This window comes from Megalops cyprinoides, chromosome 19 (genome assembly GCF_013368585.1).
Source record: "Megalops cyprinoides isolate fMegCyp1 chromosome 19, fMegCyp1.pri, whole genome shotgun sequence".
Classification (NCBI taxonomy): Eukaryota; Metazoa; Chordata; class Actinopteri; order Elopiformes; family Megalopidae; genus Megalops; species Megalops cyprinoides.
In genome coordinates this window covers 2,708,001-2,779,917 of record NC_050601.1, presented here as the reverse complement: position 1 = coordinate 2,779,917, position 71,917 = coordinate 2,708,001, and the positions used below count along the sequence as shown (strand labels likewise).

At 47.6% G+C, this 71,917-nt stretch overlaps 2 protein-coding genes across 3 annotated transcripts in view; both read left to right on the top strand.

Annotated features, from left to right (window-relative positions):
* The window catches only part of LOC118794895 (cytohesin-1-like), a 53,221-nt gene extending 39,861 nt beyond the window's left edge, over positions 1-13,360 (top strand). The window contains exons 3-13 of one of the 2 annotated variants that reach the window (XM_036553185.1): positions 1,199-1,263; positions 2,828-2,894; positions 3,298-3,416; positions 5,278-5,358; positions 5,489-5,601; positions 6,047-6,195; positions 6,660-6,772; positions 11,224-11,302; positions 11,430-11,498; positions 11,893-12,047; positions 12,397-13,360. In XM_036553185.1, coding sequence (XP_036409078.1) covers positions 1,199-1,263; positions 2,828-2,894; positions 3,298-3,416; positions 5,278-5,358; positions 5,489-5,601; positions 6,047-6,195; positions 6,660-6,772; positions 11,224-11,302; positions 11,430-11,498; positions 11,893-12,047; positions 12,397-12,475 — 1,089 coding nt within the window. In that variant the 3' untranslated portion in view covers positions 12,476-13,360. The remainder of the gene's footprint in view (positions 1-1,198; positions 1,264-2,827; positions 2,895-3,297; positions 3,417-5,277; positions 5,359-5,488; positions 5,602-6,046; positions 6,196-6,659; positions 6,773-11,223; positions 11,303-11,429; positions 11,499-11,892; positions 12,048-12,396) is intronic. The other variant, XM_036553184.1, reaches the window with a different exon arrangement.
* A 28,099-nt stretch (positions 13,361-41,459) lies between these two features.
* LOC118794943 (suppressor of cytokine signaling 3-like) lies at positions 41,460-45,376 on the top strand. Its single transcript, XM_036553238.1, has 2 exons — positions 41,460-41,737; positions 42,767-45,376. Exon 2 carries the CDS (start codon positions 42,911-42,913, stop codon positions 43,547-43,549), a length of 639 nt encoding a protein of 212 aa, XP_036409131.1. The 5' UTR covers positions 41,460-41,737; positions 42,767-42,910; the 3' UTR covers positions 43,550-45,376.
* Positions 45,377-71,917: the final 26,541 nt, after the last annotated feature.

Here is a 71,917-nt window from a genome sequence, read left to right as displayed (position 1 = left end):
TCTGTCTCTCTTGCTCTCTCTCTCTCTGTCTTTTCTCAGTCACCACGTTCCTCCCTAATCACTTTTTTTCACCTAGTCCCCTGTACACATCGAAACACAATGCTCTGTATTGTGGTATGTGCTATAGGATGGGTTAAGTATGTGGTTCATAGTGAATTATGGGATGCCATCAGTACCATGAAGGTCTGTGCAGTATGGGATGTGTATGCAGAAAGCCCCATCTGCTCTAAATTCGCCCGTTCCCCACAGAAACAATGACCGTCCCTTGTGGACTCAGTGCCAGGAGACTGATGGGGTGAAACTGCTTTGCCTTAAGTCCTTAACTTTCAGAAATGAATTCAAAGCAGTGCTCCATTTTTGCAGTTATGAAATTTGTGATCTGGTTAGATAAAAAAAAGTATCCGCACTCTAGGTGACACCTTCATGCCCCGCTGGTGCTGGGGAAGTCTGAGGGCACCCTGAACAGGTGCACAGGTGTCAGGTGATCAGGTGTCCTTCTGTGACCTTCCTCCTCGCAGTCCGTTTGTCCTTTCCTCACACTGTGAGCCCTGAGGTCACTCTGCCAGTGTTGGTCTTGCTAATGTGATTTAAAAAGAAAACTAAGAGTGGAGATAAGGGAGGCATTCACCGCACACAGCCTGCCTTATTAGATCTTCCTTGTTATTGTCAGGCCAGCACAGAGCTGGGCTGCTGTGATTCTTTGCACTGTAGCAGTGCTGACCTTCACAGGCAGACACAGCCCTCCTCTTTCAACCAGCCCCTCTTCTCAGCTCCTCGGCTGTTTACCTGTCACTGTCTGTCTGCTTACCTGTCTGTCTGCTTACTTGTCTATGTATTTACCTGTCTTTGCCTGTCTGTCTGCCTTTTTACCTGTCTCTGCCTGTCTGCCTGTCTGTTTTCCTTATCTGTCTATGTTTGTGTCTCTTGTTGTCTGTCTCTGTCTGCCTGTCTGTCCTTGTGTTTCTGTCCATCGCTGTCTTTCTCTGCCTTCCTCTCTTGGTCCCCCTCTGTCGGTTTGTCTGCCTTTGTCTGCCTTTAACTGTGTGCGGCTGTAGGTGTGTGTACGTGAGCGGCCGTCTGTGAGTGATTACCACACAGAGGGCGGAGATGAGCTAATGATGCCTAATGATGTTCAATGACACATGAGGAAATAAAGTGCATCATTTCTGTGTGTCTCTCCCCCCCAACCCCCCAACAGCGCCTGAAGGATGAGATAGCAGAGGTGACTAATGAGATCGAGAACTTGGGCTCCACAGAGGAGAGGTGAGTGTGTGTGTGTGTGTAAGGTTTGTGTAGGTATGTTGTGTGACAGACAGAACTGGCAGGAGAGCTGGGGTTGAGTGCTCTTGGTTAACTTATCTTTATATTTGATTTCTGCCGTCTTTGCGCTGGGGCGGGGGGGGGGTGGAGGGTGGATTACGCACCTGTACAGGGGTTTGACTAATGCCTGCCCAGCTGAAGCGGTGAGAAAGCCCTGCATTTGGAATAAGCCGGTAATTTAGTGAATAACCCCATTAGGCAGTGATGTCTAGCATACATCCATTTCCCCAAGGACGTTCTTCCCATCGTCCTCAGAGAGGCTCTTTAAATGTTTTATCAGCCTCCCGCATAATGGGGGGGGAGAGGGGGGTCTGGGTGAATAATTCAGGGCTGTCTTGGAGGAACAGACAAGCCAAGGGTCCTGTGAGGAAGGGGGGGGGGGCTGCCGGCTGGAGACGGGGAGTACACCATGCAGCGTCCCACCTCTCCTTCACCCTCCCTGTTCTTTGGAAGCGTTTACCTGTAGAAATCCGTGAGGTGCGATCAGTGTTTCCCATTCCAGTTACCGACGTGCAGGTAGATTAGTAATTACCATCAGTCAGCTGTCTGTGTGTGTGCGTGCGCGCGTGTGTGTGTGTGTGTGTGTGCGTGCGTTCCCGTGCATGTGTGTGTGCGCGTGTGTGTCTGTGTATGCGTGAGCTTGAGATGTTCAGATGATCGGGATCCCACAATCCCATGATGATCTCCTCCCTGGCTCGGGGGGGTGGTGATGTCACCATGGTGACGGTAAAAGAGTGTGCCTCACCCCATTGTGCTGTCATTGAGGAAACGGTCCACGCCCATGAGCCCTTTGTGATTCCAGCTATGTAAGGGAGCTCTGTGCTGCTCCGCCATGACAGCAGCAGTACAGGGCGGCAGTGTAGCGTAGTGGTTAAGGAGCAGGACTCATAACCGGCAGGTTGCCGGTTCAATTCCCTGCTAGGGCACTGCTGCTGTACCTTCGGGTAAGGTGCTTAACTGTAACCAATGTTAGTCGCTCTGGATAAGAGCACGTACTAAATGATTATGTAATAATAAAAATAATAAAAGTACAGTGGATTGGCCTGTGTCACCTGACTGAGACTGCCATGATTACCGTTACCCAGGTGCGTAGCACGCACCCTGACCCACCACTGACCTTCTGTGCTGTCCGCGTGTCTCGCTGGCTGTTCGCCGGGGCCGGGACGCCTGGGCGGGACCCTGCTGCCTCCCGGTGACAGTCCTGCGCTCTGTTTCTGTGTCACCTTTCCCGTTCATTACATCACTTCCTGAAGGTCCCGTAACTGGAGCGAGCAGAGCAGCTCTGTGGAGAAGCTTAGTGTGGATTTAGGACCAGAGCGACCTCATATTCACTCATAATACACGATTACAGCCATGTGAGTGTGTGTGTGACAGATAAGACCACTACCACTGTGCGGCAGGTTTTATTCCTTATCAGATGGCACAGTGACGGTAGTCTCAGTGTTCTGTGATGGTGAAATGCACTGTGAAAGTGATGGTGAAACGGCTCTGTGGCTCCGTTTTCCAGGAAAAACATGCAGAGGAACAAACAGGTGGCCATGGGCCGGAAGAAATTCAACATGGACCCCAAAAAGGTGAGTTTCAGCCAGGAGCTGCTGACAGGGTGAGCGTGAGAGCTGCAGGGACAGATCGATGTTTCTGGCCGTTGTGGTGGAGCGGCTGTGATGCTTATGATTGGGAATGGACTACTGTCGTGGCCGGTCTGTGCTACTTTGTTTGTAAGTGTCAGTAATGATTTGGAGTAGTAATTGGTCTCTCTCTCTGATTGTGGTTGTATGTATGTGCTGATTGGTGACTGGGTGTGTTTGTGTGTGCTGATTGGTCACTAAATGTGGTTGTGTATGCTGATTGGCCACTGGATGTGGTTGCATGTGCTGATTGGCTAGTGAGTTTGTGTGTTGATTGGTCACTGCTTGTGGTTGTATATGCTGATTGGTTAATGGCGTGGCTCTAACAGCTGTGTGTTGCTGGTCTCAGGGGATCCAGTTCCTGATTGAGAACGACCTGCTGAAGAACACCTGTGAGGACATCGCCCAGTTCCTCTACAAGGGGGAGGGGCTTAACAAGACAGCCATCGGGGACTACCTGGGAGAGAGGTCAGAACCTGAGATTTGCTTGGCTGTGTGTGTGTGTGTGTGTGTGTGTGTGTGTCTATATGTGCCTGTGTGTATGTGCCTGTGAATGTGAAGACAGGCCTCTTGGTGTGTGCTTATGTGTATGCACATTGGTGCTTGTGTCATCAGGGCATTGATCTGATTTATAAGCAGAGTTTGTGTACTGTGAGAGAAGCTGGTGTTGATTTGTGCCTTTCATTGCAGAGTTTGTCAGTAGTTGAGTGTGTATAGTTGAGTTGAGTAGTGTCATATCCTGAAGGAGGGTTGTATTTCTGTAAGCAGGGTGGTCCCAGGCCGGCTTCCTGTGGGCCAGCCTGTTACACTCCAGAGTTCAGTCTGTAGTGTCCCAGTACATTTCTGCGTCAGAGAGACACAGGGACACTGAGCTCCCCTCTCACTGATGATGGGGGGGGGGAATCTCAGGATTCAGGGCGCCCCCCCCTCCCCTGCTATGAGAGAATTTGTTTAGTTCTAGCCTCCGAGCCCCCACTGGTGCGGGAAACGCCCTTCAGTCTGATCCCAGACCTGTGGATCTCAGGATTCAGGGCACCCCCCACTCCCCCCACTACCTCACAGTGCCCACCGGCCGGGGAAGCGTGTGTTTGCCCGGCTGCGATGGTAATCTGACCCGCGGTTTGCGCGTGTGGCCGACGCCCACTCACTCCTCCGCCAAAGTTTCTGTCTCTCGCAGGCCAGGAAACGCTGTGGGCTACACCCCTTGGGGGGTGGGGGTGGGTAGGGGTGTGGCCTTCCCAGGAAACACAGGAGGAGCCTGTGAGCTCAGCACTGGCGGCTGGAGACTGTGATTGGTCACTGCCTGCCTGTCTGTGGAAAGAGATGATGTCATGGTTCATGGGCTGCAGTCTGACAGATCGCTTATTTCCTCATTTATGTATGTCTTCATTTGTCTTTATTTGGCCGATGCTCTCACCCAGAGGGACACATTTAATGTGTGTCATCTAAAAGTCTAATATGACACATGTAACGTGATGTGTTAAATAAATGATGCATTAAGGACAATAGTAACAGAGAGAGAGAGCAGCTGCAATCACAGCGTATTAAGGTGGAAAGAGTGTGAAAACAGCACCAGTGGAAACAAGTATCAAAACAGCACCAGCAAAGACATACTAGCTTAATTATCCTAAAGAGCCAAAGGGAGACCTATAAGCAAGTCATACATTACATTACATTTGTTTAGTAGACGCTCTTATCCAGAGTGACTTCCAGCACAATAGAACATAAGTGTATCCAAGTCATGGGGATGACATGGCACCAATGACATGATTTTCTATCCGAACAGGACACTAGGAGATGGGCAGCTGGAATATTTTACCTCTGTTTGAGTCATTTCTGTAAATCGTATGAATATGCGATGAACGGGATAACTGTGCTGTTCTTCACTTGACCGCTGCTGGCTTCCTTCCATAGTTCCTCACCGTATTGCAGCCGTAATGGGGGGGCGGGGGGGGGGGGGTGGGGGTTGTGGAGATATGGGGGGGGGGGTTGTGGAGATATGGGGAGTGGGGTGTGGAGATATGGGGGGTGGGGTCTACTCAGTGCTGTTCTGAATTGGGAAATGAGGAGCTCTCGGGCATGGCACCTCTTACTCTATCTCTCAGATTATTGGTCACAGGCACAGCTGGGTGTAACCCTGTTCAGCGGTGAGACAACCCCAAGGGCTATCCCACAATCCCATGGGGGGTATCTCTGGCTGAGAGGGCATGTAGGTCAAGAATGATGTAATGCTATTGAGAAAAAATGAATTAATAGAGAGCATATTTTCTCTCTCTTTACCCCACACCCTTAGTGTAACGTCACTGATGTTCTTGTTCATCTGTTGCAGAGACGAATTCAACATCAAGGTTCTGCACGCCTTTGTGGAGCTTCATGAGTTCACAGACCTGAACCTGGTGCAGGCCCTCAGGTCAGTCGTCACCGCGGAAACGCTGATCCCAGAAACCGGCCCTGCAATGTTTTCTGAAAACCCGCTTTGTGATGCCATCGTCTCAGTGGCTCAGCTAATCATTGGCTGGTTTGTGTTCCCGCCCACACAGGCAGTTCCTGTGGAGTTTTCGGTTGCCGGGGGAGGCGCAGAAGATTGACCGCATGATGGAGGCCTTTGCCCAGCGCTACTGCCAGTGTAACAACGAAGTCTTCCAGTCCACAGGTGTGTGTGTGTGTGCATGTGAGCATGGGTCCTGCCGAGCTGGGACAGGGCTTTAAAGGCTGTGCCTGGTCGGCCCGTGGGCAGGCCTGAATTATTGATGAGCTCTCTGCTGATCCGGACATGTGTCATGAAGGGATGCAGTGTCGGCAGCTCTCTGATGATTTCATCACTCACTCAGTCACCCTCTCACTCAGTCATTCCCTGACACTCTCACTGACTCACCCACTCACTCACTCACTCACACACTCATTCCCTGACACTCACTCACTCACTCATTCCCTGACACTCTCACTGACTGACCGACTCACTCACTCACTCACTCACTCACTCACTCACTCATTCCCTGACACTCTCACTGACTGACCGACTCACTCACTCACTCACTCCATCTGCCCAGCGCCTGTTTCTGCATGCTTTGATTGTTCCCTGCCCGGTGTTCCTGCAGATACCTGCTACATCCTGTCCTTCGCCATCATCATGCTGAACACCAGCCTGCACAACCCCAATGTGAAGGACAAGCCCACTGTGGAGCGCTTCATCTCCATGAACCGCGGCATCAACGACGGGGGAGACCTGCCCGAGGAGCTCCTGAGGGTCAGTGCCAGCTCTTTCAGCACCTCTCTGCTCATCTCTCTGTGTGTCTCTCCTCTCTGCTCATCTCCCTGTGTGTCTCTCCTCTGTGCTGATCTCTGTGTGTCTCTGTGCTGATCTCTCTGTGTGTCTCTGTGCTGATCTCTCTCTGTGTCTCTGTGCTGATTTCTGTGTCTTTGTGCTGATCTCTCTGTGTCTCTGTGCTGATCTCTCTGTGTGTGTCTGTGCTGATCTCTCTGTGTTCTGATCTCTCTCTGTGTCTTTGTGCTGATCTCTCTGTGTGTCTGTGTGCTGATCTCTCTCTGTGTCTCTGTGCTGATTTCTCTCTCTGTGTCTCTGTGCTGATCTCTGTGTGTCTCTGTGCTGATTTCTCTCTGTGTCTTTGTGTTGATCTCTGTGTCTTTGTGCTGATCTCTCTGTGTGTCTCTGTGCTGATCTCTCTGTGTGTCTCTCCTCTGTTGCTGCAGAATCTGTATGAGAGCATCAAGAACGAACCTTTCAAGATCCCAGAGGATGACGGGAACGACCTCACACACACATTCTTCAACCCTGACCGTGAGGGCTGGCTCCTCAAACTGGGTGAGTGGAAAGAGGACCAGGACTGTGGGACTGCTGCGATCCTCAACGTCAATCAGAGAATGATCCCACCCCTCCTGAAGCTTCGTCTTAATCATCATCATCATCATCATCATCACCATCACCATCATCATGATGCTCATTGTGTTACTGCTGCTGTTGCTGTGATTAGTACAGATACTAGAGTGGTGTGTCTGACAGTCACTAGTCGTTCCTCATTGACTGTGTGTGTGTGTTTGTGTGGATGTGGATGTGGGTGTGGGTGTGTGTGTGTGTGTGTGTGTGTGTGTGTGTGTGTGTGTGTGTGTGTGTGTGTGTGGGGCTGGGTGTGTGAGAGAGAATGTGTAGGCATTTGTGTGTATGTGTGTCTGAGTACATACATGAGTACAGGCATCTGAAAAAAGCAGCACTCAGTCGATGCATTATAGATGTGGTCTGGAGATCAGACAGGCACATGTAGAGACACATTAATATTTTACAGCAGGCATATCTGCAGACACTCCAGCACTTGCATCAAGACCCTATATGGCCATGTACTTTACTGTCTCACTGCATTTAAAGTGAAATCCTAGATAAATACCAGCTCTAGCCTCCTACTTTGTTTTGCCTGATAATTTTTAAAAAGGGTAGAAATCAAAGGTCATACTGATATGATTTGATGGCTACTGTTAGAACTATAGGCTAATAAAGAACAATTCTGCTCTTCTGAAGATTAATACACAAACACATATCTACAGGTGCTTAGTATCCTACTGTGATAAAATCTCTGATTTTCCTGGGTTCTGTGTCAGGGTTCCATCACAAAGTTCTATGTCAAGGTTTTGTGCCAAGCTTCCATGCCAGAGTTCCATGCCAGAGTTCCATGTCGGAGTTTTAGACAGGGTTCTGTGTCAGAATTCCGCAGTCCAGCCAATGATGTGTTTCAGCGCAGAGGACATTTGTCACAGGCTGATGAATGAAAGGTTTTTTTTTCGCTCAGAAATCGAGGAGGTGGCTTGAAGTGTAACTGAATCCTGGAATCACTGGATGAGCTGATCATCAGGGCGAATCCTGTACTCCCTCTGAAGGGAAACACTCGGGCATTCTCCAGCGGTGCCGTGTGCTGGACGGTCTGCATCCAGACACACTGCTCTCTCGGTGTGCAGACAGTGATACACTCTTTCTGTTTGCACACACAGGGATGCACTGTAATGACCATGGTCACAGATGAAAGCACTGCACCGCTGGAGAATCCTCACAGTAATCAGGGCCCCGGGACCTCTGTCTCCCGGTCCCGGAAGGCAGCAGTCCTGGACAGGTTTTCATGCTCTCCTTGAAGCTTGAAGCTCCAATGCCCTTCCACCTGGAAAGAGTGAGATAAATTGGTTCAACCAGTGCACCATTCAGCTGAGCAAGGTGCCCAGGTGCTCGGGTAAATGGAAGCCAATGGAAACCTCCAGGACTGCTGTCTCCCGGGGCTACGATTGGCCCATCTCTCAGTAAGGAAGTATGGTGCAATGCTGTGTGGCACTATCAGGGTTGGCAGGTCCGCCTAGAAAAAAATTAGACCCTAGCTTGTCTGAAACTGCAGTGAAAGCTGCAAGCAGTACATCGTGGGTGAAAAAGGGACCCAGTTCTCTGGGTCTGCACTCCCCCTGCTGGCCAGTTTTAAAAGTACATGCCACGGTGGGGGTTTTTGTATCTTGGCTTAATGTGGCACACTAACATTTTCAGCACTGAGATCAATAGTGAATTGAAAGCGGTAACTGCCGACTTTGTATAGCATTGCGCCACACTTCTCCTCCTGTTCCAATGAGCGGTACGGTGTGATTACTTATCGTTTTAATTTATTTTTTTTTCCTTTTCTTCCTCGTTTGTTTGTCTGTTCGTTTGTTTCCATGATTTTGGCTGTTGTCTTTCCCCAGGAGGTATGTACACCTGCTCCTCGTCACGAGCTGACTGCTCTGCTCTGGGTGCTTCTGGTGTTCCGCTGTGCTTTATTTTCTTGTTTTTTTTGTTTCAGTTGCAAACGACTTGCTCTCTTAAGTTTGTTTGGTTTGTGCCTCAGTTGATTAATCTAGTTTTCTGTCCGTTTGTTCGTTTTATTTGTTTGATCGTTTGGTCCTTTTGTTTTTTTTTTTTTTGTTCCCTCCGAGCTGGTGGATTGTCAGTGTGCTGCTGCCTCTCTCTGTGGGTGCCGGGTGCTTGGGGGGTGTGGCCCGTGGGTGTGGCCCGCGGGTCATGTGACCACTGTAGTGGAGAGTTAGTCCTCTCGCTGTTTGCTGTGGTGCTCAATCTCATGGGTCTCTGTTTTGGAGGCTGCAATATTCCCCTTGGAAACCAACCGTGCCCAAAATTGCTGCAGTCTTAAATTAGAAAGACACAGTCAACAGCTCCAAAAAGCAACTCCCCTTTAATATCCAGGGTTACACGCAGGCACTCACCCTGTGCTTTTTTGAGTGCTTCTTCTCAACACTAACTACTAAAAGCGTAAACAGCTAATAAGCTGGCTCAGTTTGTAACTGTGACTCCTAAATGCACTCTCCTGGCTGTACTATGAATTCATTTTTGGAGTAGAATAATTGGCTATTTCCTGCTGTGTCCTCCTTTGATTGGCCACTCTGGAGCACCCTGCTGTGATTGACTGATTGGCCTCCCCTCTGGGCTAACCAGGAGGCCCCTCCTCCAGAGGTCTCTCTCTGTCTTTGATTGGATGAAAGGGGAATACTGTACCTGTTCCAAAGCGGCACTAGCTCTGCTCCTGTCTGTGCTGGTAATGACTGGAGATTGACAGTTTGCCTGCAGTGGTGCTGGGTCTCAGTGGAGTGGCTGTGGGGCAGGTGGGGAGGGAAGGGCAGCTTTCTGGGGGGGGGGGTTGTGGGAGTGGGGTGGGGGTTGGGGGGGGGCGAGCCCCCGTGTGCTGGCGTACGCCCTGCGTCCACTCCCATCCAGCATCCTCAGCTCTGTTACAGAAATGTCCTGTGGGACACCTGACTGTCCATCTGGCGTAGAAATCTGTCCCTCCCGCAGGACATTTTGTGTAAGCGCTTCCTGGCTGACTGACTTGAGTACAACCGAGGTGATTATTAACAACCATCTCCAACCCAATCAACCAATCAGCTCCCAGTCCTTGCCCCGCGCGCCATCGTGTCTGTTCGTCCCGTCTGTCATTGGTTTCTGGGCTTCCGCCATGTCGCTGCTGAGGACGGCAGCACAGACTTCCCAGAATCCTCCAGGGGCAGAGTCTGCCTCAGAGTAGGGGCAGAGGGGCAGGGATTTGGGCAGCTGTGTGTTATGCCTGTGTGAAAGGACCATGTGACCCAGCTGTGACCTGGAAGCACGTTGAGCTCTTCCGGTCTGTGGGGGGCAGGGTGTTAATGAGTGGAGTGCAGTACTAATGGTGAATGCTGATGCACTAACTGCACAGTGACCCGTGTGCACCTAACGTAATTGAGACGCAGCACGGAGCCAGTCTGCTCCCTGAGGGACATGCGTCGCTGTGTGCGTGTGTGTGCGCGTGTGCGCGCATGTCTTAGTATGTTATATACGTGGAGGTGAAGTTGGCATCACACAAGCTTATACTCTGATCTAGGGGTGTCCCTCCTCAAGCAATACTCACCCAACTCCCACCTCTAGAGCCTCCCTTTACCAGCCGCCTCCTGCTGCTGTGATAGGATTTCTGTACAGAGGGAAGCGAAGTGAGTGGGGTCAGAGGTCAGAGTGCAGAGGTGATGTAGTGAGCATGCCTGGAGTCAGGGTTACTTGTCAGCTGGCTGTTCTGTTGCAAGTACAGGACAGGTGTGTAGATGTAAAAAAGCTGAGGGTAAATTATTTAGGGTAAAGCCTACAAGGTCATAGCAGTCATAACAGTCAGTGGCATATGTCTACAACAGCGGGCAGTCAGCAAGTTGTCATTGTAAGAGGTGCTGACTGCATAAAGTGAGGTAGGTGGATGCATGCAGGATCTGTGAGTGTTTGCTCAGTACTGGCGTTTCCTCTGCAGAGGACTTGGGAGTATATACGTCTATGTGCTGCTGGGGCCATGATCGCCTTACTCGAGGTTCTCAGAATCTCAGGTGGCCACTCTGCTCCGGAAGGGTAGCCGGGTCTGCAGAGAGATCAGAGCAGCAGTCGCCTGGAAGCCGTCGCTTATTTGGTCCTGTGTTTTGAGGATCAGGGGTAGCTGCAGTGAAAAGCGTAAGTTCCGCTGTAGTACAGTCGTAGCAGAGGCACAGAGGTTGCCGGGGGGGATGCAGGGGACGACAGCAGGGGGTCACATGTGTGGTGTTGGGGGGAAGGGGAATCCGCACTCCGTTCCAGCAGCAGGCCTGAACAGCGGCATTCCACGCGTCCGTCCCTCTGTCTGTCTGCCTCTCTCCGTCCTCCGCTGCTCTGAGCTCAGCCCTGTCCTCCACTCCCCACCCTCACCCCTGACCTCTGACCCCTGCTGACCCCCTGCCTTTCTGTCCCTCCTGCAGGTGGACGGGTGAAAACCTGGAAAAGGAGGTGGTTCATTCTCACGGACAACTGCCTTTACTACTTCGAGTACACCACCGTGAGTACTGCTGACAGGACTGCAAATCCCAGAATCTGTCTGGGGCAACCCCACCACTGTGTAGAAGTGAGATTTCACCTAAACTTCCGATTTTTCTTTCTCTCTGTCTCTCTGTCTCTCTCTCCAGGATAAGGAGCCCAGAGGGATTATTCCCCTGGAGAACCTGAGTATCCGTGAGGTGGAGGACAAGAAACCGGTAAGATCCCACCCTCCCAATCACTTGGAACCAGACACACCCCCTCTCCTTTCCTCACTCATTAGAAATGGATCGGACACACCCCTTTTCTAATTAGCGTCAGACATGCCTGCTTTGTTTTCACCCTACTGTTAGATTCACCATTGCATTAAAATTTGACACACCCGTCTGCTTGGACTGTTACGTTAGATCTAAACATATTCTTTTCCTCACACTGTTCTTCTGAAAGTGGAGAAGTAAGATCTTCCTTTGTGGATGTCTGTAGGTGAGTGTGTGTGTGTGTGCGTGTGTGTGCGTGCGTGCGTGTGTGCGTGTGCGTGTGTGTGGACCTTGCTCTCTGTCTGCCTCGCTGGTGCAGTGTGTCTGAACTCCACTCTCTCTGTCTTTCCTGCAGAACTGTTTTGAGCTCTTCATCCCTGATAACAAGGACCAGGTGATCAAGGCCTGCAAGACGGAGGCGGACGGACGCGTGGTGGAGGGAAACCACACCTTCTACCGCATCTCTGCCCCCACTGCCGAGGAGAAGGACGAGTGGATCAACAGCATCAAGTGAGTGAGTGTGTGTGTGTGTGTGTGTGTGTGTGTGTGTGTGTGTGTGTGTGTCGGCAACCCTCACCAATGGGCGTACCAGTGAATGTATAACACACCTGAGCAAAACAGAATTCTCTCCCTTTATTTCCAGATGTTAGAAGCTAAATATTGTGATATCATTACTTTGATTCATTCAAAAATACAAAAAACTAAATTATGAGGTTAGAAAGGCCACACCCAGTAAGCAGGAGTGGCCAGAGTTGTCTTCGAAGCTGTGAAATTGAGTTTAAGAAGATCCTGTATCCCATACAGCCTACTATGGAGTTGAAGTGTAACCTTTAACCTTTCTCCTCTTCTGCACCCCCAGGGCGGCCATTAGCAGAGACCCGTTCTACGAGATGCTGGCGGCGCGGAAGAAGAAGGTGTCCTCCATGAAGAGGCACTAGTCCCCCCTCAGGACCACTCCTTCGCACCCGGGACACAGGGAGCGCGTGGATCTGCTCATCCTTGGGGCAGAGGACCTCTGTTCTCACGTGGGACAAGAAGGGGGTTGTGGGGAGGGACGGGGGTCTACTCTCTCTCTGGGTTTTGGCAGGGTTTCTTTCTCTGGGACAGCTGGAACTGTGGGGTTGGGAACACGGCCAGGGAGCAGGGAGCAGAGAGCATGCTGGGAGATCCGTTCTCTTGAGCTTCTGTCTCCTTATGCCTGGATGCTGGACCCCCCCAAAAGCAATCAACCCCCCCATTTCTCAGTACATCCCCTGCTATCGTTTAAATAGTCCCTGTCTCCCTGTCACACTTAGCCAAATGCGTACACACACACACACACACACACACACATACACACACACACACACACACACACACACGAACATACATACTTCTCTCTCTCTTAACTCAGCGGGTCTGACTGAATGTGGTATACCAACCAAAATTTTCTAACTTGCTTATAAAGAAAAAATATTATTTGTAGACATGCTTGTTTGCTTTAATGTACAGGCTGCAGACACACTGGTCACAAGCATCTCTTCTACAGCATGTGCTGTATTCTCTCTTCAGGAGCGTGGTTCTGTTTCATTTTGGAAGAAATTCAGACAGTTAGTTACTAAGGGGTTCTGTTGAAAACCCTCTGCAGGTGTTTTTTGTAAAAAAAGAAAAAAAAAAGGAAAAAAAAGCTTTTTAGGGTAGTTTCTCTGCTGTTGAAGCTGCCTCACTGGAGATTGTTTTGGCTGGACTGACGTGTGAAGCCATGTTCCTCAGCGATATTCAGCGGTCATGATGGCCAGGAAAAAAAAAAGCGCTTTTGTGCTTCAGTGGGAACACCCCCCCCCCCCCCAACACCAAAGCTTTTCTCCCTCACTGGTCGCTTCATCAGTCCACAGCAGGTCCATGGACCTATCAGCCGCCTCGACTGGAGACACTGGAAGTTTGACAGCTGCTGCCTCCTGGTGGAGGATGTGGAGAAGATGCGGACAGGCTCAGGACACCAGTGAGGATAAGGGAGAATCTTCAGAGGCAGGTCAGAGTACCATGGGAAAATGGAGCGTTACCGGTGTTCTGTGCGGCCCTGGACACCGCCTCTTTCTCACATGCCCCATCTTGCTGCTGTTGAGCTCTTCTGCAGACATTTAAGATTTAGAGGGGCGGCCAGAATGGAGCCGTCTTCTGCTGAATGCCGTAAATGAGGTCATCTGTGGCCCCAGTCTCCTCCAGATCGTCCTCACCTCTCTTTAGCCTCCAGAGTAACCTCTCCGCTATGCCTTGTTAATATTCAGATGTGAAATGCCACACCAATCAGGTTCATTCTGCCCTTTTTTTTAGGGCTGTGATAATGTCACCTTAGATCTGTGTAAATAAAGTTATTTTGAATCTTTCCCAGGATGCAGTGTTCCGCGCATACGTAGAGTAGAGATGAATGCGGATAAGATGGAACGCAAACCTCTCCTCAAATACTACTTCAGGATTCGCTGCGATGATTCTCGTAGCAACAGAATGGCAGTTCTTGTTTGTGAACGCTTTCGGGAAGTACGGCTATCAATCCACTCAACTGCTGTTTAATTAAACTCATTTGCAGGGATATTTGTTTGAAGTGAAACTGAACATTTTTAAATCTTTTCTGTAACTTGAGTAGTAGAACATTAGCAGTTGCTTTCCCCCTGTACCACTCACTGATAGAACTGCACTTTGTTACCCTGTCCACCAAAAGAACCGCACTTCCTTACCCTGTCCACCAATAGAACTGCACTTCCTTACCCTGTCCACCAACAGAACTGCACTTCCTTACTCTATCCACCAATAGAAATTAGCATCTTTACCTGTCAAAATGCATCATTTTACTCCTTCATAAATGGGGTGGGATTAACTGGAGTTTACAATCAATGATTCAAATCTTTCATAAGGATTAAATGACTTTTTTTTTGGAACCACGGGTGTATTTACTGTGCAGTAACTTTTGTTAAGGAGAACAGATTTCTTTGTGCAAACGCCCGTCAGTGCATTTAGTTAGTAAGCCTGCAGTCATTTTTATTTTGCTAATGGCTCGTCTTCACTTTCCCTGTCACTTTTCAGTGCACTGATGGTTGAGGAAAAATGCAGATAAAACTAAAAATATAAGCAGTATTTGTCTTATTTATCACAGTTGTATATACTTAAATGTGTAGGTTTCTGTCTGATATTATCAAAATTTACGTTTGTGTAGAAATATATCAGGTCGAGTGCCAGTTTTTTTTTTTTTCCTGTTTGTTTGGTTTCATATTTCTACCATTGCCATGTAATCGAGAGCTGATAAAGCAAAATAAAATGAATGAATTTCACTCAAAGACTTACTTCTCTGCTGTATACTCAAGCTGCTTTTTACACAAACTAAAGACACTACTCTAAACTTGATGCTACTCTATTTCCTCTATTTGTTAAAGTAACTTCCTTCAGCAGTCTCCCGTGGTGATAAATCTACAGTAGTTGCGTCTTGCGGCCTCGTTCTTCCTAGTTCTTCTTGTTTTTGTTCATGACATTACATTATGTCATTTAGCAGACGGTCCTACCCAGACCAAATTCCAAATAAGTGCATCACTATGCTAAGAGCAGTTATCGAGAATAACACAAGAGGTCAGTGAGAGTCACTGACCACTGAGGCACTAGTGCAGAGGGCTTTTTTTCTTAGATAGAATATAATAGAAAATAGGGCTAGATCAAGAGGAAGGCAGCCTGGAGATACAGCTTGAAGAGATGAGTTTTCAGCGTTCTCTTGAAGGTGTTCCCCGCAAAACATTTGCAGGGGAGCATGAACGTGAGGACCTGTGATTTCAATTGTTGGGAAGCTTCGCAAGGTTCGTACTCAAGAAGACAATTTACTGCGTTCCCCGCATGCGATGCATTTAATGCGTGAGTGGATATGACAGATATGTGCGAGACCTAAATGTCTGCCTGTGCAGCGTAATCAAAATAATACCGCTCAGAGCACAGGGACTTTGTGGACATGTCAGCAACATTATACGACCTCACCTTGTGCAATACTGCATAAAAACTTGCTTTGATTACAGCACCGTGATCTCTAAATTGTAGTGGTACATTATTTAGTCAACGAAGGAAGGAGCAGAGCGGGAGGAAGAGGTTAGAGGTGGTTGTTCATTCTCATTTACACGCATCAGTATTTGCTAGTTCTCCTGTACGGCCAGCAGATGGCACATAAAGACCGTCCTGTATGGCTGAGGTGTACCCCATTCAGTTTGAATTGTTGCCAGGAGGGGGCGGTATAGACAGCGTTTGGGTACATTCGGATGGGCACATAGTGTGACGCCATTCACTGAAAAGGGTAAATCTCCACTTAATCAAAACGGCAAATGAGTTGAATGATCTTTGAATAGACCATCCTCAGACAGGAATTCAGCTTTAACCTGTATTTCATATGTACATTAAATGGAAACTTACAGTTGACCTTGCATAAAAGAATACATTTAAACATTACTGAAAGCAGCCAGAACAAAACAGCCTCGTGGAATGACTGAAGTCTGTAAAATCATATCGCCCAGTAATAAGCATTGTGATACTTCCCTGGAAATGCTCTCATCCTGCCAAACAAATAAATGCAAACCAGTCCAATGATGCATGCCTGTTCCGCTGCAGAGGACAAAGATGAACTGTTCTTTACTGGACTCGGCCCATTCCTGGCCAAACCCACTGATTCCCAGAAATCTTGGTGCCCTTCTACCCCGCCCATCCTCGGCTCTTACACAGCTGTGAGCCCGAGCCTCAGCTCGTCTGAGCCCACCTGTGCCACGCATGTGTTACTCCCTTTCCCTAGCAGGGCACTCTGTGATATCGCCGCTGTCCACAAGTGGTCCATCATGTCATTATGAATTAACTTTTTTTTTTTTTTATTTGGCCCGGGCCCTTTAACCTGGGTGGCTTGCAGAGCTTCAGATGATACAGTAATAATAAGAAGGAAGATGAATGCGCAGGGCAGCCCCCTCTGCAGGTTACAGTTCCATGAAATGACTGATTTCCTGACTATTGATTGGATGGAGCAGGCTCTCCCATGCCCTAGTCATACCCTCCCAACCACAGAAATGTCTTGCTCCTGCTATTGGGAATAAGTTTATTATGATTATGAAATGGCTGATGGCTTCCCACATTTGCAGTAATACTTTTACAACAATAATTATTACAGTTGGGCAGGGAGGCAGCTTAGCATACTGGTAAGGAGTAGATAAATAAAGTACTCTATATTTATCCCTGAGGGAAATTTCAGTGTTACAGCACATACAAAAACACACACAATGAGGTAGATAAAAAGAGAGAACATAGAGTTACTCTCTCTATATATATAATATGCTATTAATGTGTAAATTAAATGTAAGCTCTGCATTGTGCAATGCCACTCAGTGGAGGAGTCTCCTTTCCCGGCACAGAGGGGAGTCATTGTAGTTGGCTATTGCAGTGGGCAGGAACGACTTCCTGTAACGGTCCTTATTGCAGCGGAGCTGAAGGAGCCTCTAACTGAAGACATTCTGTTGTCTGACCAGTAGGTTGTGTAGGGGGTGTGTAATGTTGTCCATTATGTTGAGTAACTGTGCAACATCCTTCTCTCCACGACCACCTCTAGGGGCTCCAGAGCAGTCCCCAGCACAGAGTCCACCTTCTTTATCAGTTCCGTAATGAGTAACCAAAAGGTTGCTAATTCAGTTCCCCTCTGGGGCACTGCTGCTGTACCCTTGGGCAAGGTACTTAACCCAGAATTGCCTCAGTAAATATCCAGCTGTATAAATGGATAACATATAAAAATTGTAAACTGTGTAAGTCACTCTGGATAAGAGCATCTGCTAAACGCCAATAATGTAATGTAATGTAACAGAACTATTCATCCCCAGGAAGCCGCTTGCATCAGAATGCCAGGTAACAGCATCAGTCCGAACCTCTGCAGCTCTGATGTAGAGAGCCCTGTGATGCCCCATTCACTCACACAGCCACACTGAGAGGAGTAATTAACCTTAGAGAGAGAGAGAGAGAGAGAGACAGAGACAGAGAGAGAGAGAGAGAGAGCAGGCAGAGAGAGAGACTCGGAGGCTGCGAATGCCAGTTAATGGGAGTGTGCTCGCCCAGCTCGTGGTTCCGTCGCACTGACTGAAACCTTTCCCCAGGTTCCACGGTCTCTGTACTTAATCGACCAAGGGGATTCGCGCGCTCCAGATTGATTTCCGCTATCAATTACAACTGGAAAAATTAAATTGAGTGCTGAGTCCAATCAACAAATCAGAAACCTAAAACCCCTGTGGCTGTCTTTCAATGATCGATTTATTGATCGATCAAGTGAATGATTAAAAAACAAACATGTGAGTTGCAGGTCTGAATCCATTAAACCAGTAAAAAAAGATACATGTACACATGCATATTAACAGCATGTAAAAGGGAGAAAATTCACAATGATTGCAGGTGGCCCTGGATAGAGTCACCCCTTGATAACTGAAATAATATTAGTTTGATTAATTGCCATTTAACTGAACACCATCTGGCTTTTCCTGAGTCTCAAGCGTAGTTTGCACCCATTTATTTAATGACGCTGGAACAAATGACCCCTCGGTTGTTTTGATCGTGACCTTCCTCCTCCATCTGCAGGTTCTCAGAGGAGTCCTCTTCCTCCTCTCACTCTCTCTTCCTCTCTCTCCCTCTCTCTCTCTGAGTGACGGCGGAGCGAACAAGCCCGCGATGTGAGCGGTCTTTGCGCACACAGTGTCCCCTCTGACTAATCTGGCTCAGAACAAAGACTTATTCCAGGAACAATCTGACAGATTTCCTCAGTTACAGAAATCGCTGCTGCCGGCCCCATCTCCTCAGATTTGGCAAGTGCTGAGGGCTGCCGGTGCAAGAGCCAACATCCTCACGTTTAAAGAATGACAACAAAAGCTGGCAGGCGGTATCCGCGACACACCGAAGAACGAGCAGCTGCACATGCCGAACACTCAATCCCTCCGAATCCATTCTGCAAACAACTCCCTGCGACAGCTTATCGAGCTCACATTTCACCGCCAGCCCATACGCATTTTGCAATGTAATCTGTCAGATTTATCTACGTTTTAAATTTTCCCTCCCAAAAGCAAACGGAAAGACAGTTCTTCCAGCAGACGCTGGCTGGCTGTGGCAGGTTGGGCAGAACAGCACTGTGTGCTGACTGGGTGGGCGGCTAACGGCCACGGCTGCTGGCTAATACTCATGGCACCCGCCCAGGGTCGCTTTGGGTCACCTCGTGCCGTCTCAGTCGGCTGAGGGGGCTCGGGCTGAGGGGGCTCGGTTCTTTGTTGACACCGTGCTGTGCTTCTTGACTGGAGCGGGGAGAGACTGGCAGAGGAGTGAGACCCAGCAATGGTGCCCCCCCCCCCCCCCACAAAGTTTATCCATTTCCTGCTTGTCACAGAGGTCTGAGTCTGAGTCTGTACATCATGCAATGAGGAAGTTATGTGCTAGCTCAGTTATTGAGTCGCTCTTTTTAAAAAAAAAAAAAAAAACAGTACAATACAACAACCCCACCCTTTGTACTGCTGCCTCTTTGTTGTCAATCGGATTAAAAAAAAAAAAAAAGAAAAGAAAAAAGATCTGTCTACAGCGAAAAAAACAACAACCTCTGTATTGGGACAGGCCCTCAGGCGGAGCAGGTTCAGGAAGGAACCTCACATGCATCTCACCAAAGGAAAAGACCTTTCAGTGAGGGTGTGAGGGAGAGGGAGTGGGTGAGGGCGTAAAAAACCCAGGCTGCCAGGAGACTTTCTTAAGAGAGAAAAAGCAGTCTGGGTCTCTTTTGGACAGATAGCCCCCATACGCCTTTTTCAAAACTGCTGATAAAGTCTTCCAGAACGTTCTTTTTGTTCTTTTGCCTTTAGATTGAAGAACATGATGTTTTGGCTCTTGGGTGGCCTTCCTCCAAGTCTGACATCATAAGTCATTCAGTATCAGACATGATGCCGGCTGAGCGGGTGGGCGGTCATTGATAACAAGCAACGTTGCGTTTGGAACTCTACAATTGTGTTTGTTTTTATTGTACAGACTACAACCTGTCCTGACAGTGATCCTCTGGTCAGACTTAAAACCCAACTATCCAGACTGCACAGACATTATATTACATTACTGTCATTTAGCAGCTGCTGTTATCCAGAGAGACTTACACAGGTTACAAATTTACATGTTATTTGTACAGTTGGATTTTTACTGAGGCAACTATGGGTTAAGTACTTTGCCCAAGGGTACAGCAGCAGTGCCCCAGAGGGGAACTGAATCAGCAACCTTTCAGTTACAAGCCCTGCTCCTAACCACTACGCAGCACTGCCACTCCCCCTCCTAACACTGCGATAAAAGCTAGCAGTTTTGAAATTATTTAATCATGGAAGATCTGGTGGCATTTAAAGTTTTAGCGGTGTCACAAGCTCAGTGGTAAATGCGTTGAAGAGATACAGACTTACGGTGATGCAAACCTGGTGGCTAGAAATTGGTAGTGAGAGTTCAGGGCTGCGCACTCCCGTTACGACAGCATCTCCCACAATGCCACTTTCAAAGATGTCACTAATGAGTCTACGCGGCTAATTGTCTAACCGTATTGAATGGGCTCCCTGTACATTGTTTTGAACAAGAGAGATAAGAGTCTGCCATGTGAATTAACATAGACGTATGAATGTAAACCAACCAGCCTGACCAGTGGCAGGAGAAAGAAGCTGTCCGCTTGAAATATACGGTCCCCTCTGTGGAAAAGTACCGCAGAGACAGGGGGCTCAAGCTGCTCTGCAGTTCCTGTTTCATGTTCTCTGTTGTTTCTCTGCATGGAGCAACACGAGGCATTCCAGTGCTTTCATGTGCTCTTGCACAAGGGCTTTCAGGAACTCCGTGTGGAAATTGCTGTTTTTGTTGTCAGGCACCCTGATCCTGTTTTACTTGGAGAGCTCACTTTTTTTTTTTTAAACTCATCATGAGTATTTAGATTACTCATCGATACAGCTGGATATACAATAATCAAGCACGGTGCCTTGCGCAAAGAGACGATCACCTGCAATTCTTCCGCCCGTGTGTCCTCGTGATGTTTCCTTATGGGAAACATAGCTGCCCTTTCCTGAATTATTCCTTCTCAGTATTGGTGATCATGGCTGGTAAAAAAGAAATAAAGCTCTTCCTCTTCCTCTTCCTTTTGAGTGTTACACTGAGTGGCACCATTTCATTCTTAGGAAATGGAAATTTCGTAAAGGACCCTTGAATTACGCTGTGCAGAATTACGAAGAATTATGAAGAATCAGAGAGGAAGCAGGCACTACCTGTGATATTGTTCTCCTATGACTTCTCTCTACTCAGGTGTCAGTCACTTACAGCTCATACTAACCATAATCTTGACATCCCTTACAAAAAATTAGGGAAAAAATGTCAACATATGTGTAAAGAGCAAACTAAAAGTATTGGGAATATATTTATAGTAGATGTTTACTAATTAACAAACAAAAACTAATAAAAACTCACGCAGGTTGAGGTTGTGTAACAATCAAACTGGTCCAAACCACCAGTCACTACAACCAGAGTTGTAGTGAAAAAGTCTTTACAGAGAGCACAATTTGTGAAAATGAGATTCTGAAAGATTGGGTGGTGCATGTCTTCGAAACACGATTCAACATGTGCAAAGTGTGATGTCCTGGAAACTGCGTGATGGCCATTGATCGGCTGTGGTGCTCTCAGACTGCATGAAGGCAGTTGATTTGCTGTGGCATGCTTATCTCCTTGGCGATATGCCAGACCAGGTGCTTCCTCTCCGATGAAACTCAGCTTTCCTTACTGTTAATGTTACTGCCAGTCATTATCAATGCCTACAAAGCCAGCTTAGACAGGCGGTTCAACTGCAGGTGCAACTGTGGTCTGGACGCTTTTCGAGAACTGGAGGGAGAAGTGTGGACCCTCCGTTTACGGGAACTGAGAGAGAGCGACAGAGGAAAAAAAGCGAGACAGAGCTTCTGTTCTCATTAATCTCAGATTTCAGATATTATATCTCTGAGATCACGGTGCACAGCTGAACGCGAGGTTTTCCCTGTGTGCGTGGTCTCTGCGGACACACGGCACAGTGCTGAGTGCAGGGGTTTTGGGGTGCTCTGGGGCCTCGCTGTGATTGGCTCTAGTGCCGATTGTGGTCAGCGGTGCTCTGAAGCAGGTGTGTTTCCCAACACTGGTGTTTGCCTTTAACACAATTTACTGAATCCCAGGTAGAGACAGCGCTGAGAGCACCACACACAGCACACCTACTGTACCCATGTCCTGCTGGAGACACGCACGCACGCACGCAATCACGCACACACGCACACACACCTGCATGCACACACACACACACACACACACACCTGCATGCACACACACACACGCACACACCTGCATGCACATGCACACACAGGGTGACCATACGTCCTCTTTTTCCCAGACATGCCCTCTTTTTGGGACCTTTTCCTCCGGGGAAAAGAGGATGTATGGTCACCCTATGCACACACATACACAGAGGAACGCACTGGAATTTGCACATAGCCACAGTAGTAATGCCCCAGCTCGGAGCCGAAGCAGAGGCCTCTGGGTCACTAGCCCAGCCCTGTGCGCCCTGCACCACGCTGCTGCCCATCACACATTGGAGCAGAGAGCGGTATGCACAGCCGAATCGTAGCGAGCCGATGTCTTATTCCCCTGTCAGGAGCAGCACGTCACTGCCCTTATCTGCCTGCAGAATCTGCGCCTGTGGCCTCTCCGTAGTCATAACGATAAAGTTCAGGCCTACCACACGCTCTAGGGCTGCCTTTCCTATAATCGCAGTGATGAGAGGAAATCTGAACTCAGAGCAGCAGAGTCATGACTCCTCCACTCTGAGCAGCACCTGCTTCCGAGCCACCAGAGGGCTTCTCAGAGCTTCAGACGTTACAGGAGACTTGTTTCTGAAGCGCTCGACTGCTTTTTGGAGTAGTTCCTTTTAATTTCAGCCGGGTTTCCACTCCTATAGTAGCAGTGAAATGCAGCAAATAACCTGCTGATGAGCTCCTCTCAGAGCTCAACACTGACTTTGACTCCCCCTGATCACTATTTTGACTAATCGCCCAGTAACACACACTCACACGGACTCACACTCACACACAGACACATACACAAACACACGCAGACAATCACGCACTAATCGTTATGTATATGTTTTGATTTATATTGCATTATTAATTTAAAATAAGTGCATCATGTATGTATAGTTGCTTTTATTTGCATATTCTGTCAAGTACGTAATAGGGTTGTTGGTGCATGAAGTTATCTGCTAAATGATGTATAAGACTGATGGAATAGATACAAAAGTGTATAAATAATATGTAAATACAGGAATGAAAAGAACCCATGTGTACAGATCTGTAAGCTCTGACTGACATGCTTCATTGCATCCATGTCACAGATGTGAGAGAAGAGGCAGAGAGGCAGAGAAACCTTCGCGGAAATGGCGCAGATCTAATCACCATGAAGAACGCAAGTGACACCAATGTTCCCTTTCACGGGAGTGTCAGTAGGTAATTAAATATAAACGACCAATTAAAGAGTGACACTGATGACAGCATTCCAATGTGATTTGCCCAGCATCCTCTTGTGATGTCATAGACAGACAGTATTCCCATGTTGTGTCAGACAGTCAAAATTCCAATGTAATGTCCTATACTGCCTGCAGTATTATGGGATGTCATACACAGCTAGCACGTTCATGTGATGTCATACAGAACTAACTTCACATGGTTTGTACTTCATACACATTTGAGGTGAATTTAGTAAACATCTACACACAACTGCCATTTTCCATTGACTTACCAGGCTTGTCAGGCTACAAATCTAGGTGGAGGTTCATGCATTAATCAGGCATAATGAGGGTCTTCTCTCTTTCCAGGACTTCATACGAATCTTTCTCACTTCCTGGTTCCCCTTGGTTTTTCTATCTCAGAATCTCCACTGCCATGGAGATCCACACTCATCCCTCAGCTGAAGTATGCTTTTTAACCTGGTAGTCCAGGACCGCCTGCCTCTCTTTACAGCAAATTAACATGTCACACTAGAAGACCCCTTTCAGTAATGGTTGTATCGGAGAGAGAGCTCCAGCAGCCAGGGGCTGAGCTGGATTGGGAAGTTATCTGGGCCGATATTTTTTTTCCCATCATCTAAGAGTCTAGACCATTAACTGACAAGTTTCAAAATGGCACCACTTTTACCCCAGGGGATTGAAATGAAACCTGTAATTGACAAAGCTGGGGGGGGGGGGGGTGTGAAAGGTAACAAGCACCTAAGATTAAAACAAGGAGCAAAGCAGGAGACCCCTGCTTACGAGCAGGACAACAAACATTTTCAATCAGGCTGCTTTTGGGACTTTCTTATTCGCAATGAGGAAGTGCGGCTCACAGCGACAGGTGTGATTTCTGTGAATCAGGTGACGCTGTCCCAAACTGACCCCCTTTCTCCAGGCAGAGAGGGGGGAGACGCGGCGCACACACTTTCTCGTCAAAAGCGTCGCCCTATAAACAGGTTGAATGAGATGCATGATTTATGAGCCGATTGCGTCACAGCTTGACTCCGCCTCTGCTGCAGGTTACAGTACATTATTGTCATTTAGGAGACGCTGTAATCCAGAGTGACTTACACAGGTTACACTTCTAACATGTTATTTATTTATACAGCTGGATATTTACCGAGGCAATTCTGGGTTAAGTACCTTGCCCAGGCATACAGCAGCAGAGCCCCAGCTAGGAGAACTGAACCAGAAACCTTTCGGTTTCAAGCCCTGCTCCTCACCACTATGCCACACTGTTGGCCACACCGTGAACACTGATGGTGCAAACACTGGCAGCGTACCAGCCTGCATTTCGGGATGACGTGAATATGGGGTCACCTGACTTTGCCGAAGGAAACTGGGCATCGGATGTTTCCTTATTGGCCATTGTTTGTGTTCCACAGGAGGGCGTAAGGGCTGTAAAAGACAGCCAGCTCATAATAAAGACCTACTGACCTCCATACTACACAAAACTATCAATAAACACACTGCAGAAGGTGTTTATACAGCCATAAACAAACACAGCCATATACATATACTGCATTGCACGTATGACTCTATATCTGAACAAGACATACGCATGCATACACACACACACACACACACACACACAGTGACACCGTTACTGGTCAAATGGTTGCCCATGTGCACGCATATATACTCATTGCACTTTCAAGTCTTTCAAGTCCAGTTGAGAAACACGCACACACAGTCCTCTTGTGTAAACGTGTAACTAGTTCAAAAGTCTTACATAAAAATAAAAAAAGCCACAAAATAAAAATTGAGATTTCCAAGTCCACATGATAAAGAAGACAATATTTTTACATTTGCACAAAAGGACATAGTGAGTGTATTTTCTGGCCTAAATCAGCTTCTGACATCATGAGTCGTTCGGTCTCAGACAAGACTGGGGTGAGTGGGTGGGATGTTGTTGGTAACTGAAGACAAACTGAAAACAGCCGACCTCATAGAAGACCCTTCTGACGGGAAGATGTTATTTTTGTGTGGAAATAAAGTTTACATTTCTTCCCCAACAGAACTGCGGTAACAGCACTAAAGAATGTCTTTTCTTTTGCCTATTCCATTGGCTGTGTCTGTCCAACTGCAACCGCAGGGTTTGGTCTTCATAGGTGGGAGGGTGAGTGGGAAAGCTAAAATTCTTCCACTGTCCACGAATTCGTGGAACTGCACTCCCTCGGTGTGAACGTCACCTCAGAGAGGACAGTGCAGGGACACGTCTACCGGAGAGTCACTGCTTTTTGGAGGAGAGAGCGAGATACAAAGAGAAGTTATGGAGCTGGAGAGACGATGAGATGGACAGACAGAGAAGGAGGGATAGGGAAGGAGAGAGGGAAGGAGAGGGAAAGAGAGGGAAGGAGAAGAGAGGGATGGAGAGGGAAAGAGGGTGAAGGAGAGGTGAAGAGCAGGAGAGGGAAAGATGGAGAGGGGTAGAGAAGAAGAGAAGTTCAGAGACAGAAAGAGAGGCAAAAGGAGGGGGAGAGAAAGGATCAGAAACAGTGTGAGAGAGAGTGTGTGTATGAGAGAGAGAGAGAGAGAGAGTGAAGAAATAGAGAGTGAAGTAGAGGGAGCGGGGGATTCAGAGATGGAGGGGGGGGGGGGGCTGTCTTCTTCCTGGAACTCCACTCCAGCAGAGAGGTCTTGCTGGGGCTCCTTCATCAGTGCTGAGCTAAAGAGCATGCTGCCCCCCCCACTCCCCTGCCCCCATCTCCCTCCATCCAAGCCTCGTTCCAGGAAAGGAACCACTGGCGCCACGCTCACCACCAGACACACCCAGTCTGCGCAGAGGGAAGCACCAGTTTTAGTTAAAAATACAGTTTTCAGCGGAGACACCTGCCATTTGAAGCGGTCGGCGCAGGCATTTTTTTTTTCCCATTTGCCAGATATTCCCCTCACCAGCCCCGCCTCTCACACCTTGTGGGAGGTGTGACCTCTGACCCCTGCTCTTATCTCTGCGGTTATCTCTCAGGCCTGTCTGTGATGACACCTCTTGTGCCTTCAGGTCCCGGTTATTGTACCCTGCTTATCTCTTCCCGGCAGCTCTAAATGTGCTTTCATTCCATCTCCAAGCAGAGCCAACCTCCGTTTCCAAGAAATGACGGCGAGACGCCGCTTTATTGAATAAGAGCGGCTCGTTCGTCCTCGTTTGCTCCGTCGCCCGACGAGGGTGTGAGATTGAATTCCACGGCTGCCTTTTGTTCTGTTCCACAGAAACAGAATTAGTAGATTTGGCCCGGAGGTCTCTGAAGTGCATATGAAACATGTTACTGGATGCTCAGGCAGAGAGGCTGATGTTCTCATGCCACGGATTAAACCAAAGCAGCTTGCATTTAACAGATTTAATCAACTCCTCCTCCTGTCTGGGTGCCCAGCTGGCCAAAGCAGTGTCCGATCTAGATCCTCTGTATCTGTAGTGTTATTTCCCCTGCCTGCTATCAACAAATGCTTTCTTCATTTAAAAGAGCTCCCTGGGCTCACATTACCCTCAGGAGGAAAAAAAGGTCCTTTCGCGCATAACGGAAAGAACCATTTAAAATAGAGAAAACACAACTAACATGAAAAAGGTGTGGGGGAAAAAAAGCATTCTAATTGTTATATTGACGTCGACTGTCTGCTTCATCAGCAAAGCCTGATGATGCAGATCCTCTAAATGGATGCGAGAACCTCACAGTGACATCTCTGTTCAGTTGTTAAAATAGACCAGGATGTCCCCAGGGCAGAGAGTACATAGAAATATCCACGATGACCACAACGGTGTCAGCACGACAAACCTGCAGCAGTAATTGGCCCCGCCCACAGACACAACACGTACGCTTTGCGTGCAAACGCTCTGCGTCTCCCTGGGAGTCTCGATTCGAATCTCCCCTCAGTTTCCCACCTAGAAAACAGGATCTAGGAGCTTGGCAAGGATCAATGCTCTTGTTGCTGTTGTCTGCGTGTTATTCCACTTACTTTTGTAACAACTTCTGTAAAAAGCTGCTGACAAGGAAACGCTAGCAAAGCGTGATAAAGGAGAGAGGCCTGAAGAGGGTGTGATCTGAGAGAGTGGTGAGAGGTAGTTGAGGGAGACCCCTCTGTAACCCTGTGCAAAACAGACTCAGTGATTGAAGTGCTCAAGCCCCCCACCCTCGCTGAAAAACATTTGACCGCTTTGGCGTAAAAACCGCCGCTGTGCTGGCCTCCCGCGGGATCCCAGTCTTTCCCATAAACAGGGACGTGTGTTTGGGTCCCCATGGGGTTGCTTGTTTGTGGTGGACCGTTAGTGGCGGGGTTGTGTCCTTACCGCTAGCATTTCCAGGAAGGTTTGTTATATCAGGCACAAGGGCGGGGAAAAAGGGGGCGGCTCCTGCCAGAGGTCAAGGGTCGGCCGAATCCACCATACGCACAAGACGGGATTGGGGGGGGGCTCAGAGAGTGGGCGGAGGATTCGCACATTGAGCAGATGGGGTCTGTCTGAGGGGAGAGACAGACAGACGGGGTTAAGAAAGGTAGCAGCGTCACCCCAAGGGGCCGGGGGTACGAGAGGAGCCAAACTTAACTACCTGGAGGATGGGAGGGGCCAGTGCACCTGAGAGCCCCTAGACTTTTGACAGGATAATGAGCAGAGCTGTTTGGATTCATTAGGCCTTCTGTGCATGTTCTTACACAGATTGGAACAGGCTGCTCTCTCCAGCCCCCAAACAGGGAGACGGCGTCCCTGGACCCGCTCCAGGTGAACTTCCTATCCGCAGGGAGGGACTGGCTGAGAGGGGGGGTGGGGGGGGGGGTGGGGGGCAGGAAATGCCATGGGGAAAGGAGAGAGGGGCATTTTGGCACGCCTTCCTCTTTAAACAAAACACGCACTGCAATCAGCCGGCCTGGTGCGATTTCCGGCACGCTGCGTTCAGCGTGGGAATCCGTCAGCAGCCTCTCAGACCGGCAGGAACAGCACAGCGACAGCACGGACACACGAGTCGCAGCGGTGCATGCTGGGATATGGAGGGGGGGACAGTGCTACGTCTACTTTGAACAGCACGGCTGATTGGAGGATCACTGTTTATAGTGAAGCTGGATTCTAGAGCAGTGCATGGGAACCAGAGCGGAGGCGTCAGCGCTGACCTGAGGTCAGTCACAGGGGCGGGGCAGACACGGAGCACCTGCTGCAGCTGACCCAGCTGGCAGCCCTGACCGCAGAGATGCCAGGCGGCACTGCTGCAAGCTGCTGGGGTGGTGCCCGGCGTGTTCTTGGGCCAAAATCCCGGAGGAGGACACGAGGAATGGCAGTCCTGTCCCAGCGCCCAATGCCAGGAGTGTGCACGCATACCACACGCACCCCTGGGTGACCCCTCGGGTCCTCCTGCCTGAGTCAGCAATGTGGCCAGGTGGCAGAGGACACTGTCACTGCTACACCTCAGCCAGGGGTGCCCTCCTCTCACTGGACTCCCGGAGCCCAACGCTGCTGATCTTTCATTGTTACGTTTACATTCACATTTACATTTAATTATTTTGCAGACACTCCTATCCAGAGGACGTAGTCATGGTCATCTTGAGGAGACAGGGTGCTCGTCACGGTCACCTTGGGGATGAGACACTGGACTTCAACAAAAACTGGACACACACACACACATACACACAAAAGCTGTACCGTTCCGTTCTTAATTCCAGCTGACTGCAGACTGACACTGACCACTCCTCACATTGATTCACCACATACTTTTCTGCACAGCCCACACGGCTGTTTTTACAGGTCACTGACCTCTCGCAGGGGGGAGATATGATGTCATAAAGGACGGACAGAACAAGAGGTGCTACAGAGCTGCCGAAGCTTTGCGGAACACATTGGTACCATACGCACACACACACACACACACATGCACACACACGCACACACACGCACACACACGCACACACACACGCACACACACAGCCCCCCCCCATCCCCTGGGGTGTGACCGTGCTGCTCTCCTGCTGGGACTGTGAGGGTGGGTGGGGGTCCAGGGCTCGCTCGCTGGCGGCAGGACTCCAGCCAAAATACACACAAACAAGGGAGTCGCCCTGAACAAGCTGTGCCCAGCACAGGAACAGTGCAGAGCTACAGGACTGCCCTGAAACCACTGATCAAACACAGCTGCTCTCCTGCTGTATCTCCCTGGACACTACCACTGCTGGGCGGGTGATTTAGCGCTCATCTCTTTACAGAAAACAAACTACCAGCGGGATGCTCTGGTCTCTCTCCAAGCCTGCTCTCATTTAAACCTGCTCTTCTCTCACAAACCCCATCTCTTGCAGTCCTAATCCATCTCAGACCTGCTCTCTCTGAAAAGCTGCTGTCTTTGAAAAGCTGCTCTCTTTGAAATGCTGCTCTCTCTGAAAAGCTGCTCTTTGAAATGCTGCTCTCTTTCCGGTCCTGCTCCTTTTCAAACCTGCTCTCTTGCCAAACCTGGTCTGTATCAGACCTGGCCTCTCACAGTGCCGGATTCTCTTCCACACCTGTGTGTGTTTTTTCTGCCAGGTAAGCTGCACCTCTTGGGTACCGTGCCGAATCCACATGGTTAAGCTGATAACCTGATGCACGGCTGATCTTAAATTGCACAGAGCGTAAAACAGACTTTTTTCTGCCAATACCAGGGCCCAGACGGGCAGAGAAAGGCAACTCTTATAGCCGCAGCAGTGAAAAATATATGAGTCTCAGCACAAAGAGAGCGCATTCATCTAGGATATGAGGTAATGGGTTCCTGAAGCTCCGCCCCCCCACTGATGGACAGGCAGGCAGCCAAGGGCCCCCAGGGGCCCAGAAGGGCAGTTAAATACAAGAGCTCCGCCCATTGCTGCCAGCCCACAGGAACCCTATATGTATCCTAAAGACATCCGGGCGAGTCCAACAGAGCTTACCGGCACTGCTGAGGGTCAGGTTACAATGGTGTGTGCGTGTGCGTGCGTGTGTGTGTGTGTGTGTACGTGTCTGCGTGTGTGTGTGTGTGTACAGTATGTGTATATGTGTTTGGTGAATGAGTGTGTGTGTGTGTGTGTGTGTGTCTGCATGCATGTACATACAGTATATGTGTTCTTGTTTTAGGAGTTAAGTGTGTGTGTCCATATAAGAGTGGGTGTTTGTATGTGTGGATGTGGTGGATGGGCATGTACACAATATATGTGTATGCATGCTTTTATCTTCATTTATGTGTGTATGTAGTGCATGTGCTGTGTGTGCGCGTGTGTGTGCGTGTCTGTGTGTGTGTGAGTGTGTGTGCGTGTGTGCGCGTGTGTGTGTGCGTCTGTGTGTGTGTGTGAGTGTGTGTGTGCAGACATGCACAGGAAGAGCATTTTTCTCATATTTCTCCCTCCCTCTGCACACTACTGGCCCATTGCGAATTCTGTTCATGAGCTGAGGCAGATGAATGAGACAACGCCATCGCAGTGACACACAGCACTGTTACTGCTTAAACATTAACACGGCTTTGCACCTTCTCTCTCTCCCTTTCGCTCACTCCATCTCTTCCTCTCTTCCTCCCTCACACCCCTGCCTCTCTCCCTTCTCTCTCTCTCTCTCTCAGATTTCAGTTTCTCAGCACTTCAGTGGCATATAGCCACGTGACAGCGTTACCAAAACAGATGTAACAAAACAATGACAACAAACAAAGAATTCACGTCAGCTGAAGAAATACAGAGCAGCAGAATGGAATAATAAAAATAATAAAACAACAAAAAAATTTTATAAATCAGCAACAAATAAATCTTCTGTGAGCCGTCACCATCACGTCTGTAAGTGAGGACAATTGAGTGACCTCTCTCTCTCTCGCTCCAGTGCAGGTTACCGTCAGCTGACTGACATCAGAGAGCTATTTCTGGGATCTGTGGGAAGTGAAGCTCGGCTTATGCCAGTCCCACGCTTTATGCCAATATTGACAGGGAACGGCAATACGTAAATGAGACTTCCAGGATATAGAGAGAGACTGTGTGTGTGTGTGTGTGTGTGTGTGTGTGTGTGTGTGTGCGCTTGTTTGTGTGTCTTTGTGTATGTGTGGATGAGTGGGGGGTGGTGGCACAAAACAATGAGTGCAAAAAAGTCAGCACAAAAAAAAAAAAAATCAGTCCTTTCTTTTCATGGATGTCTATTTTTAGCAATGGTGTGACATTCCAGGTAAAACACCACTTAACATTCCCCCCACATGTTTAAGTGTTGTAGCAATGAGGGGCACTGTCTAGGGCAGGCACAACCCTATTGACCAAACTCATTTTCGGTGACCTCTGACCTGTGAGCTCCTCCCTGTCCCGACCCTATAGACCTGGTTCACACCTCTCAGCTGTGGTCCTACTGTGTAAGAGACCAGTAGAAATTAAATCAGCTGGAAAAAATATACCTTAGATTTCATTTACAGACTGCTACTACGGGTGCTCTGGAAACCTGTATGTTATCCGTGTCATAATAGGGACAGTTGCAGAAGGGATTTCAGGTGGTGGTAGAGGTAGTGATTATGTCACCTGACCAGAGGGGTGTGGGTTCAAAGCCTGGGGGGAGGTTTGTGCCTTCACTGCCACCCTTTTTGGGAAATGCTCCTCATGTTAAAAGGGGGGAAGGGGATAACATGTAAAAATTGTAACCTATATAATTCGCTCTGGATAAGAGCGTCTGCTTAATGACAATAATGTAATGTAATACTTCAGTCTCACACTGTCGTAACTCCATTCTAACACTGAACTTTGATGAAGCTTGCATGCCAGAGAAGGATTCTTCCTCATTGCTGTTATTTTTTTATGACTTTATGACAGATAACAGTCAAGAGTAAAATCACACGCTGCCCGTTTTTGGTTTGATCAGGTTCTACACCGCGGCAGCTGCCTGGTGTCTGAGATGCTCTGTGAAAGGGGCAATAACAGATCAACGCCTTCCTCCTCCGTTCGCGAAGCGTTCACACCTCCCTCTCACTTCAAAAACAACTGCGCTCTCTCTTCCTCCTGTGGTCTCGCTTTCAGGTAATTACGGGATCACCCGTTACAGGAAAGCTTGAATAAACAAACGCGTAACTGCTGTCACTCTGGAACAACTGAGGCCACTCGCCACAGAGAGCTGCATGCCTGCGGTCAGGCGGTGTGGAATTCAACACCTCTGCCAGAACTAAGACAATGGATGCTATAAATAGGCATAGATGGAATAGCCTGCAACACACACGGCTCATTTATATTTATGCTTAATACGCATGAAACAGCATTATCTGGTATGCCGGTATTATCCATGACTTCATAGCACAGGGTTGCACAAAAACAGATGCCTACAGGCTTCATACTGAGATAAAAATATTCGGTATAACAATGAGGCTTGTCTGCAGAGCTGGGAGAAATACATCCTCATTTATAAGCTGTATGTGAGGGCAGCCACCGTGTCTGGAGAAAACTGTGCTCTGGACTGAGATAATATATGCACAGAGGCCGAGCAATCAGAAGCAGCAGACAATGCACCTGGCAAATCAGAATGCATTCTGCACGTCTTATTGTAGGTCAAGCTTTGTTTGACTGCCTCATGATTTGTTGGGAAAAAGTGAGGTAGCAGGCAGAGTTTCTCTCTGCAATTAGATATGGTCCATACATTCCTATTTCTGTTATGCACACAGTAGTTATGGGGTGTTATTGCATGTACAGTTTGCTTAACTAGGCTGTTACAATATTCAATATATGAATATTGAATACTTATTAACTAATAAAGAGCTGGGTCACCTTTTTGGAGCTGTTTTAGTGGTATATCCGACTGTTCTTCAAGAGGGAAAGCCTTCAGTTCCTTGACAGATGAAGGAGATGCAAATATATTCTGCACTCACATAAAGGTTCACTGGTTCACTGCTCACATAAAGGTTCACTGGTTCACTGCTCACATAAAGGTTCACTGATGTTTAGACCCGGCAATTGAGGAGACCATGGAAGGCGTTTGACTTCATCCCAGTGTTGATGAAACCACTGTTGAATCTGTTTATTGGTGTGTATGGGGACATTATTTTCCTGGAATATGTGAACATTGTGAGGAAGCGATGCTTGCACCATGTGCTGCACCTGGTTGCCTAAAATGGCTTTGTATTGCTTGGCTGTAATTCTACCACGCAGCTCCAACCAGACCCAATGGCTCCTACGACACAGCTACTCATACCACAACAGGTCCACCTCAATGTTTAAGAGCTGGGAACAGGCGATGTGGTTTGATGTGGCTTCCTTTGCCTTTCTCTAAACATAAACCCGGTCAGATGTAGGACAAAAGAAAAAGATGACTCATCGGGGCATATTACTGTCTTCTGAGTCCAGTTTTTGAGCTCATTACACCAGGTTATGCTTTGTTGCGTGTTGGGCGTTGTTACAAGTGGTTTCTGAATGGCAGCTCGACCATAATTATCAAGGTTTGTGAAGCTCACAATGTACAGTTTTTGGTAAGACTGGGTCACGGATGTGTAGATTCAGTTCTGTGGTAATTTTTGAGGCCTTTGTTTTGTGTTTTTAGCAACTGGCCTGTTAAGTGTCCATCTAGCCTGTCAGTGAGTTTTGACTTGTAACCACAGTTCCTCTTTCCTGATGCAGTTTTTCTTTGTGATGATTTTCGACACTGTTCCCCCTGACGCATTAAATATTTTATCCCACTTTTTGACAGACATGCATGCAATTTGAGCACCAAATATCTGAACCCTTTCAAAATCAGTTTGATCTCACATATTGCTTTACAAACTCATATTAAAGTATTGGATTTAAAATATCTTTTATTACAGAAATATTCCGGTAATTAGTTTTGACATATGAATATAATACGATACACATGTGTAGACTCCTTTTTAACTGTGATTTAGTTACTTCAAATTTCAGTCCTTTTTCGCATGCATTTTCATTATTTTGCCCACTCCCTGCATAGTTCTATTTTTATCATTTTTAAAATTAACTATAATGTCCTCCTCGTATTAGTACCTATTAGCACTGATGGTACAGTAATTAGCTGATGTGTGTGGCTTCCTGGTGATCATCACCGATAACTCCAGAGCTTCCCGTGGGGCGGGGATAGCAGCCCTGCCCAGCTCTCAGTCTGTACTGTGGTTCTCTTATCATTCTGTGGAACCTCTGAACACACGCAGCGGATGGGGGGGTTGGGGGGGGAGACAAAGCCCCCTGTTCTCCTCTGTTCATTCAGAAAATAGTCATCTCAGCTCGGCTCTGTCACCGTGAGACTCGGGAGGTCACCCCACAATACCCCCCCCCCGTCCCCCCCCCGCCCCCCAATCCCTCCTGTCCCCCATCCCCCCTGGGAATCGGCCGCTGTGGTTAAAATGGAGAATGTGCACAATGTACAGAGGCAAATTCAGAACCCCCCCCACAAATAAAGATAAAAAAATGTTTCAGAGGTGACTGGAAACTTGCCCTGCCTTATTTCCTCAAATTAGACTGGCCTGTTGACGCCATATTCAAGGAGGAAGTGCTGAAGCTTATTGTTGATTCATGGTGTGGGAGGATGAACACAGTGCTCTTTTTCTGTAGGGGGGGGGGGGGGGGGGGGGGTCTGAGATTTTCCAAACAGTGACACACAGGAACGAATTCTCAGATCTGAGCCTGGGACTGGGTGACTCCTGGGAGTCATGGTTTGCGATCTGATAGTCCCATTACAGACGTTTCGCACAGACGCGGGAACTCCACGCGTTGCTTGCCTTTATCAGAACAGATTCCCAGCAGGAGTGAGACGGCCTAACCAGACGCTCTGCTATCTGGAAGGTCCCATCACTCCAGGACACGGAGCACCCCAACAAATCCCCGAATCACATCGCTGCATCACTTCAGCGCATCTACTGTGTCATCTCAGTGTGGTCATCTCTATCAGTGCTCAGATCATTGTCTGGTCCTGGGCCCAATGGGTTGGGAAATAGTCAAGATTTCCCACAAAATTCAAAACCTCAGCTTCAGATACTGACATACGGAGCCACAGAAACTGTAGACTGGCCAACACAAGGTGCACCTGCCAGAGCAGCCTGAGATTTAACATGTTTCACACACACTAGAGTAAAATGAAGCCAGCACACAAGGAGACAGTGTTATCCGTAGGGACCTACAAAGCAAGAGCACAAAAGTGCCCCTGTGAAGCCCAGCACACACAGGAAGAGATGAAGTGAAGACAGACCACGGAATGTTAATGAAATTCGGCCACTTGCAGCAATGTCAGGCGAAATGACAGTTGGTGACGTGAAGTGGGATGGTTCCGAGTTAAACTAATCTCCACTTTGAGGCGATGCGATTGAGGCGACTACCAATGGGAGCGAAGGATACCGTTGACTGACAGATGATGACAACACTGAGTTCCCCAAACTTTTACCACGAGGAGACAACGTCCACAACTTTGGTTCCTATCACTTCAACCACGCCAAAATGGAAGAGCAGCTCGTGTTTGCCGGTCTCCAACAAGCCGTTTGGCCAGTCATTGTCCTTTATAAAGATTTATCTGATTTTTGATAGGAAGAATGCAGTAAGTCAGTTTCTTGCTGCAAGGCAAGTGATATAACCAGCCACTGTGCTAACTAGATATCTCAACAGTTAACTTACCAGACAGCCTAAAATGTGCCTTAACAAAGCGTTATAGAAACCAGAAAAAGTTATGGCTTTTATCTATAAAGTGCTTGTTTCACTATATCTACTGCTTGTTTCACTGGGAAACATTTGGGGTGGGAAATATACAAGAGGAATACCTAGGTAACCAGAGCCTGGAATGTCCACTAGCGACCAACTGTCAGCTACAAAGCGATGAGCGACGAGCGAATCGCTTTATATGTGGACGGGCCTTAAAAGTCAAAGCACTAACTGTAAACATTCAACAACCACTGTGCACTATGTGCAAAACAATATTACCTTTAACAGCTACATTGGTCAGGTTAGGCTGAGGTGCACAAAAGGTGTATACACAGCGGCCTAGACCAAACAGCTCCACCCGGTGTAGGGTTCACGAGACCTGCGTTTCCCATCACCGCTCGGAATGATGTGAAGAAAAGCAAAGATGAGAAAAACAAAGAACAGCAAAGACAGGAGAGACAATACTGCGCTGTAAAGATCCTGCCAGACGTGGATCAGGCAGGCAGATGCTCCTGGCACTGGGACACAGTGGCTGTGGCCAACAGGTGCCCTATTAAAGGCTCAGGGAATTACAGCAATGTGGAAGATAAGGCCTTGAATCTTGGCAGGTCTGCTCCAATTATACACCCCCCCCCCTCACCTTCCATGCCAAAGAAATGTGATATACTAATGCAATATCCAATGGCCTCACCTCTAATATAGACCCATATAATTGTTTATTGTAAGTATGACTTGCAGATCTTGCATGTTACAAATATTTACTGAAGTAATTCGGGCAAAGGCAAAAGGCATCACTGACAATACTCTAACTTAAGATGAATACGCAGCTCTAAAGTTATGAGGTCAGTTACACATATAACTCAGTCTTCAAACAAACCAAATTTATTTGAGATTTATTTGAGATTTGAGAGCATTCTACAGCCAGGTTCTCGCAATGCGCTGTACAGATTTCCCAGAGAGAATAATAAAACAAAAAAAAACAGAAAAACCCCATGGTCACAATCTGGAAAAACTGAAAATTGTTCCCTGACCACTTGCAAAGAGACAATCGAGTGAAATTCCTGAAAAATATTGAAATACAAAAATAAATACTCCGCACACAAATGCATTGAAGTCCATGTAAATATAAATTTTCAGAAAGGGGTTTCAGCAGACTTTTGGTGGTTTTGGAGATGATTGGCAGGGAGCTACAGGGGCAACTCTCCATTCGTAGGGTGGTTTTTCGCGATAACCCCCGTGGCCTGTGGGTGCAGGGCAGCTCAGAACCACCAGCATTAGGTGAACGTGAGTCTAATGAAATCCCTGGGCTTCAGAAAACACACAGCTGTGTAAATAAGCTGCGCGTGTCACCCTCAAAAGGGTGACCCTAGCTGTTCAAAAGAACCGTGAGGGGGGAAACAAAAATGCCAGATCTGGACCTTGGCACTTCATAATTATGAGCATATGTATGTGTATACACATGTAATATAAGCTCAGCTGAGTTCAATACCACACAAATATTTTTTCTCACAACAGCTTTGTTTTCCTTTCTTTTTTATGGGGGGATCTGAGTGGTAAATCTCACACTCATCCCTTTATCTGTTTTACACAACAGAGGAATTTACAGGAACTTTTTTTCACCAATCATGGACCTCTGAGTCAGAGCCGGGAAATGAAAGGGCGGGTGTGGGGTGGGTGGTTATAACTGGCTCCCAATTTTCCACAAATCCCCCCCCCCCCCCCCCCCACCCCACAACATGTTGAGGGAGACCATGTATAGACAGCTCTGGAGGAGAAAGTAATACCTGGAAACTTGAAAAATGCTGAAATTTGCATTTCATGCCAACTGAATCACACACTCCATATTCTCCCTGCAAGCAGCTCTGTGGCTTCAGCAGCTGTAGTGAGTGTGAAAGACCAGCTAAGGCTTGTCCACTTTGGCACAGTGTGTGTATGCGTTTGTGTGTGTGTGAGTGTGTGTGTGAGTGTGTGTATGTGTGAGTGTGCATGCGTGGATGTATGTGGAGGCCTGTGGTTTTTAACTCACGGGTTACCTGATCCACAAGCTGTGAGGGCCTGAACTATTACATTCTCTCGGCAACACATGTCCTGCCAGAGACAATTAAAAAAAAAACAACGACTTTTGGGAAAGGGAGGGGTGTGCTTTCTTAGTCTGGAGTCAAAGATAAAGGGCGCATTGAAACCTTCCGCCTGACTGAATGTCAATGTTCTCTCGCTGCAGCTTTATCACCATGAGCAAGCGGGAACAGTCTCTGCAGTATACAGGCCATAGATTTAACATCACAAGGGAATAGTCTCTGCAGTATACAGGCCATAGATTTAACATCACAAGGGAATAGTCTCTGCAGTATACAGGCCATAGATTTAACACCACAAAGGAACATTCTCCACACTTTTAAAAAAGTACAGGAGGTTTTTGCTTTCCTTAAAAAAATAAATATTCACAACATAGGACCCCATACACTATTATTTATTAATGTGTTAATTCATTTATTGCTCATTTGAATTCTCTTTGAAGTGTCTTACACGACATCAGGAAACACTATGCAAAATATCCACCTATACAGCAACACAGGTCGCGTTGAACTAATCGAAATGAAGCCCCTAAGTGTAGAAAGACTGCTTTAAATTGCGATGGCTAGCCGGCGGCTGTCCGTGCAACTGAAAAACAACAGTGCCGTTCGGACGCTGGTGCAGAGCACATGGCCGATGGGTTTCTCTGCACAGGAAGCCTAATAATGGGCTGCAGAGCTGCACATTTTTGCAGGACCCCTGTTCCCTGTTCCCTCTCCTGTCGACCAATGACAGGGCCTGTGGTACAGATTGTTCTTGCCGGGATGGGGAACAGACAGAGAAACAACAAAAAGACCCAGCTACTGCACAGGCACTGACTGTGCATTTTTTTAGACGTGCGCATCGCAGCCCGGGAGCCTGTCTGCCCGTAGGGAGGTCAGAGCTGCTCGAAGGCACCATCCCGTCTTTCCAGATGTGGCAAACTTCTCAGGCAACACCACCCCTCCCCCCCGACCAAGTTCCCAGGCCGCTGTGACACCCCCCCCTCCCCCCCCCCCCAAAGGGACTGCACACGGTCCATCTGCGTGTGACTGCGATGACGGCGTGGGTTTTCAGAAAATGAGAGGAATTCAAACGGGGCCTCGGCTGCCCCTCTCTGAGTCACGCGGTGAAGCTCTCTCTGCAGCTGGCTACCTCGGGCCACAGCACAGCAGGCACGGCCTACGGTACACTACATCGCTGCCATTTAGCACACGCTCTCACTGACAGGTTACAGTTCTTACATGTTATCCGTTTACACAGCTGGATATTTACTGAGACAATTCTGGCTTAAGTGCCTTGCCCAAGGGAAAAGCAGCAGTGTCCAAGTGGAGAATCGAACCAGCAACCTTTTGGTTATGAGCGCTGCTCCTTACCACTATGGTACCCTGCAGCCCCATGGGCCGAGCCCCCCTGGGCCCGGTGCGCTGTGGCTCAGGATGGCTTTGTGAGGCATGACGTGGCACCAGAAGGTTTCCTCTTTGCGTGTCTTTGTGTGTCCCCCTAATGCGTCCACCTGTCTTTAATAACCACGCGGTTTTGGCCTCGCCCTCGCTTGGCTGGCGTTGGATGCTGGCGGTCGATGAGCAGAGAGAGCACACATAGGCAGGTAATGCAGCTGGCATGCATGGCTGCTGCGACCGCTGAGGATAATGATGAACATTAAGCTCTCTCCAATCCCCCCGTCTCCTGGTTTATGAGTAAGAGGAAACATCGCAGGGAGGTGGTTTAGGGGTATGCGTGCGCATGCTGTGTGCATGGCCTGCACGCCAGTGGGACTTGGACACGTTCCTGACGGGAAAGATGTCTCTGCCTGGCGCTATGGGGGTGCTTATGGACCTCAGCAGGTCACATCCTATGTGTATGTGAAGCATGTATCAACAGGAGTGCTGGTGGGGGGAAAAAAAGAGGTTCTTCATCCCAAAACCAACTTAACTGGTTAGTAAAAATATGGCACAAACATTTGTGGATAACCCAGCTATTCCTGCAAAAACTGAAGGGGAAAATCATTTTAACTTTAATTTTCAGTATTCCCAAGACTGAACAGTGTTTTGAAAACTATGGAACAGTCATAGTGGCTGTCCTGACCAATCAGATTTATCTCTGTGTGCACTTTATAAAGCAGAACACACAAGCCTCGCGGGTGCACGCATGAATGCACACACAGACGCACTGACATTCTTATCCGCAGGAAATATCTAGAACACTTTTACATCGATTCAGTAGGGACTTCCTTGCTATTATCTTTTGCATCTGCTCAACAGGGACTCGGTTAGCTATAGCTATCTTTTGTTTGAGCTCAGTATTGACTTAGTTCCAGTTACAGGAAAGATGTCTGTGAGACATAAATACTAGCAAGGTGGGGAGTGATCGCAGTCATACCAGCACCTGCGTTTCACACAGTGCATTTGGCACTCCTTTTACAGACACTGTTTGCACGTGATCCTGAATGACATTCGCATTTCTATTCAAGCAAAATACAAAAGCGGTGTGCAGTACAAAGTCGACTGTGCATATCTGGGCAACCAACCTAAAATGGATCGCAAGCTATCGTGCAATAGCAAAACTAGTTAGCTGTCATAGATTATGATGAAGCGAGAATCATGACCCATCAGCTGAACAATCAAATACAACTCAATCGGCGTGTGATAAAATCTGTCAGATATTCGCCAAAAAACAAAACAAACTAACAAAAAAAAAAAAAAAAAAAATCACACAGCCAAGAGTAGCCAGCCTACTAGGAGAACAGCCAAACATACTGATCTGAGCCCAGGCTCGGTAGATCAAAACGGCGGTTTGCGATTTGCCCGAGGTAAATATGAAAGAGAGAAAACACTAAGACCATTTAACTCCTGTAATAAAAGTTTGAAAATGCGTTATGAAATTAAACATTAAACATACAAACAAGAAAGCGAATTATTATTACTGGTCTGCTGTGATACATTTGAGATTTACTGTTTTTTTTTCAGATGAGCAACGTGACTGCAAATTAAGCACGCTTGTTTTAATTCACTGACCACAATGCAATTAACGGGATATACGTACAAAACTAGGGGGACTACATTTTAATTATGTATCCCATCAACCTGTAACAACTCGGGAGCGCCCTCTATTGGACAAGAGAAGGCATGATAACAGTTCCTCCTCCACCAGTACCCCCCCCCCCCCGCCCGCCGCCGCTCTCGTCTTGCTTAGAATATGTGCATAACTTACGTGTGAAAATTCAATATATTCATTGTAGCCAATTAATTCCCCAAGAAAAAAAAAGCACCTAACCAAAAGGCAAATTTTAAAAATATAAATATATTATGGTATATACCGCATAAAAAATAAATAAAATGAATATATATTTCGTGGCATTCTATTCTTGTTTTAATTTCCTCTCATTATTATTATTATGGTGATGATAATTATTTCTATTATTATTATCTTAAAACGTTGCTGTTTAGATAATCATCGTCTCCAAACAGCGTCGTAAACAGGTTCATAACACTATTTTCACCTTGTTTCGAAGAATAGGGTGGGGGAGGAGAGAACAAGGAATCATCCCGTAAAAAAAAGAGGAAGAAAAAAAAAGTCATCATTACTTGTGGGCTATCTGCCAAGTGGCTTGCGTGTGCATGCATGCGAGTGTTTATACGACAAGATTTCTTTGACTCTTACCAGAAGCGCCCAGTTTCTCTGTTACTGGAAAAACCTCGGGGGTGGAGCCTAGACTCCGCACGTTATGAACTCCGCTCACCCGGGCGGCTGTGGCATTATCGCGGCCGCCTGCTGACGGAGCGCCGTGCTCAGTGCGCGTAGCGTTAGCTGGACTGAAGTGTCGCTGCTCTCGCAGGACTACGGTCGCTCACGACCCCTGCGTCCTCTGCTCAGCGGGTCTGCACTGCGCGACACGCAGCGACCCCGTCCAAGGACGTCCGCTGGGATTCAGTTCAACGATTTGCGTGAAGGAAGAAATCAGTGGGATTTACAGAGAAAAAACAAAGTTCCGAGATATAGGGAAAGAAATCAAGGCTTGAAGGTAATTATCGACCTGGCTTGTCCGTTTGATTATGCGGGTCCGCGTATGACAAACATAGCTAGCTGTCAAGCAGATACTGTACGTCTAAAGACAGCTCCTTGCTAATATGGTGCAGTTTGCATCTTTCAATTAACACATCAAAATTAGTAAATATACCGATGATCCGCTGACTTTCTGGCTGCTGTACTTCCCTGGAACATGCGTTCAAGGTAGTTTTCAAACACCGCCGTCGCATATGTGTGTATCAGAAGGACGTTTTAAAGCGACAGCGCAATGCATAATTTAAGTATTTGCTCGACAACGGAAATATGTTTAGAAAATTATTCGGCCGTTCGTTTCTAAGCACGTTTTAGTTTTGGCTTATTCACCGAGCCGAAATGACTGCTGAACCTCGGTCGAAAATAACTGTGAAGTTACAGACCTCAGCGGGACGTGTCGAGGGGGAAGAGGGCCCCTTCCTCGGGGAGGGTCATTTTATCCCGGATTAGACTTCCAGTTATAGCCCGAACAATGATTTACCGGCACTGGTGAGGGCTTGCGAGTCATTTGCACGGCTCCGCTAGCGACGTCTCCGCTCCGGACGAACAATTCAGCATTATTCAGCGGGGAGGGGGTATATTTTACAGTGTAACTAGAGAAAGGAAACGCTTGTTTTATGATGAATTAAATTATACAAAAAAACCTCAGCTTTCACAAACCGTTTCTGAAAGCCCCAAGGATCGAAGAGTATCGGATTCATTTGTTGGCTCTAAGTAGAATTTGTTTGAACTGGCTATAAATAAACTTTCGATTGCGTCTTTGATGATGCGACTTCGGCTCGAAAAAGGATACCACGTTACAGTCTGGGAAATTTGTATATCTCTGCTGCGCTTTATTCCACACATTTCAAAACTGAAAACGGCCAAGAACAACTTACTGAGTTCAGATCTCTTTTTTTCACCTGTGACGAAAAAAAAATACCCTTCCAATAATTTTCTTCAATCTCCAGTGAAGATCTGTGATGCTAATATTCCTCTCTCCCCTCCACAGCTGCCTCCAGGCCAGGTGACACAGACTACACTTCTGGGTGTTCTTTTGGAACATCCCCGTCTGTGCTCTGACCCGATCCGCGACTCCTCTTTTCTGGACTCTGTGTGGCGCTGGCCAGGTAGTTCAAGGCGCTTGTGCAGCGCCATGGTAACCCACAGCAAGTTTGACTCCGCGATGAGCAGCTGCCCGTTGGACGCCAGCATGCGGCTGCCGCCTCACCGCTACAAGACCTTCAGCTCCAAGCTGCAGCACCAGCTGATCCTGACGGCCGTGCGCAAACTGCAGGAGAGCTGCTTCTACTGGGGCACCATCACCGGCAAGGAGGCCAACGGCCTGCTGAGCGCCGAGCCCGCCGGCACCTTCCTGATCCGCGACAGCTCTGACAACCGCCACTTCTTCACCCTCAGCGTGAAGACGGCATCCGGCACCAAGAACCTGCGCATCCAGTGCGACAGCTGCTCCTTCTTCCTGCAGACCGACCCCAAGAGCGCCCAGGCCGTGCCCCGCTTCGACTGCGTGCTCAAGCTGGTGCAGCACTACATGGCGCCCAAGGCCGGCTCGCCCGGCTCGCCCGGCGGGAACGCCCCCCGTGCCGCCTACTTCATCCACTCGGGCGGGGAGAAGGTCCCGCTGGAGCTGGTGAGGCCGCTATCCTGCAGGATGTCCTCTCTGCAACACCTCTGCCGCAAGACGGTCAACGGCCACACGGACGTCTCGGGCAAGAGGGACCAGCTGCCTCACACGCTCAAGGAGTTCCTCCAGGAGTATGACGCCCCCATCTAGGGGGGACCTGCCCCCGACCCGTTGCCGTGACGATCGGAGCCAAAAAACACAGCAAGGCGGTCTCAGAGGGGACCCGTTCTGCTCGGGGAGGGAGAACGGTCTGGTCGAAGTGTGGACTCTTTCTGCTTGGGATGGGGGGGGGACCTGTTCTGATGTCATGTGTTCATGGACAGAATCGAGTTTTTTTTGGGGGGGTTTTGGATGACGGTCCTTCCTCCAGGAGGAGACATGCCAGCCCTGAGGATGGGGGCTGGCGTTGCCATGGGAACGGATCAGCAGTGGCCAGGGGACCTTGAAGATGCTTATGCGCGGGTCTCCAGGTAGCAGGACAGAGATGGTGGAGGTGGCGGTGGCCCGACGTCAGCTCTGGGGAGCGGAGACGATTGGAAGGGGAACAAGCTCGCAGTGGCACGGGACAGGTGGCTTCCGAGCCCGCCCGGCTCGGAGCAGCCCATCTCTCTGAAAAGGATCAAATCCCACGGCAGTGTGCTGCTATTAGCTGCAGCTGTGTTAATCAGAAGAGACTCTTTTTTTCGTCTGGTGTTAATCAGCCCTCCTCTGACTGTTCCAGTAGTCCAGCCGCTCTGTGAACGGAGTGAACCCCCGAACCCCCACCCCCCTCCCGGGTCAGACTGTCTGCAATGACTTGAACGTTTCCACTGCTGCTAGCCAAACGCAAAGGCATTCTGTGTGAGGAGCCCAGAGCTTTGCCAGACTCAGCAAAGCCTCAGTGTTCATCTGTGACTGCACATTCGGTCCTCGGCCGGCGTTTGAAACATGGCCTTGCCTGCCCTTTGAAAGAATAAAGACTGGAAGTATTAGAGGCTGGGGGGGCAGGGGAGGGGGGGCATGTCTTACACGATACTTTAATTTCTGCCTCAGCACTGCCAGTAAATTGCCCTCTGAGCGGGAAACCGGGACACAGTTGAGTGGAAACTCACAGCGGCTGCTAAAGTAAACATTAGTGTCTTTCGTGGAAAAAAAATAGAAGAGGCAAAAAAAAAAAACCAGGATCGACCAGACAGAGAGCTGCATGACATCAGGAAATGAACTGTGAACTCAAACAAAAGGAAAAAAAAACCAAAATAAAACAAAGTGAGCTGGACATTGCACGAGAACAGCAGGGTTTAGATCAGACTTGTCAAAACCTGCCACCCCAATCAAACTATGTCTGATTTAAACCTGTAACCTCCAATAAGATAGAGTTCTGTTGCTTTGGAATTAGTACAGATTTACTCACTGGCCAATCACAGGTGTCCATTCCTGCAGAAGTCCATCTGCTCCTGTCCCAGTTCTCGAAAAGACTGCATGATTCGTGGAACAGAGAGGGTGCTCACTCCTGTTTTTTTTTTTTGTATTCCATGTAAACTGCTGAAGAAAACAAACTGTCTTTTCCTGAGAGTGTAGCGGCCCTTTTTTAAGGCGAAGCCTGGCTCTGAACCCTCAGTGCTTCAGAGGAGAGCAGATCCTGTCAGCTCGCATCTCGCATTGAGTGGGAAACCTGCACGAATGTTGGCAGCGGTTTTTCCATGAGAGGGATGCGAGACTCTTCTAAATGAATGTAAGGATAAAAAGGGGAATCACTCCTCTCTCTCTGGGAGGGTCCATGATTCCAACTGTTGTATTTTGTTTTTTTTTTTTTTAAAGACCATGTTTGTGTATACGAAAAACAAACCAGAGAACATGTCTTTTTGTGTCTTTTATAAAGATATTTTGTAATATTTTAATATTTGGCCAGGTGACTGGTTGTAAAAGCTTGAAGATGTGAAGAAAACAACAAAACAAAACAAACAAATAAAAAAGTCTTTGCACATATTTATATTTATAAGACATTTCAATAATTTATATTAAAGAGCACTATTTTTACAAAATTAAACCTGCCTTGTGTGTGATTTTTTTCCTTCTTTAAAACATGATCATAATGAGATGTACTAAATCAATTTGACATATTGTACAAAAAGCACATCACAAACCACTAGGATCTCTGAGCTTTGACTGGACGCCCCACAATATGACATTTATGTACTAGTTCAAGCAGAGGAAAAAGCTGTATAATCCGAAAAGAAGGTCCTATTTTTTCTTAACGTTCTTCATAACGCGCAAGGTAATTTTTCATGTTTTATATTGATTGGATGTACTTTCATGAGAACCACACTTGAAGTAAGACATGAAAACAACTCGTACGTTCAAACATCCCGTTATAACACTGATGGAAACGGATGCAGCAGCTCTTTCTCTCTCGCGTCACCAGCACTGTCAGGGTGTGCTCAGGGTCTTTCTTTAGCTTCGGCACTTTTACTTTTCAGAAGCGTTCTTCTTGATCCCATGCCAGGGAAATCTGTCTGATGATTCCCAGCTGTGAGGTTGCATTTGCTTTCTCTGTCTGTCTTCTCTCTCTCAGTCTCTGATTCTCTCTCTCTCTCAGTCTCTGATTCTCTCTCTCTCTCAGTCTCTGATTCTCTCCCTCTCTCAGTCTCATTCTCTCTCTCTCTCAGTCTCTGATTCTCTCTCTCTCTCTCTGTCTCTGATTCTCTCTCTCTCTCTGTCTCTGATTCTCTCTCTCTCTCAGTCTCTGATTCTCTCTCTCTCTCAGTCTCTGATTCTCTCTCTCTCTCAGTCTCTGATTCTCTCTCTCTCTCAGTCTCTGATTCTCTCTCTCTCTCAGTCTCTGTCTTCTCTCTCTCTCAGTCTCTGATTCTCTCTCTCAGTCTCTGATTCTCTCTCTCAGTCTCTGATTCTCTCTCTCTCTCTGTCATCCCCCTGTCCGTATCCCTCTGTACCCCTGACTGTTCATCACTGGGGCCTACTGAAGCTCCAGCCTCTCAGTCCAGCTCAATTCGAGCTTAAAATGCACTTTGCTGGCATGAGTCCATCACACACAGCACACCGCACATGTCCCGCTGAAGTTTATCAGGCTCCGGTACCTCTCCCTCTCCCTCTCTCTCTCTCTCCCTCTCTCTCTCCCTCTCTCTCTCCCTCTCCCAATTAGCAGAGGCCCTCGGTGGCAGCAAGAGCGGGTTTCCGTGGAAACCCTGAGCCTCCTGTCAGAGCGGTGAGGAGTGGAACGTGTGCGGGCCCCCGAAGGCCCGCTGCTTCCTGTGTTTGTTCGCACACCTGCAGAAGGCCTCCACACATCTCTCTCTTTCCCCTCAGCACACCCTAACCCTAACCCTAACCCTAACCCTCCACACATCTCTCTCTTTCCCCTCAGCCCACCCTAACCCTAACCCTAACCCTCCACACATCTCTCTCTTTCCCCTCAGCCCACCCTAACCCTAACCCTAACCCTAACCCTAACCCTCCACACATCTCTCTCTTTCCCCTCAGCCCCTGGCGTCTTTACAAAAAAAAAAAAAAAAAAAAAAAACAAAAAACGGCCAGCCTTGAGTCAGCTTCAGCTCTACAGGATCAGGCTGTTTCAGTTCACTCTCAAGGGCTGAGAGTCACTTCTTCTTCTCCCTCTCTCTTTCTCTCTCTCTCTCACACACACGGCCATTTACCTCATACCACTGATTCATTTGCAAACCAAGAGTGAACTTTCCTACTCTTGTGCTTTCCTCACAGAGGTAATGACTTCCTTTAAAACTTTGACCTATATGAGTCACGTCTGCATTGTCTCTCTTATCATTACTAAAACTACTACAGCCACTACACCACATGCTCCTTTTTTACCACGGTCGCCGCTGCTAACGCTACCCGCTATCGAAAAGAGCCACTGACTCGGAAGAACCCGCGTGGACATGACCTTCAGTGAAATCTGGCACTTCTAAAACTGTGAACTCCCCCTTACCAACATCAGCTCCCGCTGCAGAAAGTAGTCATTCGTGACCTCTCGATGGTGGGGCATCGGTGTTGAGATGATGTCATTGGGGTTATTAAGGACGTCTTGTGCAGAAACTGCTGACGGTGACGTCATGATGCAACAGCGTCAGGAGCACCGCTTCCTGCACCTCCTACACCTCCTGTGGCTCCTGCAGCTCCTGCACCTCCTGAGGCTCCTGCACCTCCTATACCTCCTACACCTCCTGTGGCTCCTGCACCTCCTGAGGCTCCTGCACCTCCTATACCTCCTGCACCTCCTACACCTCCTGCAGCTCCTGCAGACTTCAGGACCAAGCCAATCACAGCGGCCAAGTTCACGCGGTGCATTCAGAGGAAGAGCACTGACCAGTGCTGGAGGGCCAGGGCCAAATAATGTTTTAAAGAAAGCAAGGAAAACCTAACACCCTTAGAACTGAGGTGGAGGAAGGGGGGGGGCGGGGGGGCTTAAAGTAATCATAGCCTTGTGGGATACGGATAAGTAGATGCTTAAGAGGGTCTGGCTGGATCACAAGGCTGCAGATAGCGTGACCCGCTCTGACCCACACTGATTGGCTAGGAAACAGGAATGGGACTGGGAATGCAGAATTCCCAGCTTCCCTGCAGTACAGACTGTGATCAGCTTCCCTGCAGTACAGACTGTGATCAGCTTCCCTGCAGTACAGACTGTGATCAGCCTCCCTGCAGTACAGACTGTGATCAGCCTCCCTGCAGTACAGACTGTGATCAGCCTCCCTGCAGTACAGACTGTGATCCGGCCCGCTGTCTGTTTGGTGGTTTTGGAAGGGCAGGAAAGCACTGTGGTGTTGGACTTCAGACCTAACCCCTGGGCTCCAGCCACACAGACGACACTTTATAAACGCAAAGAGCAAAAAACAGTAATAAGAGTAGTCAGAATAATAATAAAATAAAACAATATCATTATTATCATAGATATTCTTCCGCTCTTTCATACATACTCTTTATTCCTCCAGCTCACACTTCCTGGAGTGGTGTATGGAAGTCTAAACCCCCCCCCCCCCCGGAGGGACTAATTGGCAGCAGACTCTGGCCCTCCGCGGCCTCCATGAGAGTACCCCACACAAGGATGACACACAGAGCTGTGTTTAAGCTAACTGCCACCACACCCTCACAACACACCGGGCGGAGCCCAGTAAACGCCCCGCTCCAAGCTGGTGGAATGTGAGACAGCCATTCAAACCCCCCCCCCCCCCCCGAATGCAGACCACAGCCCTCCCGCACAGGGACGGTGTGAATGACCCCCCCCCCCCCCCCCGAATGCAGACCACAGCCCTCCCGCACAGGGACGGTGTAAATGACCCCCCCCCCCCCCGAATGCAGACCACAGCCCTCCCGCACAGGGACGGTGTAAATGACCCCCCCCCCCCCCCCCCCCGAATGCAGACCACAGCCCTCCCGCACAGGGACGGTGTAAATGACCCCCCCCCAAATGCAGACCACAGCCCTCCTGCACAGGGACGGTGTAAATGACCCCCCCCCCCCCCCCCAAATGCAGACCACAGCCCTCCTGCACAAGGACGGTGTGAATGACCCCCCCCCCCCAAAATGCAGACCACAGCCCTCCTGCACAAGGACGGTGTGAATGACCCCTCTGGCTTTACCCCCCCCAAATGCAGACCACAGCCCTCCTGCACAAGGACGGTGTGAATGACCCCTCTGGATTTACCCCCCCCGGTTGCCCCCCCCCCAGCCAGCTGGAGTTTGAGCGCTGTGAAGTGCGGCCCACTGTGAAGTGCAGCCCGGGTTCAGCCTCTGTGTGCTGGGAGAGCAGCCAGGATTCTCAGATGTCAGCCTTGTATTGTGGTCTACCTAACAGGAAAAGAATTTTTATGCACTGTGGGGCTGTGTGCACGTGTGTCTGTGTGTGTGTGTGTGTGTGTGAGCACATGAGCATATGTGAGCTACTACTGTGCACGTGTACACACACAGTTTAAGCGTGTGTGATTGTGTGTGTGAATGCATGTGTCCTTGTAAGTGCATGTGGGGTCCTCAGCAGGGTCACAGGACAGCTCTTATTGTCCCAGCTCATGCAGCAGTTAAAACAATTGTGATGTCACCTATCTATTTTTCAAATTTGTATGACTTCATTGCACTGGGCAGAAAACGGCACACACTGCAAACCCATAGTGCTTCTGTGTGTATGTGTGTGTGTGTGTGTGTGTGTGTGTGTGTGTTTACAGATGTCGTCTTTTGACCATCAATGTCAAACACGCTCTCCTTTTCGAGTGACCATTAGCAGACGCTTGGGGAGGACTGAACTCAAAGTTCTGATGGATATCAGATCCGAGATGTGAGATGAGTACTTTGGCCGAGAAAACCGTGAACTGCTGGTGTCAGCAACGACGAGGAGGAAGAACTCCCACTGCCCCTACTCTTGATTTGCTTTGCATCGGGGGTGGGGCCCTGAGGCTTGGACACTCCTTCAGCTCCACAGCTAAGCCTGTGCGGCGGTCTGCTCTCATGTCTTGCTCTCCTTCACATCACACACATGGCTTCTATTCCCTGCAGCATGGTGGGGGGTGGGGGGGGTGGGGGAGGGGTCCAGGTTTCCAGGAAAAAGGCTCTGTGGCTAAATAAGACCACAAAACCTTGCTTAGAGTGTGCAGGGGGAGCAAGGGCCCTCAGACACGTTCACATACATTCGTTTCCCCTGAAGAAGCACAGCAAGGGACCTGAAAAAAATATTCAAGTGCATTTGTGGGGCTAGTGTTGAACCTTTAAAAATATCCATGTGCGCCTACTCGTCGTAAAAATGCCACGTCCAGGATCACGAGGAAACATTTACGCACAGCTTAATGTGCCGCTGGGACAGAGAAGTCAGGAACAAGCAGAGAAATAAACCCACGTTTACTTCCTGTAAAGAGAACAAAGCCTTTGCAGGCCCTAACACGCACCAATTTTCAGCCCCCCCTTCCCGAGTGGGTTTAGGGTTCAGCCTCCCAGGGTGGAAGGTTAGGAAAAAGGCAGGAGAATACAGTTATTCACATACATGACTTCACGTGACTTTCCTGAATTCCCACTTCCTCCTGTGCAAGCCAGCAGAGAAAGGGTTAAGGCCCCCCCCCCACACTCCATGGACTGCTATGAGCCAGGATGGGTGATGCATGGGAAGCAGGATTCCCCAGGAATCCTCTGCTGTGAGCAGGCAGCAGGGAGGCAACAAAATACCATTGCTGAAAGTGGTGAAACAGCTTTTTAGCTCTAATCTTCACAATCCACAATAAATGCACAAGTTTCAACAGAGGCCCTGGGGAGAGTCGACTTTCTTGGCGGACTGGTTGCCTGCATTAAGCCCTGTCTGTGCTGGTTGTTAGGGTGTCGGGGTAGGTGTTGCAATGAGGGAATGGAGCTGTTGGAATACAATACTGTTTATTTATTTGTGCATGCTTGGTTGCCAATCACTGATAATGCAGAGCAACGTATGAGCCTACTTTGACACGATACATTACATATTTTTCACAACATCACAGGTACAGTGCAGTATTACAGTAAATGCAGATGAAGCTGAAAACTGCTTTAAAAAAAAAAACAATCTGCTCCTTAAGAGAAATGTACTAACATCACGCTAAAGTGAATGTAGGCCCCTGCAATGGCCTATGGAAGCAAGGTGATGAGTGCAGAAAGACTGGGCCACAGGGAGGGGGAGGAGCGAAGCACTTCTACCCCCTGCCCAACACAGGACGCCCCACAAGAACAACACACAACCACGCACCGCTCACCTCAAGCCTGAGTGACAACAACAGCAGCAGAGAGACGCGTCTGCATGAGGGCTGACAGGAAACATTACACACACACACACACACACACACACACACACACACACACACACACACACACAAATACAAACACACAAATACAAACACACAAATACAAACACACACACACACTGGTTCACTGGGAACAGATTATATTCAGTGCAAAAAAAAGAGCCACAGATGAGGAGAATACAGGCCTCTGTTATAAATGGTGTTTGAACTTGACAGTTCATAAGCCAGACACCATGGGATCGTGTAACAATGACAAAAGTGTTTATGACAACTGCAAAAAACCACAACCCCCATTCATTAAATACTTATTATACCTCAATAGTATAACTCTTCCATGTGGTGTAAGTAAGTAATGTTCAATAATTATACAAAGTTATAGAGAATACTCCTACAAAAACTAGGCAGCAGAGACTGCTGTAACCTTTTGCTCTTTGGAACAGTGATGTCAAGTTCTGCTTTAATGGATGAAACCACCAGGGACACTGTAACTTTGTATTTCCTGAGAACTTATCTGTAACCCTATCAGAAAAATCTACAAGAGGACAGATCTGTCACAATCTGAGCACAATGAGTCAAAGTGAGCACAATGAAAGTGAACTCCTCCCACAGGCGTACAGCGGAACTGTGCTTTAATGGGTAACAAGGGTTCCAGAGAAGACGTCAGTTACGCAATCGAGAGCTGCCGCAGCTGCTCCATGTGACCTCTCTCTTTCTCTCTCTCTGTCTCTTTATCTCTCACTTGCTCTCCCTCTCTCTCTCTGTCTGTGTCTGTCTCTCTTTCACTCTGTCTCTGTTTCTCTCTCTCTCTGTCTCTCTCTCTCCCTCTTGCTCTCTCTCTCTCTCACACACACACACACATTTGTCAGCTTGACTGTGAAAACAGCCCCGCCCACCTGGTTTCCATAGAAACGCACACAGCGCTTCCGAAGAAGTCCCATATTTACACCTCGTGTTGATTACTCAAGCTCTCAGTTCTGCTGAACTGGCAGAAGAGGGTGGGGAGCAGGGTGGCTAGACCGAGGTCTGCAGACAGCTGTCAGACCGAGATCAGCCTACAGAGATTAATTCGGAAGGCATAGTAAATAAAAAGACAATGCAAAAAAAAAAAAAGCGCAAAATGTGGGTGTTTGTCAGCTGTGCGCACTGTAGGCCTACCTCTCAGGTTCAACTGATTTCTGAGAGATACGGTCCCGAGCTACTTGAACACTCAAATACGGGAAACCTTGAAAAGAACAAATGGCTCACACATGGCCGTGCACATTTCAGTACTTGTCCTCTGCTCTCCACCAAAGTTCAGCCACAAGTAGCTTAATCTCTGAAAAAATAAACGGTTCCTTTACTAAACAAACGGCGGCCCTCACCTGCTGTTTTCATTTCGCCAGGGTTTGAGTGCCTTTTGTTGTTACCACTTAAAGCTTTCAATGACTCGCCTCCAGACCACTTCAGCCAGTTCTGTGCAACAGATAATCTCCCAGAACATTTCACTTCATTCCCATGCTAACTGAGCTAACATTTAACGGAACACAACAGGCTAACACTGGTACAACTGAGACGGAAATCTGCAGGGGAAACATATCATATCAGCAAAAGACAACTTGACCATTCATTTTGTCACAAGGGAGAGCGGTGTGATGCAGTGGTAAGGAGCAAGGCTCATTTCCGAAAGGTTTGCTGGTTCAATTCCCTGCTATTGAGCGGTGTTGTTGTACCCTTGGGCAAGGTACCTAACCCACAACTGCCTAGGTAAATATCCGGCTCTATAAATGCGATAAAATTGTATCCTACTGTATGTAATTCGGTCTGGATAAACGCACCTGCTAAGTGACAATAATGTAATGTAATGTAATAATGTTCTCAAATTTAGGTGAATCTCCCTCTCCCTTGTTGACAGGCAGAGGAGCAGGAGTCAGGTAGGTCATGCAACCTATGCCCTCTGACCTCTCTGTACCTTATGACTGGCTGGAAACAAAGACATGGTCATGGGATTAGATGATGATGTGAGCCCAACACTTCCACACACAGCTACCCACCTCCTCAAAGCTTGCTGGCAGCACAGATGCCCACCTTAGACATTTTACACAAATTACATTTTTAATATTCTAGCACAGCATCTGAGCACAGGGGTGTCACTTGAGTGCAGCCGCTGGGGTTCGATCTCATACCTTTACACTGTGGTACATCTCGGGTGTTTAACCTGCACACTAAACTCCACTGCAACACACAGCAGCATGTCTGAAGCATCTTCTGCTTCCTGCTGTTCACCACAGCATGCAGGCCTCATGTCACTCTCCTCAGCTGTGACCTCCTTAACCTCAGTGATTCCCAAGGGGGTTTTCTCCCACTCCGCTCTCCACACAACACAAAAGCTCTTTTTAGTCACACCATTCGGTGCTTTTACTTTATTTTCTGTCTACTGTAATCCTTTCTGTTTGAGGTGAATTGGAATCGGATTGAAATGATTATCCTTTATTACAGCATCTAAGACCAGTAAGTGTCATTTAATGACAGTGAATAAGCGGCATTCGACAGTGCGCCGGCACCAGTGTGACACGCGTCAAAACAGCAAAAACAGTGCAGATGCCACAGAAATGCGGTCACACTCATGAGTAAGTGCAGAGCATGTCTGAGCTGGTCAGGCGTGCCCACATCCGGACGTGTCTGAGCGGTCTCCAGCACGGCATCGGGGCTAAGGCTTGCCTGCCCCGGCGCACGTCTCCGAGCTCGCAGAACACTCGGAGCGCTCCTGTCTCAACCCGAAGGGGAGGTGCTCGACCACAGGTTCACGCTTGCGTGTACGGCGGTTGCCGTGGTGATGGCGGGTGTGGATGGAGCGACCTAGTCAATGGGCTTCAGACAGCCAGACTTCTGAATAAACCAAACAGTGAGTGAGGGATATAGATAAAAGAGAGAGAGAGAGAGAGAGAGAGAGAGAGAGATGGGAGGGAGGAAGGGAGGGCGGAACCATCTCAAGCCAGACACACCCTCTGGGTCAACTCACTGGCAAATCCTGAGACTCCTTGACCCCTCCTTGACCCCTTCCACCTGTTCTTCCACCCCTTACTGTGGCCCCCATCCTGCTTGGCCCCACCTCTCAGGTAGCAATCACTGTACACAGCCCAAATACGTATCCTCTTAAGCCCACGACTGGTTTAAAAGCCGTCCGGCCACAACATGTACACATCCAATCCTCTACGTAGCGTTTACATAACAGCTGGCATACGCACAGCAGTAGGTGTCTGCATGGGTAGGGTCACCGTGGGCAAAGGTGAGGGTGATAAGCGTGATTGGCACTGATGGGTCACTTGGAGAGAGAGGGAGGGAGAGAGAGGGGGAGGGAGGGAGGGAGGGAGGGTGCAGCGGAGAAAGCAGGGCACGGTGCTTCCTCATTCCAGAATTACAGGAAAGCCGAGGCTCGCTCCTGGCAGTGCTAGCTCCCCTTATCGCCGTCCCCGCTACTCAGGGAAAATGTACACAGTGTTAAACGACACCTTATCGCCTCTGACATCACAGCGCCACGCTGTTTCCAAGCAGGGGACGCTGACAAGGGTGGCGGCGAGCAAGAACGACGCCGCACGGCTCTTTTTTCCCCGCAAAGGATGAAAGAGGAATTAGGAATGTGCTGTGGGAGAGAGAGCGATTTAGCTAGCGATGTACTGCCGGAGTTCATTCTTTAGCGTAACCTGCCCCTGACAGTGTAGCTAGCTGGCTAAAAAATAAAACAAGACAGGTGTTAATCAAGAATAATTTGCTACGAACCCCAATTGTTAGCCAGAAAGCTAAAATAAGTATCACTCTTTTTCTGTTCTTTTTGCTGCCCCCAGGCTTTGGAATAGTCTCCCGTCCCATATTAAGCCCCGTCCCACCAGTGACAATTTTAAATCAAATTTAAAGACCCACCTTTTTTCTCTTGCTTTTAGTTCAGTCTGAGGTTTCTGTCATGTCCACTCTTAAAACTTAAGACTAAAGTGGGAAATAAAACACTGCTAAGTAGAACCACGCTCAGGTTGCCATACTTAATGCAACCCAAAATGTAAGATAAACTTTAAAGGCCTACTTTAGCACCAACCATAACCCAAGCCCCAAAAGCAGTAAGAAGGAAGGAGCATCTGAGTCATTCAGCAGAACACTCTGTTCAAGTGAATTACCTGCTAAAAATGCTCTTCTGTTGCATTGGTATAAAGTGAAAGGTCATGCATTACAGTTTAAAGAGAAGTTAAATATACACAGCTAGTCATTGCTCCATGAGTTATATCACTAGAGTTTCACTGCTGACCCTGAAATCATTTGAAAACTTACCACAGATATTTATAAAAGAGAATGAATAATGTATTATTTAATTTTCATGTGTGTATTATACATGCACTGTACTATGTATAAATAAATAGTGATCAAGAAGATGTTTAAAGCATCTGAAATTTCCATCCTTCATTTTTATGAATTACCATGCAAAAAGAATTACACAAATGAAAATTTTGACCACGAAGGGGGTGTAGTTGTTGATTTTGCAGTATTTGAGTAACCCATTCTGTCGCAATAGAAGCTCAATAAAGCACAATGATAGCGTTATGGCCATTGATGGCATAAAGTTTACGACGTGCAGCTTGTGTTAAGAACACTCAGTGAGATTGGAACGGCCTTAAATGTGATTTTTAGGTTTATTGCCTTTTCGCGCATTTACGGGACGTTGTTTCGTGATTTACTTTACAGGTAATTACACAGAGTAACCAGCCAATCAGCTAGGGAGGCCTACCTCAGACAGTCAAAGCTTACATCATTGGCTGCTGGGGCAACCATTTGGAACAAGTGGAAAGGAAATAGGTCACTCACAAAAGTGATTTATCAAGCAATTGTAGGACAGCTCATGATAAAAGCAGATTTCAAATGAACTCTATACCATGTGTACAGCCTTACAGTTTGAAATGACACAATAAGGGTGTGGTGTTCAGGTATAAGTTACTGTAACAATTTGGGGACGGGGCTGCACAAAATAAAAACACCCTGGCTGCACAATACGCACACCCATAATGAAAACAGCCATAATACACTCCTTCTGCACCCGTCTTCTCCTCCCCAATGTTAACCATGAACACAGAAATTGTGTTTTTTTGGTAGACCCACAATGCACTGCTGCAGAGTATTCCTGGCAATGCCTAACTCCGCCCCTTCCTGATAGGAGAAGAATAATTACTGTTGGGGAAAGGGGAGGTGGGGGATGGGGAGTGTCAGCTTCCTGTTGGGTCTTCACTGGTCACACCAAGCTTCCCGTGTGACCGCGGAAGATGTCGCAAATTAAAATACCCCTTCTTCTGTCCCAAAAACTCTCAGGCATCTTCCTGCGTGGGAAGTACAACACACACAGAGCCGGCACCGAAAGGAAAGACTGCAAAAAAAAAAAAACTGTGCAAATGGATCAGCTTCGCTGCAGAGCAAATATTACAACACCGAAGTGATAATGATTTACAGGAGGGACAGAAGCACCCTCCTCCCAAACTGAAGCTGGCATCACCTGAGGATCCTGGAGAGAATGCTGCTGTTCACACGGACGACGGAGAAGCCTCAAGTCATTCCAGCTGCAGCTGAACTCCTGGGAGATCTGCACCGAGGGGCGACGGAGAGGGTGATCTGTCCATTTCAGGAAGGTGAGGTCATGTTTAAAGGAGGTATCGGGAAAAGGCAGGCCGCAAATAGCTGGGCAAATTCCAAACCAAAAAAAGCAGCCATGTAAATAGTGCCCCGTTGCACACTGGGAATGAATGATTCAAAGGCCGAGTAGGGAGATCTGCCTGAGATGCTGGCCTTTCTGCGCACAGTGCTGAAGTCATGATCCCAGAAGCAACACACACACACACACACACATGCGCACACACACATGCGCATGCACACTTACGTAGCACAGCAGATGCATTGCTGTAAAACAAAAAAAGAGTGCAAATCCCAGACTATACTGTAAATGTCCATAGATAATAACAATACTACTGCTGCTACAATGAAGATCATCATCTGTTAAAAACATCTCATTGCTATTTTCATATTTCAAATTCTAAAATGTATGCGTATGCTGCATGCGTATGCAAGGTTTCAGAGCTCACAAGGAGTGCACTGGCAGCACTCACTACATCATGCGTTAGCCATTCACCATACCTGCCAAACCTCAAAAAATCCTTACAATCCTTCTGAGAGGATGAGAACTGCGAATCTAGACCAAAGAGCTAACATTAGCATTGATTTGGTATTTGTGATGAAGTTAGTTGGGTCCTCCTTCATCACCTCCTCACCCCATTTTGTCTGCTTCTCCGGATGTCGGACATTTTAAGGAAACGTAAACTCGCTCATGCAAGCTTATTTTCTGCTTCAAACATCCCATACAGTTTGTAATAATATCATGCGCATTTGTCCATTCACCATCATCTGTTTTTCCGTTAATTATATTTATCGCGTTGTTAATTACTTCGCGAGGAAAATGGCTTGCGGTAAAAAGCGGAGCGGGGTTTTGATATACGTCCCAAACAATAGTATATGAATGTTATGGTGGGATGTAAGTGTGTAATGTATTCGAAAATGTGTTATGGTTGAGCGTATGTTGGTGTTTGTGTGCTGATGCAACTCAAAACATGTCAAGTATGTTAATTTAAACTTTACCGTCCGTCGGCATCCAGATCTCCCGGGAAAGGCGCGCGAAAGGGGGCGCGGCTGCTGCTCAGGGCTTCATAAAGCGCACCGGAGCTCCGGTAACCATGGTAAAGGGGGAGATGTGGAATTAATGCAGTTTCATGCATGCCTTAATTCGGACAGGCTGTTTTGTTTACATCTTGAATTCTGTTGTTACCTACTTTGGCTAAATTTTCATCATAATTATGTACTGTTTCAGTTCGTTTATTTGTTTACGTAAATAATTGACTATTGTTTTGTTACCTCTTTTTCTGTGCCCTTTGGTTTAGGCTATGGGGAGGGGGTAGCCCCTACCTGTCTATACAACGGGGGGATAGTTTCAGTTCTGGGGGTTCTCTCACAAGGGCTAGATTTGGCTTGGGTGACTGTGAGAGGAAGAGAGTTTTGGGTCTGGTCATCTAATACTTGGGCCAGTAGGGCCATAGGCTTGAGTTTGCCTTAACTTGTTCTTTTTTTTTTTTTGCTCTTATAAGTGTTTTGTTTGTTTTTGTTTTGTCACGTGTGCTAATAAATTTAAGCACTTTCTTGTAAAAAATTCAAGTACTTACTTTACTGCCCCCTACGACTGAAACACCACATTACCTTTTGACAGTATTGTTAATAATTTAATATCGTTGCCAAAAATTGTCATGATATTCATACAGGGTGGCTTCCTTAGTTTTATGGAATGTGATCCTTACAGCTGGGAGTTTAGTGTAGGGATTAAGGCTAAGAATCTTGCTCAGGGGCAGAATGGTAGTGCCCAGACCAGGAATGGAACCTGCAAACCCTCCAGTAACAAGCCCAATTTGTTAGACACTACTCCATACAAGTTGTGGTACACTCAGAGTGCAGAGACATGTCATTCACAGCATGGGTTTCAGAAGGATTTATTGGGTTGTAAGGATAGGTTCTGAGGTGTTTGTTTGTGCTTCCTTTGTAGACGATTCAAAGTGGTCATTGCAGTTTCTCCAGATTGTATCAACGCCCATTTTAAACACAAGTTACAGTGAATCAAATCATGCATTGATTGCTCACTCTCTCTGCCAATCAAGATCACACCTCATTGCCTTTTTATACCACTGAGGAATGCGTGTGGGTTTGTCCAAAACAAGCATCTATCAATGTCAAGATGAAATTTTTCCTTTTCATGGAGTTATCGGTCCCCTCTGAAAACCAGAAAAACACGCACTTATCCACATGCGGTTACTCTTTCTCTCCCTCACTCTCTCTCTCTCACACATAAACAAACATAAAATAAAGGTAAAATAAAATAAAATAAATGAACAAACACACACTCACACATACATACACACTGGTGTCATAGATGTTGTAATGTAGAGTGGTCATTGACAACTCTTTGACACTGTGCTGATTCATAACTCAGTACAGTGTGAACCTCATCACGGTACACCACACTCACACAGTCACACCTGACTGTTACGTCAAATGATGTCACGGAAAGTTACTTTTCTTTTTTAAGGAGTGTACGTTCAGCGTCGCCTCAGGGGTGCTGTCAGAGAGGCACACACAGACTCAGGAGGAGTGTATCTATCTACCTATCTCCCTCTCTCTTTCCCTCTCTCTCTCTCTCTCTCTCTCTCTCTCTCTGTCTCACACACACACACACACACACACACACACACAGAAAGAGAGAGAGAGAGACCGAGAGGGACAGAGACAGAGACAGAGAAGTAGGAAGTTTAGGTGAAATCTCACTTCCACACAGCAGTGGGGTTGCCCCAGACAACTCCCCTGATCTGTGACTGTACCATTAAGAGGAAAACGCACCAAAGAAATACAGGACTGACAACATAACTCAGCAGAGAATTCCTGGTATTTACCAGCTACAGTACGTTATGTGGAATTTCACCAAAAACACAACAGAAGTCTGATCAAACCACAAAAACTTTACAATTACAATGAAAGCAAAGTGCAAGTAAGCCTGTTTTAATGTTGCTGAAATAGCTTCATGTTCAATCATATGTTTTATATAATTTAAGTAATTATTTTCATACTTTCATACAATTACTAGATTTAACTACTATATCTATGCATCTATTGTAGGACAGATTATAAGATTTCTACAATTCATGCAGAAAGTACCATGATGAAGTTTAAATCTGTTATAAAAAGGAGTGCGGTTAGTGGTTCACCATAAATCAGTATAGATGTATATTTCAATTTGACTTTGTAAACAATTCTGCATAACTTGCTTTAGTTTAGACCTCATTAATTGATATTATTTTTTAAATCATTTTTTAAACATTAACACCTCTGAACACCTCACCTACCATATAACTTTTATGTATATTTTTTGTGTTTTTATTACTAGTTTTTTGTCTATGTGTTATTACTCATGTCATCATAGCCCCTGTTCTCTGTATCTGCCATCCTGATCTCTTCACATCAGCATCTCTTTATGCTAGCTTTAACTCGCGCATCTCACGGCCACGATTGTGCTGGGATTATGCGCTCACTTCCTGTCTCTGTAGCTTATATTTGTACAGATAGCAGCGCTATGTGATGTTTGATGCAGGGTTAATATTGGCTGGAATGGTTTGGCCGAGCCTACAACACTGTCAGGGGCCTCTTCCCTTCCTAAAAATATCACAGAGTAAAAGAAGTGATTCCACCCACACTCCCAACACCAACTCAACACCAGTCAGCTGCCAGAGGGCCGACCCAAAAATACCCTGGCCAGCTGGCAGCCCTGGTGATTATGGCTCCGAGAAAGATACCTATGACATCACCAGAGAATGCAAGAAATAAACACAGCGGCACAAAGTTGAGCAGAGCAGCAAAACAAAGTACACACACCCTCACACACACACACACACGCACACACACACACACACACACACACACACACACACACACACACACACACACACACACAGCGGCGTGTGCACACACACATGAACACGCGCACACATACACACAAGCATAGGTGTCTAACAACGCTCCCTCAGAATAAGAATGGACTACCAGAGCACCCTGGGTGTTTAAAGGTACTTTAAAAGTACCTAGACCTTGCTCTCAGCTGAGAACTGTCTCATTGTGGAGCTGTACACATCCTGTCCCCGTACTGTCGCTATACTTACTGTATGCACTTTTGTAAGTCACTTTGGATAAAAGCGTCTGCTAAATAAATAAATGTAAATGTAAATGTAAAAGCAAACTTTTTCTTTGGAAGCAGATTTGGACCAGCGGAGGTGGGGGGGAGGGGGGGGATGGGATTCTGGGAGTTTGGCCAGACATTATGGATGGGGAGTGGGGTGACTGAGTGGGTGGGGAGATTGCCTTGTGGTTCACCCACAGAGAAATGCAGCAAATATCCCTTCCCACATCCGCTCCGCATTGCTCCCTTGCTTTCCACATGCAGCGCAGTCAGGCCGCAATCGTGTGTTATCAAAGAGCAGAGAGCCAGACTGAACCGGCTCTGTGTCCTCTGTGTGCTGAATCTGGCCCTGCCACATGAAGGACATTAAAGTGACTGTCACGAAAACTGCCGCGACCTTTCAGCACATTGTCTGCCTTAAACAGAAGGTGCAGGGTCAAAGGCAGAGAGAAAATAACAAACAGAGCCCAGAAGACAAAGGTGTGCAGCAGGGCAGACTTTTGGTGAAACGGTTATACTGACCAGAGTTACAGAGTATGGCAGACCGCTGGGGACACACAGCGCCAATGTATGAAGCAGAGTATTCAATTCACGGCTTCAGGAGATTTACCCTGGATATGGCTGTTTATGGCTTTGGGCTGTGTGGGAGAAATTCTGTGGGAATTCAGAACTCTCTATCCTTAGATGCACAGCTGAGTCATCAGCCTCATTCCTCTCCCTCTTTCTCTCGCTTGTCTAATAAATCCTAAGAAAGACCTAACCCTCGGAGCACACAGCTACAAATGCAGTAGCTGCCATACTGCTAAGTATCTTAGACTGAGAATTGGGTGAGCAGATCAGGAGAAGGGTGGGCAGATCAGGAGAAGGGCGAGTAGATCAGGAGAAGGGCGAGTAGATGAAGAATCAGGCAGGCGGATCGAGAGTCAAGCGAGTGGATCAAGAGTCAGGCGCGTGGATCAACAGTCAGGCGAGTGGATCAAGAGTCAGGCGAGTGGATCAAGAGTCAAGATCTCAGGCAAATGGATAGAGAGCTGAGAGTGAGCATTGAGAGTTCATATGAGGACATCAAGGCTGAGATGGGTGCATAGAGCCAACAAGAAGAAAAAGAGAGAAATACTGTAATATGCATCTGTAATGCATGACAGAGCATAATTACTGAATGCATTTTACAAAATATGTAATGTATTCACAAAATGACATGCAGGATAGCATTTTAGTAACATATGTTCCATAACAAACAATAAGTACATAGTCCATACATTTTGCAGTACAATGTGGTAATAGTAGGCAACAAGCACAATGTCCCAAATTAACACATAAATCTATCACAGAACAGGACAACACTGTCACAAATTCACAGTAATGTTACTCAGACTTTGTGGGTGAATTGTGGTTTCAAAACATTCCATCAGTAGGAGTGTAGTTTAATATCGCTGTAGATTGCTGGAAGGCGCTGACATTGCAAGACTCTTGTGTCTGAAATCTTCACTTTGGCCCTGATGAAACTGCCATGTTGCCTTTGCCTCTCCACCTCTCCTTCTCCAGCGTTTTCCCACATAAAGGCCAGGTGACTCATGAGCAGAGGCTCTACTGGAAACTCTGATATCCCGCATTCTGGGCAGCCTGGCTGTTCAGTCTTACATTTCCCAGCTGCCATGTCAGGAACTGGAGAATAATGTGTAAAATAGTGTGACTTCCTCACACTGTGTGTGTGTGCGTGCGTGATTGTGTGTGTGTGTGTGTGTGTGAGTATGTATATGAAAGAGTGAGTGGGGTGTGTGTGTGAGTATGTGTGTGTATGTGTGTGTGTGAGTGTGTGTGTGAGTATGTGTGTGAGTATGTGTGTGTATGAGAGAGTGAGGAGGGTGTGTGTGTGTGTGTGTGTGTGTGTGTATGTGTATGAAAGAGTGAGTGGGGTGTGTGTGTGTTTGTGTGTGTGTGTGTGTGTGTGTGTGTGTGTGTGTGTGTGTGTGTGTGTGTGTGTATGAGAGAGTGAGGAGGGTGTGTGTGTGTGTGTGTGTGTGTATGTGTATGAAAGAGTGTGTGGGGTGTGTGTGTGTGTGTGTGTGTGTGTGTGTGTGTGTGTGTGTATGTGTATGAAAGAGTGAGTGGGGTGTGTGTGAGTATGTGTGTGTATGTGTGTGTGTGTGTGTGTGTGTGTGTGTGTGGGGGGGGGGGGGGGGGGGGGGTCGGGTGCAGTGACTGTGCTGTGTATGGCCCGGTATGGGAACCCAGGCGTTTCCCGCACTGATGGTCAGCAGTGGCCACCATGCAACAGCAGCCAAAAAACTGGGCCCGGAACAACAGGCACATTTTCCCGCAATCGCTGGCGTGACCCAGGTGTGGATGGACGAATGACGTACTGATGTGATGACAGAGACCGTCCCTTCCAGAATCCACAGCTACTGTAATCCCGATGAGCCATCCCTGACGAGGCCCCTTTACCAGAAAATTCACCACCCCTCCCCCCCAACCCCCGACCCAACCCCCCCCGTCCCAGGAGGGGAAAAGAGATGCATAAGCGATTAAAGGAAGCACCCTAACGTCTCATCAGGACTTCAAAGGCTCATTTACAGGTTTCGCACAATGCAAAGTCTATTATTCCCAAACTTACACAATGAGGGATTTTTTTTTCAGGCCGATCTTATGTTGGGGACGGTCATCTCTTTGCGTGTTTAATTGTTGTGTGAGGTAGGAGGTGGGAGAGGTGTGTGCGGTGCAGATCTGCTGGGTTATCCTGTCAGGAGTATATTACATTACCGTGTTCTTGGCACTCTTCCCACTCTTCTGGGAAGTCTGCCTATAACTTCCGTGTTTTTTTTTTTTTTCTTACACACAGTATCGTCTATTTATACAGCTGTGTATTTTACTGAGGAATTGCTGGCTAAGCACATAGCCACGCCTGGGGCTCAAACCTGCGAGCTCACGCGCCTCACCGGTGAGCCAGGCCGCTGCGAGCGCCCAGAGTAACCGCGGTGACGGATGTTAGCGGGATGGCCTGCTGCGCTGCGGTCCGCCTGCCGAATGTGACCCGGGTCTCCGGAATGCTGATGGGAAAAGTGAGGCCGCAGAACAGCCTGCCGAAACGCAGAGACGCAGAGGCTGCGCTCCCCTCAGAGTCTGTCTGCTCCCCCCACGCTACCCCGCCAGCAGCCGCTCCCGGGCAGGCTTATTTTCACCCTCACCCGGTCGCCCCCGGAAACGCCTGTCAGAAGCCGGGATCGTTCCGGCTGAAAACATGCTGCTGCCATGGAGACCGTCCCAGACGACACCCGGCGCTCCAGCGTCACGGGAAACCACACGGGACTGAGCGCGCTCCAAGAACAGCAGCTGCCAGCGCCATGGCAACACAGCGAGCCGGGAGAGAACACTCCCAGCGGTCTCCCAGCAACCGTACAACACTTTGTGCACATGGGCAGAGGCTGGCACTTAAAAGGTAATTGAAGACAAAAAAGGTAAACATAAGAACATAAGTAATGAGTTTCAACTCAAGAAGGCTTATAATTTTGCCCACACAACCCAGAATGAACCTTACACTGGGTCAAGCCTAGGCTTGAAAACTCACGGCGTCTCTGCTATGAATCCCAGTAATCCATTTCATGCATTCATAACTCTAACAATCATAATTTCATGCATTAATAACTGAATGGGAAAATTCAGCTTACTCTTAGCAAGTACCCTTCACTAATATCCATCTATGGCCTCTTGTTCTGTTGACAGAACTCAGCTTGAAATATCTTCTATAATCCGATTTATTAATCTCTTTAATTATTTTAAAACCTGAATGAGATCCCAGAGTCTTGTTCTAATCAGACTAAAAAGCTTGTATTTCTAAAGTCTCAAAAATATCCTGCTGACTCGTTTGTCTCACGGTGTCATTTTTCCAGCGCTGTCTTTTATACGCAGTCACGTGGCAAACAGCAATACTGATGGCACAACAAGCACGGGCTCGAACTTCAGGTCAAAAAGCACGGGCAGGACGCCCCGCCCAAAACAAAAACAAGGGAGAACGAGAAGGGGACAGAAACACAGACATTAGTCTTCTTTCCAGCCAGCAGGAAAAGTTAGAAAAAAAACCCCAGATTTTGCCCTGGGGAGAAATAAAAAATATTTCCTCGTTATGTTGGCAGTGGTGTGTTATTTCTCCCTCTGTTCGCTGAATTTATGACACGAAGCTGAATAAGACACAGCCTGAGCCATAGCGTGAGATGCGGCGTGAGAGGCACATATAAAATGTGTTGTAATTCCTTCACCGTTCAACTGATTTGGATGTAAATACCCTTAAATTAAAGGCCAAAGTCTGCACTTAAAGCACATCTTGTTTCATTTCAAATCCATTGTGGTATTGTACAGAGCTGGAATGCTGAAAATTGTGTCAATGTCCAAATATTTATGGACCTGACTGTACGTATGCACATAGATAAAGCTATGGTTATGGATATGGATATAGACATAGACACAGATATACTGTAGTTATGTACATAAAGTATACATGTCTGTCGTATGCAGACCTGGGTGCTGGACCTCAGTGCAACCCCAGTTGTCTCCTTATATCCCGATGTCTACATAATATTTATTACGTTTTATTAAGGTATGACTTTTTGTGCCCCCTGTGGATTGCAATTGCACCCCTCTGTATTGTCTGCTGGTGCCAGGCCTGGTCACATATCATATCATGTCATGTCATGTCATACCATATATCATATAATGTCGTATCATATAATGTCATGTCGTGTCATTAGATCCCCCCCAGGTGATGGTGTGAACAGCGGTTCTGAGTCACGCTGAGAGGTGAAGGAGAGTGAAGGTGACCCTGCATGCATGTGGTTCCAGCTCACTCTCCAAAACAGGAAAAGTGGTTGCTCTGGATACGAATTCCATTCCGGAATTCAACAACCATCGAGCAGATGTTCCCGCTGCGAGGCCAAAAGGAACCCTCAGAAGGAAAACAAGATAAGAAAGCAAACTAAATTAAATCATCGAGGCAGGGGAAAAAAAAAAAAAAAAAAAACTTTCTTATGCTTTTTGCTTGTTGCTACAGATACGGCAGTCCCCACCCCTCTCCCGCTAATCCACGGGTAGACACTGGGGCCATTACGACAGGCGCTGTTTGTTACAACAGCACTGCGCGATTCCAGGAAAATCAGTGGAAACGATTTTCAGCCTTCTGTGGTGGGAATAGAGATTAGGGGGTTGTGTTTGCTCGGGGGGGGGTTGGCTGGGGGTAAACACATTCCAGAATACCTTTGAACTTTTAATCTTTGAGAGAGTGAAGAGACCACAGCTTGAAAAGAACCAGAATGCAATGATGGGGACTTTCTCCCAGGACAGTACCTCCTAACTCGGCAGCTTTCCTTCTAGTGAGGTGAAGACAAAGGGAGAGAGAGGATTAAGCTGCCATATGGACATCATCAGCCTAAAAAGCAGTGTGGATTAAGGTTACCTGCGTCTCTGCCTGTAGCGGGGGGGGGGGGGGGGGTACAGAGTGATTTCCCCCACAGCTCAGACAAAGTGATGTAATATAATCAGTGGTTGCAATGTATTGGACCCAGTCACACTTTGTTCTGAGGGCCTATTAATATCGTCAGAAACTGTCATAACTGTAAATAATAAGTAAGCAGTTAGCAATTAGGTAATAAGATTTTTTTTATTTTGGTTGTTCGTATACCACGTTTATCAGGAAGTGACTAAATTGCATTCAGCTGTAAATATCAATGTCTGCACCTGACCTTGTTTCAAAACAATAAATCCGAATCTACAAAGAGTACATTTTGAAACAATGATTTAACAGTTCATTCTAACATTAAAATAATTGAAGTTTATTGCTCATTTACTACCCGCTTGTGCTGTTTGTTAACCACTTTAACAAATAATTCATAATTAATATACAATGAATGGATTTAGATGCTGTATGCCAGTATAAATATACCCCTCAAATGAAGTGTGTCTTCAGATTTTCCATACACAACAGTGACAGCACTGTATCTGCCATCAGAAGCAGGGCTGGATGTTCTGAGTGTTATGCCAGGAAGCAGAACTCCTTAGATGGTCCAGAATGGAGTTCAGCAGGCTGGGCCTCCCTAGGGGTGAATGGATGCGCCTCAGGCCAGGGACCATCACTGTGGTTCCAGTTCTGGGATGACAGACAGGTCCTCAGTTCCCCCGGTTTCCTTGGTTACACAGTTACAATAACAGAAGCAGCGCCGGGGTAAGGGGGGGGGGGGGCAATTTCAGAACCCAGAAGATGCCAAGCCCTTGCCTTTGAGTCATTCCTGCCTCCCTCGTGAGGTGATCTCTGACACCAGCGATCAGGACTGAGCTGTGACGGCAGCATTATTTGCAGCTCTTTCCAGCTCAGCTTCCCTGAAATTCTGCTTCATTTCAGTAGTCGAGGGCGGCTGAGAGTGACATTCATTCTGCTTTCTTTGGCCTTTTGCTTAAAGGACATGACCTACAGAGACACACAAGCAGTGCGCCAACAGATGAAACAGGCCCAGTGCCTGAACCCTGTAAAAATTCTGTCTTTAATGGGTTTCCATGGCACCAGTCAGTGCTGTGTTTTACAGGCGGTCCAGGCAGGCATGTGCAGTGTCTGCTGGCGATGAGGGAATTGTATTTCTCTGAGGTAACCGTGACGATGTGTCAGACTGACAGACAAAGCCATTGAGAGGAGTGAAGTGGAGTGGAAAGCCACTCTTTAATGAAGAGGTGGAATTATTATTGACCAATGGAGGAGTGATTCTGTACCTTTGAAACACAGAGTGTGCATATGTGTGTGTGTGTGTGTACATGTGAGTGTGTGTGTGTGTGTGTGCGCATGTGTGTGTGTGAGTGTGTGTGTATGAGTGTGTGTGTGTGTGTGTGTGTGTGTGTGCGTGCGTGCGTGCGTGCGTGCGTGTGTGCGTGCGTGCGTGGTCTGGAGGTAGGGGTGCAGTGTTTACAGGACCAAGCCCAGGGTTCAGCTGAGGACAGCATACAGGCTGGAGCAGGAGTATGACTCACGTGTTTTCTCCATACGGATATAAGGAAACGTGGCTGGGAAAAATCACACACACACTCACACACACACTCTCACACACACACACACTTTATATAGAGAGTTACAGCTCAAGAAAAATTCAGCTGTAGAAAACATATGCTTTAAAGTCATGAGCCATGCATTTTGCCATGGCTGAAAGCAAACGCTTAACGAATACCTTATGTCCGTCAAGCTCACAAAATGTAACAGCGACGTCAGTAAAAAATGGCGCTTTTGGAATGTTTTTTGAAATGGCATCCACATGTATCTGCCCTGCTGGAAAACAACAGTGCCATGTTGTGGTGACCACTTCCTCAAGCTTACCGGCAGCAGACATGAGCAAAAACTTCCCTTTTTCAGGAAATCCCATTTCTGACAGACCATGACCATTACATCACAGGTCCTGTGATGCAGCTGGTGTTACATCACAATCACATCGCCTTTTCACACACTCCCGGAATGCCTGCATTGTGCAGAGTGCCGTGTCACAAGTGTGCGTGCGGGCATGCGAATTCAAAAGGAATGCTCACACTTTGCTTAAGAAGGCCTTTACAGGCAGTCGATTGCAGCCGTTCCACGCCCCTGTCATCCCCACTCCCACTGTTACGCATAAACTGGTAAAGGGACGGGTGAGGAACCAACTGGGAGCTGGGAGCCACAGGAAGGAACCAATCTTCCTCAGCTTCTGTTTCCAGTCCTGCAGGTCTCTCCCCACACAACATTTCACATAGTATGAAGTAATTGGTCATAAGTCTATGTACTAATGAAAACAAGGAGCAATAGAGAAATATAACTTCCCTCATGGTTTTACAACATCCCACCGCAGACATGTACCAAGAGCAGATTTCCAGTAAGTGTCACTGTGTTAAAAACCATAGACCCCTTTCTGAAACACAGTTGCTTCAGCTGTTTCAGTGGGAACTTCAGTATGAATTCTTGAGCTACAGAGCCCAGTTTGAAATCCAGTTGCTTCATACCACTGTCTACTGGGAACTCGACAGCACTCACTATTACTAAAGACAAGCGAGCTCAGTTACTTCACAAACTTCAGTCGTCAGGTGTTCTCCGAAAGGCTGCCTCTTCAGCTTCACTCTGAAGGGGCTGTTAAAAACCCCGGCTTTTCCTGCACACCCGTACGGCCACCCCGTACGGCCAAAACACAGCCGCACGCTGTCAAACGTTGTCGCACGCTGCACACCTCTCGTGAGGGCCAGTCCTGTTCCCGATACAGCGGCGTCCACTGCTCTGAGGGGAAACGTACTGAGAGACCATGTGACTCACGCATTGTGAAACAGCAGTCCCAAACTTCTTCCCGCTCTCTTCTCTCCCTGGCAATGTCTTCTATTTCTAGTAAAATCTACAGAGGGGTTTGGGAGTGGGTGGGGGGAGGTGGTCATCGAAAAAAATACTTGCCAAACTTCCATTAGGGATTTTTGGAGTGCCTCATTGTCATAAATACTGAGAACACTTTATAACAAGTTGCGTCATCTGCATTCTTCCTGGAACAGTGTGAGCTGTTGTTGATTTAGTAACTGCTCACTGGTATATCTTTTGCCACATTCACCCGCAGAGCAACACCATTTGTGTGCAAAGTGATGTACAATGATTAAAACACTAAAATCAGTTAAACTGATCAGTTCAAATAAAGAGGGAAAGCATTGCTACAGCTTTTTATACTAACAAACCTGTTGATACTAATAACTATCTCAGCAAGCCGAGCTTTCATTTGCTTTTTTCATTTGTTTTCATTTGTCTGATTTTGTATGCGGTCATATCAATGTGCAGTAGTTCTGTTTAATCGGGTCAGGAAAATGCTGATGAAGATAGTGAGGATGATGATGATGAAGGCTAATTGTTCTTATGGTAGCTATCCTCACAGGTGTGCATGAACTGTGTGTGTGTGTGTGTGTGTGCTTGTGTGTGCGTGTGTGTGTGTATAGTGGGGGGGGGGGTCTCCTCTGATCATTCTCCTACTCAGTGGTTCGAGGAATTGTCCGAGGTCTCTGAGAAGCGTGACTCATCTTTGCTATCAGGAAACCCTTCTGATGGGGACCGCAGGGTGCCTTTGGCAGCAACGGCCTGAATCAGTCACCAGCCTACCACTCCCAGCGCGTTTCTCCCTCTCTTCCTCTCTCTCTCTCTCTCTCAGACTGGCACTCAGACAACTTTCTCTCACACTCTTCACCTCACACATCGTCTCTCTCTCTCCCTGTTCTCTCTCTCTCCCTGTCTCCTCCCATTTACCACTCTCTCTTTCCACCCGTCCCTCTTTCCACCCCTCCCTCTTTCCTTCCCTCTCTCCCTCTCTCCCTCATTCCGGCAGGCAATGCCAGAGCAGGGCAGGATGTGGACACAGCTCTGACTCAATGACACAGCATTCAGAAAAATCAGGAAAATTACGTACGAACGTATGAATGTACCTCCATGGGTGCACCTCTCTCCGGTCTTCCCATTTCCTGTTCTCGCTTACAAAAGAGTATGTACACGCACACACACATTCATACATACTGGACACATAAGTGGACAAAAGAGGCACAAACCAAGCTGGTGGATTCCTGTCCGTTTCCCGAGGGACAATGGCCTACCATTCTACATCTTACCTTCAAAATGTATATGGCGAAGACCTAAAGATCTGACCACAGTTAGCGAGGACACTGGTTTTATAGAAAATATCATTCTGGATAGCAGCAGCCGTATTTGATATGGTTATATTTATTCATTTGGTAGAGGCTCTTATCCAGGGCAACTTACGAAAAGTGCATGACACGCTAATGAGTTGGAGGTGACCATTGTTCCCTGTGCTCTAGAGACAAGTGAATCACGCTAACAATGGGAGACTCTGAAGAAGGGAAAAGGAAAGATTAGTCAGAATCCGTGACTGTTGACGATTGCGGGTTTGTGATGTTTTTTAATTCCCCAGAATGCTTTGACAGCACATGGATTTTTTTTTTTCACGTGTGTCATGCTCTTTTTGAATTTGAGCTGGAACTTGAAGTGCACTTTTATTCCCTGGGTTTTACCATGGACCCACTCAGTGGCAGGGCAAGACATTTATACTTCTCTACGCATATTAATGAATCAACAGCCAATCAACCCTTCCCAACTTCCAATGTTCTGTTCATCCATTACCATAGCGACAGGCTGTTGGCTGAGGTGTGAGGCGGATGCAGACACATGATTTCGGGTGCTAATTCACTGGCTCCCACAGATGCTGGTACAGCCAGTGGTCTCTGACATCAGTGACTCCTCGGTAAATAAGTGGCGAGAACGCCTTGCTGGTTTGCAGCTCAGACATTTAAATCATCGTTCTGGAATTTGGTTTTGGAGTGACGAGCAGTTATAAACGCCTTCTCAGTGAGAAGCAGTGTCCTGTCTCATTCCCTCCTCAAGTGCGTTAGCACTGACGTCTCCCCAAAAATACAACCGCTCTTTCTTCCACCAGAACAGTATTAATTCACAAAAATAATCTCTACAAAAGGCCAGCCAAGGTTCTTAATGTCTATGACTCATGGTCCCTCTTCCCCATTAATCCCTAAAGAATGAGGAGACAGGTTATGAGGTAGTTTGTTGCTACCAGAGAGCGGGAGATTGATAATCAGCAAGGAATGTTCCTGTTGCTACGGTGGCCAGGTTGTGTAACTCTCCAGAAAGGTTTGAAAGTGTTCTGGGCTCAAAGCCCACGGTCTCCCGTCATCTCCTCACTGGAGAGTCAGGCGCACACAAAATCGGCACGAGCCCACACCTCTCAGGAAACATCCCCTCCTTCTGCGCATCACTTTTCTCCCGGCCGTCCCCCGGAAAAAAAAAAAAGCCATCTGTGAGGAAACGGGCCTTCCGCCTCACTCCTCGGCTCTCTTGTGTGCCTCTGTTGTGCAGTGAGTTTTCCCCTCTGAGGGAGCCCAGCCGCTTCAGACACACGGCCCTCCCTACACATTTCACCGGACTGCAGAGATAAAACACTCAGCATTCCCGTG

Bases quoted from the DNA above. Each gene is read 5' to 3' on its own strand.
- LOC118794943 (XM_036553238.1), top strand. From the start codon at position 42,911: ATGGTAACCCACAGCAAGTTTGACTCCGCGATGAGCAGCTGCCCGTTG.